General features: G+C 43.7%; 4 protein-coding genes across 7 annotated transcripts; 2 read left to right on the forward strand and 2 right to left on the reverse strand.

Moving 5' to 3' along the window:
- Positions 1 to 6,180: 6,180 nt before the first annotated feature.
- Positions 6,181 to 7,533, forward strand: LOC118391270 (uncharacterized). The gene is made up of 4 exons (XM_035782498.2): positions 6,181 to 6,471; positions 6,601 to 6,702; positions 6,820 to 7,029; positions 7,237 to 7,533. The coding sequence occupies exons 1-4, from the start codon at positions 6,262 to 6,264 to the stop codon at positions 7,468 to 7,470; spliced, it is 756 nt and encodes a 251-aa protein (XP_035638391.1). The 5' UTR covers positions 6,181 to 6,261; the 3' UTR covers positions 7,471 to 7,533.
- A 620-nt stretch (positions 7,534 to 8,153) lies between these two features.
- Positions 8,154 to 41,499, reverse strand: LOC118391269 (unconventional myosin-Ic-like). 3 transcript variants are annotated; one of them, XM_052457984.1, is made up of 31 exons: positions 41,342 to 41,499; positions 24,781 to 24,939; positions 22,229 to 22,344; positions 21,781 to 21,979; positions 21,341 to 21,421; positions 20,688 to 20,867; positions 20,503 to 20,601; positions 20,257 to 20,370; positions 19,901 to 19,972; positions 19,580 to 19,699; positions 19,375 to 19,460; positions 15,307 to 15,412; positions 15,079 to 15,159; positions 14,855 to 14,946; positions 14,610 to 14,704; positions 14,457 to 14,503; positions 14,174 to 14,254; positions 13,874 to 13,979; positions 13,683 to 13,800; positions 12,931 to 13,044; positions 12,729 to 12,805; positions 11,734 to 11,802; positions 11,273 to 11,517; positions 11,044 to 11,127; positions 10,092 to 10,185; positions 9,936 to 9,991; positions 9,511 to 9,646; positions 9,278 to 9,348; positions 9,068 to 9,165; positions 8,759 to 8,858; positions 8,154 to 8,509 (listed from the first exon to the last, which is right to left on the reverse strand). In XM_052457984.1, exons 2-31 carry the CDS (start codon positions 24,904 to 24,906, stop codon positions 8,486 to 8,488), a joined length of 3,087 nt encoding a protein of 1,028 aa, XP_052313944.1. In that variant the 5' UTR covers positions 24,907 to 24,939; positions 41,342 to 41,499; the 3' UTR covers positions 8,154 to 8,485. The 3 variants fall into 3 exon arrangements, 2 of the variants coding, with proteins under 2 accessions (XP_052313944.1, XP_052313943.1); XM_052457983.1 differs by lacking the exon at positions 41,342 to 41,499 and adding an exon at positions 33,599 to 34,269; XR_008060880.1 differs by lacking the exons at positions 8,154 to 8,509; positions 8,759 to 8,858; positions 9,068 to 9,165; positions 9,278 to 9,348; positions 41,342 to 41,499 and adding an exon at positions 33,599 to 34,272 and having other exon boundaries at positions 9,553 to 9,646; positions 10,092 to 10,211.
- A 991-nt stretch (positions 41,500 to 42,490) lies between these two features.
- LOC118391799 (rho GTPase-activating protein 35-like) lies at positions 42,491 to 56,192 on the forward strand. 2 transcript variants are annotated; one of them, XM_052457985.1, is made up of 8 exons: positions 42,491 to 42,954; positions 43,131 to 43,183; positions 46,701 to 50,599; positions 51,065 to 51,206; positions 51,705 to 51,782; positions 52,203 to 52,334; positions 54,881 to 54,986; positions 55,172 to 56,192. In XM_052457985.1, the coding sequence occupies exons 3-8, from the start codon at positions 46,877 to 46,879 to the stop codon at positions 55,575 to 55,577; spliced, it is 4,587 nt and encodes a 1,528-aa protein (XP_052313945.1). In that variant the 5' UTR covers positions 42,491 to 42,954; positions 43,131 to 43,183; positions 46,701 to 46,876; the 3' UTR covers positions 55,578 to 56,192. The 2 variants fall into 2 exon arrangements, with proteins under 2 accessions (XP_052313945.1, XP_052313946.1); XM_052457986.1 differs by having other exon boundaries at positions 42,491 to 43,183.
- An 8,706-nt stretch (positions 56,193 to 64,898) lies between these two features.
- On the reverse strand, positions 64,899 to 66,913 carry LOC118391694 (prolactin-releasing peptide receptor-like). The gene has a single exon (XM_035783200.2). The coding sequence runs from the start codon at positions 66,779 to 66,781 to the stop codon at positions 65,630 to 65,632; it is 1,152 nt and encodes a 383-aa protein (XP_035639093.1). The 5' UTR covers positions 66,782 to 66,913; the 3' UTR covers positions 64,899 to 65,629.
- Positions 66,914 to 71,233: the final 4,320 nt, after the last annotated feature.

The raw sequence follows: 71,233 nt of genomic DNA on the forward strand, positions 1-71,233 counted from the left end.
TGCTATTTGGCAGCTCTTGAACACTGTTCCTGCTAGCAGTGCTTAGCATAAGCAGTCATCTACTGTAGGAAACAACAGAGGATTTACATCATTATATTGAGTTTAATTACTCACGCAACATTCTTCCCATCAAGCAATGTCCGTTTAAGAAGCTTAATCACCTGATTGCCACTGTAATATTTGTGTTGTGGAGAAAATGACCAGGCAGGAGACGGGAGTACAGTTTAGTGCTGTTTAGTAAAAACATCTTATGCCCTACATTAGTAGCATGTGCACTTCCTATTAGGTGTCATAACATAACAGTGCCGTAATACATTACAGCCTAGTAACAGCATAGTAACTAATATAGGCAGACACAGTACCAGTTAAAAGTTTGGACACCAACTTATTCAAGGTCTTTACTTTTTAAATATTTTCTACATTGTAGAATAATAGTGAAGACATCAAAACTATGAAATAACTCATGGAATTATGTAGTAACCAAAAAAGTGTTAAACAAATCAAAATATATATTTGATTTGAGATTCTTCAAAGTAGCCACCCTTTGCCTTGATGACAGCTTTGCACACTCTTGGCATTCTCACAACCAGCATCACGAGGTAGTCACCTGGAATGCATTCCAATTAACAGTGTTCCTTAAAAGTTGATGTGTGTAATTTAAGTTTGTTTGGGCCTCCTGAATGGCGTAGTGGTCTAAGGCACTGCATCACAGTGATAGCGGTGCCACTAGAGATTCTCGGGGTCGAGTCCAGGTTCTGTCGCAGCCGGCCACAACCGGGAGACGGCTTGGTTGGGTTGTGTTTCAGAGGACGCACGGCTCTCGAACTTCGCCTCACCCAAGTCCATACTGGAGTTGCAATGATGAGACAAGACTGTAACTACCAATTGGATACCATGAAAAAGGAAGAAAATAGAAGTTAATGCGTTTGATCCTATCAGCTGTCTTGTTCAACTAACAGACAGATCTCAACATCTACTGTTCAGAGGAGACTGGACCATGAAGACTCAGGCCTTCATGGTCCAATTGCTGCAAAGAAACCACTACTAAAGGACACCAATAAGAAGTAGACACTTGCTTGGGCCAAGAAACACGAGCAATGGACATTAGACTGGTGGTGTCCTTTGGTCTGACAAGTCCAAATTTGAGATTTTTGGTTCCAATGGCCGTATCTTTGTGAGACGCAGAGTATGTATGCGGATGACCTCTGCATGTGTGGTTCCCACCGTGAAGCATGGTGGAGGAGGTGTGATGATGTGAGGGTGCTTTGCTGGTGACACTGCCTGTGATTTATTTAGAATTCAAGGCACACTTAACCAGCATGGCTACCACAGCCTTCTGCAGTGATACGCCATCGCATCTGGTTTGGGCTTAGTGGGACTACCATTGTCTTTTCAACAGGACAATGAACCAAAACACACCTCCAGGCTGTGTAAGGGCAATTTGACCAAGGAGAGTGGTGGAGTGCTGTATCAAATGATCTGGCCTCCACAATCACCCGTCCTCAACCCTATTGAGATGGGTTAATTGAAATGCATTCCAGGTGACTACCTCATGAAGCTGGTTGAGAGAATGCCAAGAGTGTGCAAAGCTGTCATCAAGGAAAGCTAATGAAACTAAAACATATGTATTGAAACTAAAAGTGACCGAGACAGGGGAATCTCTGTCAGTGTTCCTTCAAACTGAGAGAGCACAGGCGGAAGTCATAAGAATGAGGGAAGCCCATCTGGTGAGTCATGTGTGTGATTTCAAAGGGGTAGTTTGTGTGTATGTGACTCATAAAGATCTTCTTCCACACAACACACACATCCACACACTCCCACTCAGCCCCTCCCGATAACACATCACTGTGATAGTGTTCTGCTCCCCAAGGAGAGGAAGTAGATACTATATCTGTCCATCAGCACTGTTGTCCTGACTGCCACTCTCTCTCTCCAGGTCTGAACCTGACCTGTTCGCACGGGCCAGTAGGGCCACAACGGTGACACCATAGATACACACTCAGATAGTACCAAGTACCAAAGCTGTGCCCATACTTGGCTGGTTTTGACTGATCACTAAATCGATTAAGCAGCTGCTTAATATATCTTTTAACTCTCATTTGAATCTTGATTATGACTATTTATGACCGTTGGCTTTAGGGTAATGCCAGAGTGCCATATCATATCTCTACTATGGCTCTTGATAACAGAAAGTGGGATGGATAGTCATGATGGTCATGACGGTGGTGGTAAAGGTGGTAAAAATGGTAGTGATGATGTACTCTGAGACATTCCCATGGCAGTCCCCCTGCGGGCTGTTGATTCCGGGGGATCACCAGGAGATTGGCAGGATAGAAACTCCTCTCTGCTCTTTCTATCACCTGCCACTCTCTGCAATAAGACTGTGATGAAACGGCCTGCTTCCGCAATCCAGAAAATGACTCAGCCCTATCCTTCTCTCTCTCTCTATCACTCGCTGGTAATTGAGAAAGTAGATGGAGAGAGAAAGCGAAAAGAGAGAGACCACTATTACTCAGACTGTCTATGACACACAAATGTGACGCAATGCTCTCTCAAGACGGCACTATGATACAACAACCTACAGATATATTTTTTACCATCAAAGGCATATTTTAAAACTGCCTGAAATGTCTATTTTCCAAAAGTCTCAACTGTCAAATTGTATAAATAAATGTCAAGACAGAAAGCCAAAAACAATAAACTGCTGCATTTGCAGCGATGATTGTGGTGGGTCATTCTTGTCTATGCACAAAGGTTATTGAGTGACCTTTGATCCCTTCACTGTATGATTACCACATACCTGCACACCTTGGCCCTTTAGTGTACATCATTTATATGGTGCAACGACCAGAATGGGTACGCATCATGATGACTGACAGTGTTTGTGTGTGAATGCAAGAACGCTGGCTGTCTTTGTGAAATGTTGTCTTGTGACTTATCATCTCATACCGTGCAGCAACAGGTAAGCTGTAAAAAATGGTTGATAACATCTATAGGTGCTTTCTACACTTTGTTTTGTTAATTATACAGAAATATACACTACCGTCCAAAAGGCCAGCATCCCTGAGTCGCCTCTCCACTGTTGACATTTAGACGGGTGTTTTGCAGGTACTATTTAATGAAGCTGCCAGTTGAGGATTTGTGAGGCCTCTGTTTCTCAAACTAGACACTAATGTAGTTGTCCTCTTTCTCAGTTGTGTACTGGGGCCTCCTACTCCTCTTTCTATTCTGATTAGAGCCAATTTGAGCTGTTCTGTGAAGGGAGTAGTACACAGCATTGTACGAGATCTTCAGTTTCTTGGCAATTTCTCGCATGGAATAGCCTTCATTTCTCAGAACAAGAATAGACGGATGAGTTTCAGAAGAAAGTACTTTGTTTCTGGCCATTTTGAGCCTGTAATCGAACTCACAAATGCTGATGCTCCAGATACTCAACTAGTCTAAAGAAGGCCAGTTGTCAGTTTTCAGCTGTGCTAACATAATTGCAGAAGGGTTTTCTAATGATCAATTAGCCTTTTAAAATGATAAACTTGGATTAGCTAACACAACGTGTCATTGGAACACAGGAGTGATAGTTGCTGATAATGGGCCTCTGTACGCCTATGTAGATATTCCATAAAATAATCTGCCGTTTCCAGCTACAATAGTCATTTACAACATTAACAATGTCTACACTGTATTTCTGATCAATTTTATGTTATTTTAATGGACAAAAAAAAGAGTGTTTTCTAAAGAAAAACAATGACATTTCTAAGTGACCCCAAACTTTTGAATGGTCGTGTATATTCCAAGCAGACTCCTGATATGACTTGTGGATTAGTGCAGGCTGCTGTTCCATGCAAAGTTTACCATTTTATTAACTGTGCTGCCAGACTTAAAGTAGTGACTTACTGCATCCTGAATGAGAACAGTGCTTTCACAAGGATTCACTTTCAAAATTACTATCAATTGCATTTTGAGATATTATTTCAGGTGGGCATTAATGAGATATGTTTTTCAAACTCTACAACTACCTTGGTGGGCTGTGCAGTAACATCAAAGTGAATAAAACATGTAATTGCCCAATGGAGCTTTAGTTTACACGATTATTTTAGGCAGTGATTAGTTCTCTATTTCTGGAACAAAATACTGTAATTTAGATAATAATGCTGTTTCATCCTCTTCTTCTATAGCCACCCCACTACGTCTTGGTCATCCATCCATCCAAGTTACGTATAGTTTTAACACTAAACATAGTATAAGTTATACTATTATAAAGGTTTCTGAAAAATAAAAGGGATTTGTTTAATTTACCTTTAACTCTTAATTTGGATTAAAACAACAATTTGCATGTGGAATCAGCTGTTTCTGGTAAACTTGTTATTGTCAGCGTCTCAGCTAGTGCTATCCTATAGCCAAACCCATAATGTATGTCCTCATTATAAGAGGTGCTGTATGCATATAAAATGTGACAAAATTCAAGATTACATGTTGATGTAGGTATTTATACTTTAAATATATTTGACCAGATTTTGTCATTTCTACTTTAGCTTATTTCCAATGTGTATTTTCCGACTACCGACTGGATTCGTCAGGGTGTGTCACATATATGAATATATAAAGACATTGGGGTCCAAAATCATTAACACTGTTGATAAAGATGAGCAATAATGACTGTATAAAATAAACAATTCAAATACTGAGCTACAGGTAACTGCCAAAATCATGGAAAGACTTGAGTAAATGACGGATACAAAGTATATTGAAAGCAGGTGCTTCCACACAGGTGTGGTTCCTGAATTATTTAAGCAATTAACATCCCATCAGCCATTATTTTGGCTGCCATGGCTATGCTTCCATACGATGACAATGCCCTCTTCCAAGGGCATTGCCCTCTTGGTTTGACGAGCATGAAAACTATGTAAACCATATGCCATGGCCGTCTTCGTCATCAGATCTCAATCCAATTGAGCACTTATGGGAGATTCTGGAACAGCACCTGAGACAGCATTTTCCCCCATCATCAACAAACAACATTGAAGCTGTTCTTGCTCGTGGTGCCCCAACACCCTATTAAGACACATGTTGTTTCCTTTATTTTGGCAGATACCTGTAGTTTATACATCAGTAATAAACAGATAGGAATCCAATGGTTGAATTTGTGTGATTGTTATTTTGGTTATATGACAGTATTTGGCAACCAGCTAAATGACAAATCACACAATTTCAATCATTGTTTTATAACTGTCTATTAATTTTTTTATAAACGATTAACAAATAACTAACAGTGTATAAACTAAGTATAAGCCACGTTTAAAATAATTTGGCCCACTACTAACGTAAAGAGAAAAGGAGGGATTGTAGGTCTTTAAACCCAATACCGATCCAAACTCATCAGAATATCACATATAATGACTAATTAGGCTAGATTACAATTACACTGTAAAAATTTTCAAAAAGTAGAGTTCGATCAAGATAAGATTTATTAGCATAATTACACAACATTTATTAGCCTAATTATACATCATATTAGGCCCTTTTATCTCAAAATGATAGTGAAAACGGAATAATGATGCAATTATGTGCTTACAAACTTCTAAACAGAATTGGCAATTGAGATGAATCATCCGTGCAGGAACCCCTACTCAAGCTGCTGAGAAAAAGTCCAGGTTACAAGAGAAACTAAGGACATATATAAATATCAAAGGATGCAGCTAGGATGTATGTCAATCACAGATTGTTATCACTAAAAGGTAAGTCTGCTGTCTCTGGAGCTCACTCTCTGAATTAGTGTTGAGCTTACAGGTGTCCCATAACTGGACCACCTGTGGTATACTCCTCTATCGCTATAAGGCTTAGATACTAAGAAGTCTGTGTTAGTGTGATGGGACAATGATACTAGGTTAGAAAGCAAGGATTTTTGGAGCTTGTCAAATTCTACAGTTTTCCATAGTAGGTAATAGATTATGTAATAGATTGTCAAGGATCTACAATTTGTACTGTCTTTGTGTTGTTGTTGTAAAGTAATACATATTGAGGGCTTTATTCAATTTGTATTGCTGAAGCGTTACAGATTGCGCTATAGAAATGTAAAGGTAATTTCCTATTGAGCCGAAATATGTAGCGTTTACCATCTGTGTCTCCATTAGAGCCAGAACATTGCCTTTAAATTTCAATCACGCTATAAAGCTGAACGTCTGCAATACAGATTGAATAGAGCCATTACAGAGAGTTCCACAAGTAGCCAACATGTAATGAATATTGATTCAAATAAATGTTGACATGATTGTGCAGTTCAGCATATATTCATCCTCTCCCTGTCTCTTCCAGATGGCTGTTTGGTGGTGTGTTCTGTTTCCCCTGTTCTTCCTCACCCTGAGCTGTGTGTACCCATGTGGTGCTTCCACTCCAGGCCTACTCCAGGCCTACTCATACTCCCTCAAATCTACCAGGTGCACCCATGCCCGGGTTCAGCAGCTGCTCATGAGATATGTGAGTTCACTCCTCTGTTATTCCTCTGTTACTGGTGGCTAGTCTGCTAGCACTTGTACACCCAGAGACAACAGCTATCCTCACCTACTACAGGCTGTTATCATAATGTACCCTCATTTGTCTTGTCAGAAAGAGGAGCTGTTGGATGACAAGCAGTTTGAGGACAGAGATCTGGAGTTACAGACCACACCATCACTCTCTACAGACTTCTACCACTGGCTTCAGATGAAGGTTTGTGTTTGTTGTGTGACCCGTTTATGAATCACTGTTAACCTGTGGTGGTTTAATGCTTTAAAAAGGTACGATGGAGCAGGAGGGACATTGTGTATAATGTTACGATCTGTACAGGACTGGGAGCGTCTGAGTGCTGCCTCTCAAGCCCTGAACACTTTCTGGGCTCACCTGGATATGAAGAGAAAGGAGATGGAGGTGGATAAGGTGGAACAGAGAGCAGCCCACTGGATGGGGACAAGGGGGAAGGCTAAAACCACCATACCCCAGGGTATACACCGCATTCAGACAGACCTGCGGGATCTCATGACAAAAGTCAACTTTCAGGTACAATGCCCACCATATAAATGACTGAACGAACACATCCACAGATACATATTTGAGGTGTTCACACATTGTGTGTATACTTATGGTCTTTCCACACTAAATGAGGTGTTCACATAGCTACCCATCACTCAGCAGCTACCGTATATCCAACGTGAGGAGAATATTGTTACGAGCTCAGTCTGATAAACCTCTCTGTGGTCTTTACAGTTGAGGTGTGTGAACAGTTCCCGTGTGAGCCCCACCTCTCCCCCAGCCCTGACCCGTCCAGTGAGCCCTTCCTCCAGCCACCAGGCCCCATCAAAGTCCCTGTGGACCAGCCGCCTTGAGGGCTACATCATCCTCAGGGACCTGGAGCGCTACCTCACCAAGCTGGCCAGAGACTTCATCCTCCTGAAGACCAAACACAGTGGTCCTCCAAGCGCCCAGCCCAACGGCAGATAAACACGGTGTGCATGGAGTCATATTCATAATGCGTAATAGTACTGCACTAGCCTGGAAAAGTTGTGGTCAGAGTGGCTTTTAACTTATTTTGTGGACGAGGGATATTATTGAATGTGAGAATTTACGTATTGTTATGAATCATAACACAACAGTCTTTTATGTTGTCAATGCACACAGTTTATTTCAGCAGTAACAAGTTAATACAGCTAATACCAATAATAATGATATTCATATTTATAAATAATTCAGTATTGCTTTTGACAGAAAGACTTCAATGAAGATTTCTGGTATTTATCCTAAGATCATGATTTCTAATCGTGTGAAAGATGCTCTGTTCACTTTGTTAGACAGAAATCAGGTTTACATGTAGTATCACTGTAAGTTGTACAGCCTTACTCTCCTCTGGGTTTCTCCCTGAGTTTCCATCTTTTCTGTCTCTCACTCTCTCTGACTAACAGCCGAGAACCGGAAGAGTGCTGAGAAACACAACATCCCCTTTTTCCACAGCCCTCACTGACTTCAATGCCTATTTGCCTATTTATTGACTTATTTATTACTTATTTATTTGAAAATGCTTTTTTATTGTTGTTACTATGGAAATATAAATATTGTTTTGTATTTGTATTACATACAAGAGCTAATGTATTGTAAACAGGACTACAAAATAAAGATGAAGCATAAGATTTTAAATGTGTGGTTTCATTTAATACGACTATTGCTAATAAACATCAAAGTATTATGAATGCCGGCAAAACCTCTGATTCCATTATATATGAAATGTCGTCAGTAACTAAATCAATAACTATATAAATGTAGATTAATAAGTGCAATTGTGTTAAAAGAGAAAATAATCATTATATTTTTTTGCAGTGAGTGTATGGCTATGGTCTCACATTTAAAGAAGAAAAACAACTTCTGTGTGGCTATAATCTGATTGGCTATGGCAGGAAATCATCCTATGGGATGCTTGGTTCGCTGTGGATTACAGCGAGGCGGTTATTACTTCCCATCATCATCATGGGTTGAGTTTAGGAGCCGTCTGCAAAACAAGTCAATTCACAAATGGCATCATTGTTATTACCTAATGTGGATTATTGGTCAAAACTTCCAATGAAAATATAAAGATGAAAGAGGTGGCTCTTTAAACTACTGCTTTCCATTTTACAATCCCAGTCCTCCTCATGCTCCATCTACAAGTCCTCTCTTCTCCTCTATCCCCCTTTCTCATCCTCCTTTCCTCAGCCCTGCTGTCCTCATAATAATGTATCTCTTCCGTCCCCTTACTCACCACTAGCAGGTGTCCTTTCTTGCATTTGGCCACCTTCAGCTCTGGTCCACTGGTGAAGTCAATGACTCCCTCTTTCCCCCGAGCCACTGCAAACGTAATACTGCACACAGGAACAGACAGGAGGAGAGGACCAGAGGAAAGGAGGGAAGGGGTAGGGGGTGAGAGGGGATGAGAGAGAAGAGGGGATAAAAGAGAAAACTATCATGATCACTAACAGTGGATGACAGTTGGAATGGGTTGACAAATGTCAGCAGGCTCTCAAAGATACTCTGAAGAAGATATCCAGATGATCAGAGGAGCCAAACTCACCTGTCCTGGCTCATGTTGACCTTGATCTTCTTGTCCGCCACAGTGGCCAGCTTGGTCACCACCTCGATCAAATGATCACACTGGAGCACCACATCACTCTACAGGGTAGACAAGGGGTCAGAGGTTAGGTACTGTACTTTATGGCACCATGGCAGTAAGTCGCCATGACAACTGCTAGATAGAATAACCAGGATGAGATCATCCTGTTACCTTTTGCTTGTTGTCCTCACTGGGCACGTGGAGAACCATGAACCCATCACTGAGAGAACTCACAGAGATGCCTGGAAAGAGAAGAACCGTGTTATACCGTGTTATACGTGTTAGAACCGTGTTATACACTGGACACATACACTACAACTACCTCGTAACCAAGGTTCCACCCCCCGCCCCCGACCGACCACCCCTAGCCCCTCAATCCCCTATGGCCCCCAGGAGAGACTCACTCCTCAGGGTTGCATAGTCGATCCTCTGCTTCAGCTTGGCTTCGGCCACCAGCATGGCGAAGGAAGAGGTGAGGAGCAGCTGGCGAGGCCGTGCCTTGTAACCCCTCCTATCATACTTAGTCACCGCAATTCCATACTGACACAGACAGATAGAAAAAGAGTGGGATTGAGAGAGAAAGAGAGAGAATGACAGAGAGAGAGGGAGAGACACAGAAAGAGGGAGGGGTTGTCATAAAAACCCAAAGTTCTAAGTGTAACTGTATCAATTAGATTCAAAGCAATGCATGACAATGTAAAGAGGATGTACACAACAAACAGACAATTAGCAGGTTTAAACTACTCAGTCAACAACAGCAGAGTGACAGAGGTGAGACAGGGGTCGCAAACACTACAGGGGGATAGTATTACAATATCATATTACTCACCTTCACTTTGTCATTGCCCAGAGTCTGTATCACTTTGAGGTTGAACTCCTCACTGTCTGTATACAGGACAGAACATCTGTCAGTGGTGTGGTTGTCAATTACGTGGTCTGTGAAGTTTGGAAGTGTGTGCACACTGTGTTAGTGAGTGGACCCTACTTAGTCTGGAGGCCACAAACAGCTTAGGGACACTTTGGGGATAGCTGTCCTTCTGGTCCTTGAATATCTGACTGGCTACCACCTTCTGCTCCATCTATAGAAAGAGGACAGAAGAGATGCCTGTAGAGTGAGGTTGCAGAGAGAGACAGAGAGAGAAAGAATGGAGAAATGTGGACAGAGACACAGAGACACAGAGAGACACAGAGAGACACAGAGAGACACAGAGAGACACAGAGAGACACAGAGAGACACAGAGAGAGAGAGAGATACACAGACAGAGAGACACACATACAGAGAGACACACAGACAGAGAGACACACAGACAGAGAGACACACAGACAGAGAGACACACAGACAGAGAGACACAGAGCGAGAGAGACAGAGAGAGTGTGTGAGATTTAAAAAACAAATAGAAAGAGGACAGAAATATCCTTTCTTTTTTTTCTCTTTTTTTTGTGCCTCCCGAGAACTCTGGGTTCGCGCCCAGGCTCTGCCGCAGCCGACCGCGACCGGGAGGTCCATGGGGCGACGCACAATTGCCATAGCGCCATCCGGGTTAGGGGAGGTTTGGCAGGCAGGGATATCCTTGTCTCATCGCGCACCAGCGACTCCTGTGGCGGGCCGGGCGCAGTGCACGCTAACCAAGGTTGCCAGGTGCACAGTGTTTCCCCCGACACATTGGTGCGGCTGGCTTCCGGGTTAGATGCGCGCTGTGTTAAGAAGCAGTTGGCTTGGTTGGGTTGTGTTTCTGAGGACGCATGGCTTTCGACCTTCGTCTCTCCCGAGCCCACACGGGAGTTGTAGCGATGAGACAAGATAGTAATTACTAACAATTGGATACCACGAAATTGGGGAGAAAAGGGGGTAAAATTCAAAAATAAAATAAAAAATAGAAATATCCTTTCTATGTGTTCCCGTCAGGTGAGTGACAGTAACAGACAGAGTAGCCTACCTGTTTCTTCCACTCTGGCTGGATCCTCCTGCAGTAGGCCCGCATCATGTTCCGCATACACAGCCTGCACAGGTGCTCTGACGCCTACACAGACATCGGGACAGATACAAATAAAACATTGACACATTGAATGTACAACAATCAGATGCATTTCACCATCACCTCTTGGCTTACGCTTAATGTCTCTCAGTGAGTTTTGTGTGGAGTGTTGTTGGGCTGGTTGCAGTACCTCAGTGAGGCAAGGTGGGGGGATGGGCCAGCTTTTGTCCAGGACACTCTTAGGTGGGTTCCTAAACAGCATCATCAGGAAGGAGAAACGCTGATGGTCCAGGAAGTACTCGTTTCCTGGACAACGCTCATAGTGGCGGTAGATGAAGCCTTTGATGAACTTGCGTATGATGTCCACAGCGTGTCTGCGACGCCTGGCCTTCTGACGGGATATCATCCCTCTCCACGCAGATTGGATCACTATGACTAATAGATGGATAGATGACACAATCAGTCATGTCACAGACACACCACAACAAGCTACAACTGTGCAGAGCTCAAAAGAACAAACAACAAAGTAATATCCTTTGCATTACTTCATTCATAGGTTCAGCAGATATCAAGAAAGTGGCTACAGAGTAACTGCTTCAGGAAGCAGTAATTGAGAAGCAGAGAAATAGTGTGAGCTCTTTGATCCCTCACCTGCCTGTCTGATGCGGAGGTACTTGGCCCTCTCTCTGTAACCCCTCCATGAGGTCTGTAGGGTGAGAACTAGAGCAGAGAACAGGAACAGAGGAGACCAAATGGACCCCAGATCGGAAACGTTTAATTGGATCCTACACTGAACCAAAATATAAATGCAACATGTAAAGTGTTGGTCCCATGTTTCATTCAAATAAAATTGTGCACACATTTGTTAGTGTTAGTGAGTATTTCTCCTTTGCCAAGATAATCCATTCCACCTGACAGGTGTGGCATATCAAGAAGCTGATTAAACAGTGTGATCATTACACAGGTGCATCGCATCTTGTGCTTCGGACAAGAAAAGGCCACTTTAAAATGTGCAGTTTTCTCACACAACACAATGCCACAAGTTTTGAGGGAGCACGCAATTGGCATGTTGACTGCAGGAATGTCCAACAGAGCTGTTGCCAGAGAATTTAATGTTAATTTCCCTACCATAAACTGCCTCCAATCGGCCTCACATCCGCTGACCACCTGAAACCATGACAGCCCAGAACATTCACATCTGGCTTCTTCACCTGCGGAATTGTCTGAGGGGGTTCTGATCTATTTCTGTCTGTAATAAAGCCATTTTGTGGGGATAAACTCTTTCTGATTGGCTGGGCCTGGCTCCCTATGTGGGTGTGTGCCATGGCTGCACCACTGCCCAGTCATGTGACATCCATAGATTAGGGCCTAATTCATTCATTTCAATTGACTAATTTCCTTATATGAACAGTAACTCCGTAAAATCTTTGAAATTGTTGCAAGTTGTGTTTATATTTTTGTTCAGTATAATTACATTAGCTTACTGTATTATCCATCCTCATGCTGCTGGTTAGTTGACCAAGTGGACAGTTTTCCACTGCTACTGCTACTCTGCTGTTTATCATGATCTGTGTTATTCTCCTAGCTAATTACATGAATTCCACCAAAATGGCCTTGTCATCATCTTCCCTGCTGTATAGTCTCACCGAGGGCAGGCCTCCTGGCTTCCAGGGAATCTTCAGTGCTGAACAGAGTCTTAGGGAAGCGGATGAAGATCTTGGTCCTGCAAAGAGATAGGGAATTATACATCAACAACATACTGTCTCATGTTTCTCCTCACAACATGACTAAGGGAAATGTATGTCCCCTTTACTTCCCTCCCTCCCCTCTCTCTCTCTCTGTACCTACTTGCCCAGTTTGTATTCCTCTGGTTTGTAGCCCAGGTGTTGGACCAGAGTGGCTACTCCATCAGCCAGTCTGCCCTGCCAGTTAGGCCACGTCCCGGGACACAGAGACTTGTACCTGTGGTTACAGAAATGTATATAGTTAATACAGAAACTGTGGTTACAGAAATGTATATAGTTAATACATAAACTGTGGTTACAGAAATGTATATAGTTAATATAGAAACTGTGGTTACAGAAATGTATATAGTTAATATAGAAACTGTGGTTACAGAAATGTATATAGTTAATATAGAAACTGTGGTTACAGAAATGTATATAGTTAATACAGAAACTGTGGTTACAGAAATGTATATAGTTAATACAGAAACTGTGGTTACAGAAATGTATATAGTTAATATAGAAACTGTGGTTACAGAAATGTATATAGTTAATATAGAAACTGTGGTTACAGAAATGTATATAGTTAATATAGAAACTGTGGTTACAGAAATGTATATAGTTAATACAGAAACTGTGGTTACAGAAATGTATATAGTTAATACAGAAACTGTGGTTACAGAAATTTATATATTAATACATAAACTGTGGTTACAGAAATGTATATAGTTAATATAGAAACTGTGGTTACAGAAATGTATATAGTTAATACATAAACTGTGGTTACAGAAATGTATATAGTTAATACAGAAACTGTGGGTATAGAAACATGTAAACATAGTGGCATAATATAGACACACACACGCACACACAGACCTCTGTAGGAAGGTTTCGTAGTGTCGGCGGTAGGCAAACCCAGCTCTCCTGACCCTCAGGTTCTCCATCAGACCCAGATACTTGACCTGGTGTCTGACTAGAGCCTCATCAAACCTCCCTGGGGAGAGTGAGAATATTTATTTGACTGATTGATTGATTGGGCTGATTGACTTCACAGGGTGTATGATTACCTGACTGCTTGGCATCGTTGGGTTTGATACAGCGCACATAGGATGGCTCCTTGGACATCAGTATCTCTATAAGTTTGGCCAGGCTGTTCTTAAACTGAGTGGCAGCCTACAGAGGGAAGCAGAGAGGTGACATATCAGACTGTGTGTGTGTGTGTGTGTGTGTGTGTGTGTGTGTGTGTGTGTGTGTGTGTGTGTGTGTGTGCGTGCGTGCGTGCGTGCGTGCGTGCGTGCGTGCGTGCGTGCGTGCATGCGTGTGTGTGTGTGTGTGTGTGTGTGTGTGTGTGTGTGTGTGTATCTCACCGTTTCTGGGCGTTTTTGGTCAGTCACTTCCTCTCTGTGGAAGCACTGACTCAGAACCTGGCTATTTGACTGGCATATGACCTGGACAGAGAAAGCACACCACAGAACCATGTAAACACAACACACCAAAACATCCGCTACACTCTATACCTACTGTAGTGCACACACATAAACCATGTGTGGGAATTCTGAGCGAAATCATGGGAAACCTGTAGTAATTGTGAGGTGAGTGTGAGTGTGTGGTCTGTGTGTTCTCATTTCTCTATTGTTGCTCCAGCCTCGCCTCTTTCAGGTTTCTGTAGAGAAGGTCCTTGTTCTTGTCCAGAAACCCTTTGATGCAGAGGAACACAAAATATTACAAACAGTATATGTGAGGATGAAATCAGTTAATTATTTTCTGCAATTACTCTATTACCAGATTGATTAGCTAGCTCACCATTGACACTGTAGTTGACCTCTCCTGCGTAATGAATCAGTTTGAACTCCTCTCTGCTCACTGCCTTGCGAGTCTTCCCATTCGACAACTTGTGACTGACATGCATACAGAGACAAATCATATCTTAGATACAGAACCACAAATATACACACAAAAACATATTTGGAACATGGTGCAAATACACAAACAAACTGTGAAGGCACCCATGTGTTTTGTGCATGTGTGTGTGTGTAAAAGAGACTCACGTGACAAAATGGGCATGGCCTCCCAAAGTGTCCTCAAGCTTCTCGAGGAAGGAGATATCGCTGGGCTCCCCTGGTCTCAAACACTCCTCATCCTAAAACACATTTATACCTTAACATTCAACTAGAGACAGGGAGAGGACAGAAGGAGAGCGATATTAGAGAGGTGAAAGGTTAAAGTGAGTCAGAAACACTACTAAACTGAAGTGAATGTCAGTCATTCTCACCAGGATGGAGATCAAGCCTTTGTGCTTTCCCTCTACCAGGTCACAGATTATCTTGTTGTCGAAGTACTTCACCGGTTCCCACTGAAATATACAGTACCATTACCGAACTACACCTTTATCACTACATGACAATTTGTTTTTCTTAGTATACCTCAATTCTTGTTTTGTCTATTTGAATGAAAACACCCCTCTCTTTCTCTGAGTACCCCTCGACCCTCCCTGACTCACAGTGATGCCCTCTGCCTCGTACTCCTCCTGCTCAGACTTGAGGGTGAGCTCAATGAACAGCTGATGCAGCTTCTCATTGCAATAGTTGATGCAGAACTGCTCAAAACTACAGGGAGATGGTTAGGGTAAAGAATATGGCACAAAACAACTGTGCTACAATGTTTTTTATTTATTGACCTCTATTTAACCAGGGGAACCCATTGATAACAGGGTCTCATTTCCAATGGTGCTCTGAGAACCACAGTTCAAGCAATGTGAGCAACAAATTTAAGCATGATCACCACAAAATTAGTTACAGCGCTTCAAATCAATTATATTACATTCAAAAGGGCAGTAGAAACAAATATACAGTGCATTCAGAAAGTATTCAGACCCCTTGACTTTTTCCAAATTTTGTTACATTACAGTCTTATTCAAAAATTGATTACATAGATTTTCCCCTCATTTATCTACACACAATACCTCATAATGATGAAGCAAAAACTGTTTTTTAGAACATTTTAGAAAATATCTGAAATATGCCATTTACACAAGTATTCAACCCTTTACTCAGTACTTTATTGAAGCACATTTGGCAGCGATTACAGCCTCGAGTCTTCTTGGGTATGTCACTACAAAGTTTGGCACACCTGTATTTGGGGAGTTTCTCCCATTATTCTCTACAGATCCTCTCAAGCTCTGTCAGGTTGGATGAGGAGAGTTGCTCCACAGCTATTTTCAGGTATCTCCAGAGATGTTAGACTGGGTTCAAGTTCGGGCTCCAGCTGGGTCACTCAAGGACATTCAGAGACTTGTCCCGAAGCCACTCCTGTGTTGTCTTGGCAGAGTGCTTAGGGTCGTTGTCCTGTTGGAAGGTGAACCTTCACCCCAGTCTGAGGTCCTAAGCACTCTTTCATCAAGGATCTCCCTGTACTTTGCTCAGTTCATCTTTCTCTCGATCCTGACTAGTCTCCCAGTCCCTGCCATTGAAAAACATCCACACAGCATGATGCTGCCACCACCATGCTTCACCGTAGGGATGGTGCCAGGTTTCCTCCAGATGTGAAGCTTGGCATTCAGGCCAAAGAGTTCAATCTTGGTTTCATCAGACCAGAGAATCTTGTTTCTCATGAGTCTTTAGGTGCCTTTTGGCAAACTCTAAGTGGGCTGTCGTGCCAATTTACTGAGGAGTGGCTAATGTCTGGCACTCTACCATAAAGGCCTGATTGATGGAGTGCTGCCGAGATGGTTGTCCTTCTGGAAGGTTCTCCCATCTCCACAGAGGAACTCTGGAGCTCTGTCAGAGTGACCATCCGATTCTTGGTCACCTCCCTGACCAAGGCCCCCCCCATTTCTCAGTTTGGCCGAGTGACCAGCTATAGCAAGATTCTTGGTGGTTCTAAACTTCTCCCATTTAAGAATGATGAAAGCCACTGTGTTCTTGGGACCTTCAATTCTGCAGAAATGTTTTGGTACCCGTCCCCAGATCTGTGCCTCGACACAACACTGTCTCTGAGCTCTACGGACAATTCCTTTGTCCCCATGGCTTTGTTTTTGCTCTGACATGCACTGTCAACTGTGGAACCTTACAGGTGTGTGCCTTTACAAATCATGTCCAATCAATTGAATTTACTACAGGTGGACTCCAATCAAGTTGTAGAAACATCTCAAGGATGATCAATGGAAACAGGATGCACCAGAGCTCAATTTCGAGTTTCATAGCAAATGGTCTGAATATTTATGTAAATAATATATTTCTGTTTCTTATTTTTAATACATTTGCAAAAATGTCTAAAAGCCATGTTTTCACTTTGGGGTATTATGTGTAGATGGATTAGGTAAATATGTTTAATACTGTCTGTAACACAACAAAATGTGGAATAAATCAAGGGGTATGAATACTTTCCGAAGGCACTGTAGATCAACATGTCCAGGTGAACAGGCCACACTGATAACTCGAGCTTGGCTCCCAAGTTTCTAAAACATACAAAACCATCTTCGGTATAGTGTCGCCATAATATTTTAATTGCGGAAATGTGATCATAATCAATAGGATATTTTAGCGATCCGCAGTAGAAGACGTCCTAAATGCCCCCAGCCTGCAGATGTGAGCTAAACAGCACACTTGCACTTGAGATGTGTTTTTAGGTTATGGATGAGAAAGTGAACTGGTAAATCCAAAACTTTAGCTCAGTTGTAATGCTGCTTTGCGATCTATTAGGCACAAGGGTTGTATTAAATAGGAATAATATGTATTTACTGACGCATTTGCCGATGTTCAATTCAATGGCACAAAACGTATAAACAAAATCATTCACTGTGAAAGTTGACACATACATCTAGACCTTCATATATACGCTATACGCAGCACTTCGTTTAAAGCATCAATTTATCAAATCAATTATTGTTTTGTTGCTCAAACTGCAGGCGACACCTGTCAAACTCATTTTCAAAAGACAGGGATGTCGATTCGCACAGGAATAGTATTATCAGAGGACCTTGGAGTTAGTCGAAAAACAGTAGGTGTTTTGCGGCTGGAATTATTACTCTTCTGCGATGTAAAAAATGAACAATCTTCCTCCTATTTTCAAAAGTAAGACAGGATTTATTTCTATACAGGAAACCAAATCTTTACTCGCATTTTTTAGTCAGTTTATCAATGTGTGTTTTAAAGGACAGTTCACCGTCAATCCAAATACCTAACTCACTCACTTTTGTACATCGTCTTGGTCTGTACAATTGACCTTATTTTAGGGCCCCAAAAACATAATACTTCCAGATCAACTGTAATGTCAATACCATTGTAAAGCACCATTTCTCCCCTTTCCAACAAAATTAATGACATGACCTAAACGCTGCCTGTTTCTGCATAATTCAAGAAGGCAATGAGCTCCTTCAGGTCTTTTTAAAAATGGCGGGTGGGGAAGCGAAACTAATGCGTGATAGTGAGGAGAGGAGATGTGTGGGAAAACTGCTTTTTTTCACTCGATCTGTCCAATTTATCGCCTCTAAAATGTAAATAAAACACTATAAAGAGTTTATATAATGTGTCATTACTGTCACGTTCGTAATAAGAACGGGACCAAGGCGCAACGTGTTGAGTTCCACATCTTTATTTGCAGTGAAACTTCAAAAAAACAAACAAGCAACAAAACGTAACCTCAGTGGTGCTACCAGCACAGACACAAATAATACCCCACAACCCAGGTGGGAACAATGGAGAACTTAAGTATGATCCCCAATCAGAGACAACGATAATCAGCGGACTCTAGTTGGGAACCATACCAAGTACACCAACATAGAAATAGAAAAACTAGAACACCCCCCTAGTCACGCCCTGACCTACAACACCATAACTAAGGGCTCTCTATGGTCAGGGCGTGACAATTACATACCTATTTGAATGTTTGTGTCAAATTTGAATCAGGTTTTTAGGGCGGTGCTAAAGAGATCTTCAGAAGTAAACAGCAGCTTTGAAAGTCATGATCGCTTACAGTGATGACATATCCCCCCTTACCCCCGTCACTGTCCATTTCTTGTTTTTAAACGATGAGAGAAGTGCTACACCTGGTGGAGAGAGATTGTAAGACAGAAATAGTTGCTTTATGCGTGCTGTACGTTACAACATGACACGTCCTGATGTAACGGAGGGTCAGTTTTTTCAACTTTTCTCCAATACTATAGAGCCATTACCATGTCGATCAACGCTTGAATAGAAACGTAGTTCCCACCTCAGATTTTGAAGTCAACACAGTCACTACAGTCCCGTTAGTTTTCTTTGCAGCCTCGTTTGAATGTCGCGGTTGTGCACATTTGTACGAAATGGGGTGAGTTTACGTTAGATACTTATAATGGGGGACAAGCTCAATTTGGGCGCCTCTCAAAGTACAGATACGCAGCTCTTTAGGATACATTTTACGAGACCTGGAGAAAAACATAAACCTGGTTTTGGCGACATTTAGAACTAATTTAAGATCGGTGAGTGATTCTTGAATTGAGTCATAGCCAAACAATGACATAATGTACAGCACATTGCTATACAACACATATTCATGCACTGAATAAATGAGCTAACATTCGTTCTGGTACCTATTGTGCTGGAAGACCTCAAAGCCATAGATATCCAGCAGTCCTATGACTGATGATGAGCCCTTACTGCTGTTGTACACATCATCCTGCAGATAGACAGCACACAATACACTCAGTTTTATAGGTAGGAAGCAGCATTATGTAGCTAGCAAAAAGAGGAGCAGTAACTATGAGCTAGCTATCCTGAGTGATGTTTGTGTGAGACCTTGAATGCCAGAGACTGGTTGATCTTCACCACCAGCCAGGTGAAGGCACGGCCATACACCGCTTTGGCCAAGGCATCACAGGCTGCCACAGCCTGCTCAAAACTCAACGGGCTTATCATCTGGGACACACACACACACACACACACATATTAGTGATGCAAAATACTTTAGTACACTCTCTTTAAAACCACAATCTAAATATGCATGCCATACACATCAAAGGCATACTGTATTACTTGTTTGTAAGTGGGATATTAAATTATATTATATTACCAGGCATAGTTCTGTATCAAGTGAAACAGCCCGCCATAGACACTCACCTCCTCCCCTTTGGCAGTGATTTTCTTATGAGTGAGAGCCTCTCTCAGTGCTGCTCCATCCACACCTAATAGCTTCAGGACAAGCAGGACAACATCAACATCTGCCTTTAGAATGGGGAATGTGTGTGTGTGTTAGAATGGGGAGTTTGTATGTGTGTGTGTGTGTGTGTGTGTGTGTGTGTGTGTGTGTGTGTGTGTGTGTGTGTGTGTGTGTGTGTGTGTGTGTGTGTGTGTGTGTGTGTGTGTGTGTGTGTGTGTGTGTGTGTGTGTGTGTGTGTGTGTGTGTGTGTGTGTGTGTGTGTGTGTGTGTGTGTGTGATGGGGGTGTAGGGTATCGTTCATCTTCATAGTTCCAACCTTTGACAGGTATTTGAGCTGAGGCTCAGTGGTGATCTGGTTTTCCCCATTCTTTCCTTCTCCAAACTGAGTGTTCCCAAGATGGAGGACACTGGCGATTATATTCAACAGATCCTAAAGAGGGAGAGTGAACAGAGATTTAAACCATGACCTTCTCATTCTTCATGGTGAAACTTTGGGTTGAGTGAAATTTGTTTGCAGTGAAAAACGGTATGCACTATTATTATACACTAAAATGTCTCTAACCTCCACCTCATCCTCATGGAAGCCGATGACGGTCAGGGCCTTCCTCACTGTTCTCCAGTCATTCTTATCATTGATGGAGCTCACCCTAGGACAGCAACCCTGAGAGGAACAGGACATCACTGATCAAATAACTGTGCGCACACACAGACACACACACACACACATGCGCACACACAAACACACACCTTGACCAGGTATTGGTATTTCTGGGCGTTTCTCTCCAATCCCAGCTTGCTGAGAAGGTCTTGTTCTCCTCCCTCGAGCAGCTGGTAGAAAATATGGAAGTTCCTCTCGCCGTGGTTCTGGTGCACAACACGGGACTTCTCCAGCAGGTAGTTGAGGATGTGGCCTCCTATCGGCGCCCCCTAGGGGAGGTTAGGAACAGGGACAGTCAAGGTACTGCTGAGTGTGGTCCTACTAGAGCTGCATTAAAGCCGATTTATGCTTGATCCGAAAATGCTGTCTGAAGGCTCCATACGGAGGGTGTAGCACCATATAAACACAAACTCACTTCCTTGACAACTTCCTTCACAACAGCTCTGCTCCGCAGAGTGCAAAAAGTATGAATGCCCTGCATCGCAGTAAATGCTGTACGGCCAATGCAGATGCCGAATGACCATAAATGGTCTTTTAGCTGAATTATGCCCTCATGACTTAGACTCATAGTAAGGCATGCTGTAATGGTAAGACCTGAATGCAACATGTTTTAGTTATGCACAATCTTTTGATGGAATGGTGTGTTGTAGAGACAGTATGGCCTGAGTATCAGCGATAGTAGACTTATGTGAGGAAAATCCCTTAACCCAGGAGCCAAAAGAAAGAAGAACAGAAAGCTTACCCTGAAGTCAAACTGGACATCCATGTATTTGCCAAACCGGCTGGAATTGTCATTACGCAGTGTTTTGGCATTACCAAAAGCCTGTAGAGAGAGAGAAGTGAGTGAGGGGAACAACAGAGATAAGATCAAACACAGCTGAGAGAGAGGAAGCATTAACAGTACAGTAATAGCATGTTCACAGCAGGATGTATCTATTGTTATGGCTTTGTCGGAGATTGGTTCAAAATATGCAATGTATCAACATGATTTCCCTCATCCACAAATAGATTTACTAGTTTGAAGCAACATGATTTTGTAGTGGGCCATTCATTTATCTTTGATGTTACACCAGTCTCAGTACCCCTGCTATAAATGTCCATCCTCCTCCAGAGCCTTAGTGGTGCTCATGGGAAGAGATCCTTGGCAGGGGATCTTGAGAGGCGGCGGGGGGTATACCGTACCTCCAGAACAGGGTTGGACTGCAGCAGGCGGTCCCGGAGTGTACTCAAGTGGTCAGTGACAGGGCAGGTAGTGGCGTAGTACTGGAGGATCTTCTTAGAGGCCTCGGTCTTCCCTGCTCCGCTCTCCCCAGAGATCAGGATACACTGGTCCCTCCTCTCAGTCCGCATGGCCCGGTACGTGTTGTCTGACACCGCATAGCTGCAGGATAGAGAAACAGAGGGGTGGGATACAAACATGATGTCAGCTAATGATCCAGCTCATACTGGTGTTTTCACATACAGTTGATCACGATCATATAGAAAACACATAATACATACTGTAAATGTATTGTACCCAATGCAGATTCATATGTAGGCCTACAGTATGTACATAAAGACATCTACACATACATGCTGGTCCTGCTTGGTCAGAGAGAGGTTCAGGATCAGGGGTCAGAGGGTGACTCACATGTGGGGTGATATCTCGTAGAAGCTGACCCCTCGGTAGCGCTCCATGTGCGCCTTGGAGTAGATCTCCAGGTCCTTGTTGGGGTTCACTGACACCAACACTGATCCTATGTAGGTCTGATACGGGGAGACAAGACCCGTACACTGCCGTCACCAACCCCTCAAACACTGACATAAAATAAACCTTAACCAAACATTATGTGAAGCTATGTAGGATCAGTCGTGAAGAGGGCACGACAACACCTCTTCCCCCTCAAGATGCTGAAAAGATTCGGCATGGGCCCTGAGACCCTCAAAAAGTCACTGCTTAGCATCCGACTGCAGGCACTACAGAGGGTAGTACGTATGGCCCAGTATATCACTGGGGCCGAGCTATCTGCCATCCAGGACCGCTATACCAGGAGGTGTCTAAGAAAGGCCCTAAACATTTTCTAAGACTCCAGCCTCCCAAGTCATAGACTGTTCTCTCTGCTACCGCACGGCAAGCAGTACCGATGCACCAAGTCTGAAACCAACAGGTCCCTGGACAGCTTCTAACCCGAAACCACAAGACTGCTAAATAGTTAGTCAGGTTAGCGATTTATCTGCATTGACCCTTTTTGCACTAAGTCCTTTGACTTATCACATACACTGCTGTTACTGTTTATTATCTATCCTGTTGCCTAGTCACTTTATTCCTACCCATATGCACATACAGTGCATTTAGAAAGTATTCAGACCCCTTGACTTTTTCAACATTTTGTTATGTTAGTCTTATTCTAAAATTGATCAAATCAATCTTCACACAATAACCCATAATGACAAAGCAAAAACTGTTTATTTTAATTTTTTTTGCAAATGTATAAAAAAATTAAAAAACAGAAATACCTTATTTATATATAAGTAGTCAGACCCTTTACTATGTTACTCGAAATTGAGCTCAGGGTGCATCCAGTTTCCATTGATCATCCTTGAGATGTTGCTACAACTTGAGTGGAGTCCATCTGTGGTAATTTCAATTGATTGGACATGATTTGGAAAGGCACACACCTGTCTATATAAGGTTCCACAGTTGACAGTGCATGTCAGAGCAAAAACCAAGCCATGGGGTCGAAGGAATTGTCCGTAGAGCTCCAAGACAGTATTGTGTTAAAAAAATATGTTTGCAGCATTGAAGGTCCCCAATATCATAATGGCCTCCATTCATTCTTAAATGGAAGAAGTATGGAACCACCAAGACTCTTCCTAGAGCTGGCCCCCCGGCCAAACTGAGCAATCGGGGGAGAAGGGCCTTGGTAAGGGCAGTGACCAAGAACCCGATGGTCACTCAGAGCTCTAGAGTTGTCCTTCTGGAAGGTTCTCCCATCTCTGCAGCACTCCACTAATCAGGCCTCTATGGTAGAGTGGCCAGAAGGAAGCCAATCCTCAGTAAAAAAAAAAGCACATGACAGCCCGCTTGGAGTTTGCCAAAAGGTACCTAAAGAACTCTCAGACAATGAGAAACAAGATTCTCTGATCTGATGAAACCAAGACTGAATGCCAAGCGTCACGTCTGGAGGAAACCTGGCACCATCCCTACGGTGAAGCATGGTGGTGGCAGCATCATGCTCTGGGAATGTTTTTCAGTGGAGACTGGGAGACTAGTCAGGATTGAGGGAAAGATGAACGGAGCAAACTACAGGGAGATCCTTGATGAAAACCTGCTCCAGAGCACTCAGGACCTCAGACTGGAGCGAAGGTTCACCTTCCAACAGGCCAACGACCCAATCACGCAGACAAGACAACGCAGGAGCAGCTTTGGGACACGTCTCTGAATGTCCTTGAGTGGCCCAGCCAGAGCCTGGACTTGAACCCCATCGAACATCTCTGGAGAGACATGAAAATAGCTGTGCAGTGACACTCCCCATCCAACCTGATTGAGCTTGAGAGGATCTGCAGATAAGAATGGGAGAAATTCCCCAAATACAGGTTTTCCAAGCTTGTAGCGTCATACCGGCAGGTAGCCTAGTGGTTAGAGCGTTGGGCCAGTAACTGAAAGGTTGCCAGATCGAATCCCCGAGCTGATAAGGTAAAAATCTGTAGTTCTGCCCCTGAACAAGGCAGTTAACCCACTGTTCTAAAGCCATCATTGTAAATAAGAATTTGTTCTTAACTGACTTGGTTTAAAGGTTCAAAGAAATCTAATAAAAATTAAATACCCAAGAAGGCTCTAGGCTAACAAAGTACTGAGGGTCTGAATACTTATGTAAATGTGATGTTCCCATTTTTAATTTGAAATAAATTTGCTAACATTTCTAAAAACCTGTTTTTGCTTTGTAGGGGTTGGGTATTGTATGTAGATTGATGAGGGGGAAAAACAATTGTATCCATTTTAGAATAAGGCTGTAACATAACAAAATGTGGAAAAAGTCAAGGGGTCTGAATACTGGTTGTGTATTTATTCCTTTCTCGTGTTATTTCTATATTTTTCTATATTTTTTCATTTTGGGGGGGTTCGTCTACACCTGCTGTTTACGATGCATGTGACAATCATTTTTATAGGACCAATATTTCCATAATGATATGATTCTTTACATAGATGAGGTTCTCCCCAAAACGTCGGCGCAGGTTTTCGATGAAGGCCGCCTCGCTGGTGTAGTTCTCCAGCAGGACAAAGTCCTGCACCCCCACCCTGTCACGTGCTGTCAGAGTACTCTCCATAACTAGATGAACTCTGCCCTCACCTCCCAAATCCTAGAAAGAGAGAGAGAGAGAGATAGAGAGGGATGGGGTGAGAAGATTTGGGGGTCTTCATTGCCTGCTGCTCTTTCCCCAGATACACATAACCCAAATTGACCCCACCAATATGCACTTCATCTAGACAAGATAGAATTTGACAGGTATAAGCAATATGTTAAAATCCTCACCTTGCCCCCTGATAGGCTTGGAGTAATTTTCCCCATATCGCTTACATAAATGCTTAGATCTACACAAGTGCATTGAGGGTTGGGCAGAGGTTCGAGTTGGGATTGAGTGTATACCGACAACACCACAGCACTGCAAATAAACAGCTCTACAAGAGGCTTGTCAAGAACAACCACATCAACCAGAGGAAAGCACACACAGGACATTCAGACATACAGAACACAAATCAAACAATGATGACATTTCAAGAATCCCTAATATAAACAGTGTCTCTAAGCTCCTCTATTGTGTGATTGTGAGATAGCGTATTGGGATGTATATACAGTAAATACAGGCCATAGCTCCAGTCAGGTTCTGACCAATGCTGTTAAAGAGTTGTGTGTACATGTAAACACTGGTACACTGATGGTAAACATGACAGGAATTAATATCCAGAGAAGTTCACCGTCATGTCCATTAGAAAAAAATCCCAAGGGTACAGACACACAAATAAAAATATACCTACTGTGGATTATCCAGCTATGACTGTACTATAATTCAGCAGTATAGACCAGAATTTCAAGGCTAGGCTACATCCTATATTCCAGCACAGTGCTACTACAACCAATAGCCTCTAGTTTGTTTGATCACTCTCTGTATCTTTTGAACAGAGTAAGCCAGCCCCACCTAACACACACATTCACACATGCACGGACCCCCACCCACCCACAAACATACACACATGCAAGCACGCACGGACGCACACGCACACACAAAGGGAGAGGAACAATGGGGCCAGGTGCTTTGGGAACACACAGCCCTGTCAGGGGTGTTGTTAGGGGCTCGTTAAGGTAATTAACTGGTCGTTATCTCTGAACGCTTAATGGTGGAAAATCCTTGAAACAACACAAGGACAACAGTGGAGTGGAGCCAAGAACTATGAGCAGAGGAAGGCCAGGAGACACTTCCACTCTGTGCTCTAACCCCTCTAACTCAGTGTATTGTTCTCCTACTCACATCTGCAGGTGGCCTTCCTGCAGCCAGTAAAACAGAGGAATTCTTTCTCACACACACATGAATACATAGCGATTAGCGAATCAGTCAGATTTTCCGAAGGATATAACTGAAGTATTTTAGGGTCAGGTTTAGGGTCAGGTCTTCAAGGAACTCCATTGAATGTGTCTTTTGTGTGTTTCTCTCAACTCTAATGCTTTAGTTCACACCCTTCTTCTGCCTCTTTAAAGGGTTGTGAGTGGACTCTCAAGTAGTGTAGGCATAGTTGCTGTTGTCCTGTGGCCCTCAGTGAAAAGATATGTGCAGTACGTACTCATCAGAAAAGCACAAGATTCTAGGTCAGGGGCGTCATGCACCCATTCTTTTAGAGGGAAGTACGTGAGGATGAACGGAGGTGGTCCGGAGGTGGAAAATTCTAAGAATTTAGCATTTTTCAAACACCTGAAACAGATATTTCCTGCAATGTAGAGCCATAATCATTATGCCCAATTCCATGTCAACATTACGTATCTTTTTCTGCATAGATTATATTCTAAGCATACCTCTTTACCTGTTCAATTGTCATTTTAAAATAATGCACATTGATTATTTAATGCCTTAAGGGTTGTTCCACCTCAAAAAGCACAAGAAATAGGATTTCGACACCCTCCATCTCAGATTGTTCTGAAACTGTTTTTGTTGTTATTAAAAATAAATAAGATTAGTATTCCTGCAACAGTATTTTGTTGAAATATAATTTGATCTCTAAGAAATTAATCTAATTGATTGCACCCAAATTGGTAATTTAAATTTTTAGGATTCATATAATATTCAGTAAATATAGTATGTACTATAACATCTGATTGTAACTATAAGTAGACATGAGGAATCCAAAAAATAAATCAGAAGCCACCAACGGACACCCCACACCCCACGCCCCACGGGAATTCCACCCCAACAACAAGTATATAGTATCAGTTTGCTATGTTTGACAAGTAGTATGGGACTCCCAATCACGGCCGATTGTGATACAGCCTGGAATCGAACCAGGGTCTGTAATGACGCCTCTAGCACTGAGATGCAGTGCCTTAGACCGCTGTGCCACTTGGGAGCCCAATACATTAGGTTCAATGTGAAAAGAGACCTGAAAATAGCTGTGTAGCGACGCACCCCATCAAACCAGACAGAGCATGAGAGGATCTGTAGAGAAGAATGGGAGAAACTCCCCAAATACAGGTGTGCCAAGTTTGTAGCGACATACCCGAGAAGACTTAATGCTATAATTACTGCCAAAGGTGCTTCAACAAAGTACTGAGTAAAGGGTCTGAATACTTATGTAAATGTGATATTTCAGCTATTTTCTAAAATGTTCTAAAAAACTGTTTTTGCTTCATCATTATGAGGTATTGTGTGTAGATAAATGAGGGGGAAAACGATGTAATACATTTTTGAATAAGGCTGTAACGTAACAAAATGTGGAAAAAGTCAAGGGGTCTGAATACTTTCTGAATGCACTGTATATTTGTTTCTACTGCCCTTTTGAATGTAATATTTAAAACAATTCAAGCGTTGTAACTAATTTTGTGGTGATCATGCTTACATTTGTTGCTCACACTGTTGTCCTCAGAACACCATTGGAAATGAGACCCTGTTATCAATGGGTTCCCCTGGTTAAATAGAGGTCAATAAATAAAAAACATTGTAGCACAGTTGTTTTGTGCCATATTCTTTACCCTAACCATCTCCCTGTAGTTTTGAGCAGTTCTGCATCAACTATTGCAATGAGAAGCTGCAACAGCTGTTCATTGAGCTCACCCTCAAGTCTGAGCAGGAGGAGTACGAGGCAGAGGGCATCACTGTGAGTCAGGGAGGGTCGAGGGGTACTCAGAGAAAGAGAGGGGTGTTTTCATTCAAATAGACAAAACAAGAATTGAGGTATACTAAGAAAAACATATTGTAGTGATGAACAAAATACTGAGTAAAGGGTCTGAATACTTATGTAGATGTGATATTTCCATTTTTTAAATGTATAAATTAGCAAAAAGTTCTAAAATCCGGTCTGTGGTTGGCTTTTGACCATCTCTTTAGATTCCTCATGTCTTAGTCATTGTTAAAAACAGTTTGGTCTAAATCAGATGTTAGGTACTATTATTATTTAATATTGTATATATAATATTATAATATTATATATAATTTGGGTGCAAATTAGAGATCAAATTATATTTCAACAAAATAATGTTTCCAGAATGCTTATCTTATCTGTTTCTACTACAGAAACAATTTCAGAACAATCTGAGATGGTGGGTGTCATGGCTTGCTGAAATGACATGGAACGACCCCTATAGAAGTGAGGGTTGAAGGTATTGTAGTCCTATGTAGCCAAAAGTGTTGTGGATCTATGAGAGGCAGCAGGGAGGCTTCAGCTGGACTTGGCTCTGGGCCCTTTAAGTCAGCTCAGTTGGGCTGATTCCCCTCAGTCTTTCCTTATAAGGTGCCCCTCTCTTCTGTCCCCAGGCAAACCTACTATGGGTGGACACACATCATCTCCACAGCTGGCTCTCTATCATGGATGTGCTAGCACTGGACAGTATGGAAAAATACCAGCTACAGTATGTCCCTGGAGAGCCTAGAATCAGTCGCAGGAAATGTAGATGACACATTGTAATGATGGGACAACTTTAGTCCAAACACATACAGTACCAGTCAAAACTTTGGACACACCTACCCATTCAAGGGTTTTTCTACATTGTAAAATACTAGTGAAGACATCAAAACTATGAAAGTAGCCACCCTTTGCCTTGATGACAGATTTGCACTCTTGGCATTCTCTCAACCAGCTTCATGATGTAGTCACCTGGAATGCATTTCAATGAACAGATGTGCCTTAACCTATGCATGTCAACATCAGAAGCCTCCTCCCTAAGTTTGTTTTACTCACTGCTTTAGCACACTCCGCCAACCCTGATGTCCTTGCCGTGTCTGAATCCTGGTTTAGGAAGGCCACCAAGAATTCTGAGATTTCCATACCCAACTGCAACATTTTACATCAAGATAGAACTGCCAAAGGGGGAGGAGTTGCAATCTACTGCAGACAGCCTGCAAAGTTCTGTCATACTTTTTTGAACATCTAATTTGAAAAATGAACCTCTCCAGAAATAAGTCTCTCACTGTTGCCGCCTGCTATCGACCCTCCTCAGCTCCCAGCTGTGCCCTGGACACCGTTTGTGTATTGATCCCCCCATTTAGATTCAGATTTCGTTCTGTTAGGTGACCTAAACTGGGATATGCTTAACACCCCGGCAGTCCTACAATCTAAGCTAGATGCCCTCAATCTCACACAAATCATCAAGGAACCCAACATGTACAACCCTAAATCCGTAAACATGGGCACCCTCATAGACATTATCCTGACCAACTTGCCCTCCAAATACACCTCCTCTGTTTTCAATCAGGATCTCAGCGATCACTGCCTCATTGCCTCTATCCGCTATGGGTCCGCGGTCAAACGATCACCCCTCATCACTGTCAAAAGCTCCCTAAAACACTTCTCTGAGCAGGCCTTTCTAAACGACCTGGCCCGAGTATCCTGGAAGGATATTGACCTCATCCCGTCAGTCGAGGATGCCTGGTCATTCTTTAAAAGTTATTTCCTCACCATCTTAGATAAACATGCCGTTCAAAAAACGCAGAACTAAGAACAGACATAGCCCTTGGTTCCCTCCAGACCTGACTGCCATTGACCAGCACAAAACAAAAACATCCTGTGGCGGACTGCAATAGCATCGAATAGTCCCCGTGATATGCAACTGTTCAGGGAAGTCAGCAAAACAAAGGCTAGTCCAACCCCCCCCACCCCCCCCACCCACAGCAGATGTTCTAAAACCTGAACCAGTACAAATCAGCTGGGCTAGACAATCTGGACCCTCTCTTTCTAAAACAATCCGCAGCCATTGTTGCAACCCCTATTACCAGCCTGTTCAACCTCTATTTCATAACGTCCGAGATCCCCAAAGATTGGAAAACTGCCCCGGTCATCCCCCTCTTCAAAGGGGGTGACACCCTATACCCAAACTGTTATAGACCTATATCCATCCTGCCCTGCCTATCTAAAGTCTTCGAAAGCAAAGTTAATAAACGACCATTTCGAATCCCACCGTACCTTCTCCGCTGTGCAATCCGGTTTCCGAGCCGGTCACGGGTGCACCTCAGCCACGCTCAAGGTACTAAACGATATCATAACCGCCATCAATAAAAGACAGTACTGTGCAGCCGTCTTCATCGACCTGGCCAAGGCTTTCGACTGTGTCAATCACGTATTCTTATCGGCAGACTCAATAGCCTTGGTTTTTCTAATGACTGCCTCGCCTGGTACACCCACTACTTTACAAACAGAGTTCAGTGTGTCACATCAGAGGGCATGTTGTCTGGACCTCTGGCAGTCTCTGTGGGTGTACAACAGGGTTAAATTCTCGGGCCGACTCTCTTCTCTGTATATATCAATGATGTCGCTCTTGCTGCGGGCGATGTCCTGATCTCCCTCTACGCAGACGACACCATTCTGTATACTTCTGGCCCTTCCTTGGACACTGTGCTAACAAACCTCCAAATGAGCTTCAATGCCATACAACACTCCTTCCTTGACCTCCAACTGCGCTTAAACGCTAGTAAAAGCAAATGCTGCCCTCACCCGCCCGCCCGACTAGCATCACCACCCTCGACATCATCTACAAAATAGCTTCCAATACCCTACTCAGAAAACTGGATGCAGTCTATCACAGTGCCATCCGTATTGTTACCAAATCACCTTATACCACCCACCACTGCGACCTGTATGCTCTAGTCCCACTGGCTCCAGGTCATCTAGAAGTCTATGCTCGGTAAAGCTCCGCTTTATCTCAGTTCACTGGTCACGATAACAACACCCACCCGTAGCACACGTTCCAGCAGGTATATCTCACTGATCATCCGCAAAACCAACACCTCATTTGGCCGCCTTTCCTTTCAGTTCTCTGCTGCCAGTGACTGGAACGAATTGCAACAATCGCTGAAGTTGGAGACTTTTATTTCCCTCACCAACTATCTGAGCAGCTAACCGATCACTGCAGCTGTACATAGTCCATCTGTAAATAGCCCACCCAATTTACCTACCTCATCCCCATAATGTTCTTATTTTATTTACTTTTCTGCTCTTTTGCACACCAGTATCTCTACTTGCACATCATCATCTGCTCATTTATCATTCCAGTGTTAATCTGCTAAATTGTAATTATTCACTCCTATGGCCTATTTATTGCCTACCTCCTCATGCCTTTTGCACACACTCTTTTTTGACTGTGTCATTGACTTGTTTATTGCGTTATTGGCTTGTTTATTGTGTACTCCATGTGTAACTCTGTTGTTGTATGTGTCACACTGCTTTGCTTTATCTTGGCCAGGTCGCAGTTGCAAATGAGAACTTGTTCTCAACTAGCCTACCTGGTTAAATAAAGGTGAAATAAAATTTAAAAAATAAAAAACCTCTCCAGCCTAGATGGGACGCTACCGTCCCACCTGACCAACATGCAGGGCGCCAAATTCAAACTACAGAATTGTAAATATGTAACATTCTTGAAAATACACATGCAATATGTCAAAATAAAGCTTAACTTCTTGTTAATCCAGCCAATGTGTCAGATTTCAAAAATGCTTTATGGCGAAAGCATACCATGCGATTATCTGAGGACAGCACCCCATCAAACAAACACATGACAATAATATTTCAACCCGCCAGGCGTGACACAAAACTCAGAAATAACGATATAATTCATGCCTTACCTTTGAAGATCTTCTTCTGTTGGCACTCCAAAATGTTGCATAAACATCAGAAATGGTCCTTTTGTTCGATAATGTCCTTTTTTTATATCCATAAAAATTCAGTTTAGCTTGCACGCATCAGTCAATAATCCACTCAGTTTCCCTCCGTCAAAATGCATACAAAATGAATCCCAAATGTTACTTATAAACTTTTCCAAACAATTCAAACAACATTTATAATCAATCCTTAGGTATCCTAATATGCAAATAAACTTAATTCAAATTTAAGACAGAAAATCATAATTGTCTTTATACCGGAGATAAACATCAAAGAACGCACTTTCCTTCACGCACTTGGAATCACCAAAGCCAAAATGGGAACCACCTAGAAAAACAATTTAAAGGTCATTTTGCTAAAAACCAGCCTGAAACTCTTTCTAAAGACTGTTGACATCTAGTGGAAGCCCTAGGAACTGCAATGACCAAGTCCATATTAGGGCAAGAACAGGTCAAATAAGCAGAGAAAAAGGACAGTCCATCATTACTTTAAGACATGAAGGTCAGTCAATACGGAAAATTTCAAGAACTTTGAAAGTTTCTTCAAGTGCAGTCGCAAAAACCATCCAGCACTATGATGAAACTGGCTCTCATGAGGACCACCACAGGAAAGGAAAACCCAGAGTTACCTGTGCTGCAGAGGATAAGTTCATTAGAGTTAACCTGTTGATCCTACCCCCTACTTTTTCGAACATTCTGTTAAAAATCGCGCAACATTTCAGCGCCCTGCTACTCATGCCAGGAATATAGTATATGCATATGATTAGTATGTGTGGAGCTTTAATTCAGTACCCTGCATGTGTATTTTAATTAACGTTTGAGTTTTAACGAGTGCTATTAGCATTTAGCGTAGCGCATTTGCATTTCCAGATGTCTAGATGGGACGCCTGCGTGTCAGGTAGGAGCAAGAGGTTAATTAGGTTTTACGTTCCGTTTGTTGTTTTGCTTTTGTATAAGTTATTTCATGTATCGCTCTTCATTCATTAAAGACATGAGTAACCACCACGCTGCATTTCGGTCCGACTCTCTTTCTACAAACGAAGAACGCCGTTACAGAAAGAGAGTGATGGTGCTGCATCAGATGACCTGGCCTCCACAATCACCCGACCTCAACCCAATTGAGAGGAGGAAAAGCAGCCAACAAGTGCTCAGCATATGTGGAAACTCCTTCAATACTGTTGGAAAAGCATTCCTGGTGAAGCTAGTTGAGAGAATGCCAAGAGTGTGCAAAGCTGTCATCAAGGCAAATGGTGGCTACTTTGAAGATTCTCAAATATAAAATATATTTTGATTTGTTTTTGGGTTACTATGTGATTTCATGTGTTATTTCATAGTTGTGATGTCTTCACTATTATTTTACAATGTAGAAAATAGTACAAATAAAGAAAAACCCTTGAATGAGTAGGTGTGCCAAACAATTGACTTGTACTGTACACCATGACTCATGCTGAGCACATTATTTGTGATTGATGAATGACTGAACGTGTCTCCCTTTCCTCTTTGTGGTCGCTGTGAGGGCAACCCAACATGAGCTTACATTACCTTCAGAGGAATGTTCCATATGTTCCGTACACATCTGCTCTGTGTGTTCTGCAACACACACACACACAAACAGACATCTATGACATGTTATGAGCAGCATGTAGAGAAAGGAAAAGGATCTTACCCTGCCTCGGTACCTCATCCTGTCCTAGCTTAGTGTTTGGTGATCTCGCTCTCTGGTCCTTGGTGCCTCTGGAGTCACTGGTCCTCCCTCCTCGTCAGGAAGAGTCCCTATGTGTTCTAGTTAGTCTCTCTGTCCATGTGCAATAGATTCAGATTACAGTTACTCTCTCCTTCTTCTCTCTCTCTCGCACACAGTACAGTATACTGTCTCTGTTTCTGTAAGTCTGGTTCTCTCTTCCAAACACACACATACACCCCACTCTCCCTCCCTCGCTCTCTCTCTCTTTTCTCTCAGTCCCTCCTGCTACCCTATGAGGACAAAACACACAGCATCAAGCCTAAATACCAGCAGTTCAACTTGTTTACACCTTCAGTCCGGTAGTCCCATTGACAGATCAAGAAAACATCCTCTTCTCCACTAGTCCGCAAGTTCTTAAACCACCGATCTGAAACACGGGCTGTAACTCCACTTACGCGTCACACATTTGGACCGGAGCAACTTCCAAAAAAGAAAGAGAGAGAAAACATACGAGGTAAAGTATGCTGTCTGAGCCAGACCAAAGAATAGAGGGCAAAGAAAAGGAAGATTTCAAAAGGTTTGGAAAAATATCCAAACAGCCCATGGACGTTAACAAAACATGTAATCGCTCTGGAACTATATAAAAAAGTTACAAAAATCACATGACTGAGGCCTGAGGGCATTATTTCCCTCCCTCCCTCCTTCCCTCATTCCCTCCCTCCCTCCTTCCTTCCCTCATTCCCTCCCTCCCGTCTTCCCTTCTCCCACAGGCTGAGACAGATTTGTAGGAGATGACAGCAATAGAACTGTCACACCAACGAGATTCATTTCATACCCAACCCTCTCCTTTGGCTCTCTTCCCGTCCATGAAAAAAAAACAGTCCATTCAACACAAGATGCATCACTCTCTTACAATAGCACCAGCACAGACATGTATCTTATATCATTACTCTGCTGCCCCTTCTATGCCATATGGTTTTGTTGGCTACAGGCTATATGTTCACACATTTGTTCACACGTTTTGTGACTGTGTGTTAGTGATAACTATATCCCCTAACCCCTCATGTACAGTACACACGGAGTTTGTGCAGCAGTGCACTTATTTGTGCACTGCACTTACTTTCACCCTACTGACAGGGTTGGTAAGGCCAAGGTCACTGGTCTCAGTTTGAGGACGGCACTCCCCATTGTCCGCCTCCACCACTGTTCTGATTTCCAGTTACTATCATTTAAACCCCTCCTCCCACATAGTCCCCTCTCTCTCTTTGCCAACATCATCAGAAATCCAGCCCTGTGGAATTTGAATAATGGTTTCCAGACGGAGCCTCTCTCTCTCCCACTTTGAACAGAGAGATCAAATATCTCTCCACCCAGACCTATCCTAAAAGACCCACAGTGCATGCTATGCTCTCCACCCCCTTCTCACTCAATAGCAATAAACAACATCTTTGGATGTGTTTTTACAAATGCTATAAAACCTTTTTTTAAGGCACCCCAACACTTTTTTACATTACCAAATAGAGCCTAAATAACTTCCCTACCATATTCAGTCCTTCTCATAGTAGCAATAGACTGACTCTAATTGATGAAATTACAGTTAATTGCATTTACCAACTCAAAAACAGCAAAATTGTGCATGATACTGTAGCCTAGTCTAAATCTCCAACGACGAGACATTCTGACAAAAGCTACATGCAACAGCATTGATAGGCTTTAGGCCTATGGAGATAGTTTGTTATGTTCTTTCCCCTCATTGTGTTTTAACTGGTGCGTTTTCCATCACTGGCGTGATGAGGCATAGAGGAATGATAATGATATTTGGGGCAAGGAAGTCTGAGCGAGGCCAGGGGGGATTATCACACTGGATGTCATTCCCACACACACAAAAGCACGTGCACATGTGCACATACATCCATGCGTAACACATGCAGGTATGTACACACACGCAGGTATGTATTCACCCTCACACATGTACACACACACACACAGTTTATACATCAAATATTCATAGGAAGACCAGATCAGTACCACATCAGTAACAAAAACACACACATACACACAGGTACACACACACAAAATGCATGTGTGGTGACAGCGTAAAAGAGGAAGGCTAATGAGTATCAGGTATAATCCCTGGGACAGAGCAATAAACTCATCGTTATCTACACGACAACTCTTGCCAGACTTCTCTTTTTTTCCTCTCTCCCTTTCTATCCCCGTTTATGCTGCCATCTATACTCCATTTCACCCAGTCTGTTAGTGTTATAAAGCACTGATGCTTAAACAGTGCTTAAACAGTGTTCTGTGAGAGAGAAGAAAAATTATTAGGTGTATTAACAGAAAGTTGGTCTTTCTACATTTATTTAACTAGGCAAGTCAGTGAAGAATAAATTCTTATTTTACAATGATGGCCTACCCCGGCCAAACCCTAACCCGGACAACTCAGGACCAATTGTGCTATAGGACTCCCAATCACGGCCAGTTGTGATACAGCCTGGAATCGAACCAGGGCCTATAGTGACACCTCTAACACTGAGATGCAGTGCCTTAGACCGCTGCGCCACTCTGGAGCCCCTGTCATTGTGAGGTTGTGTAAACAGCAACCTTTGTATGTGGCTCTGTCTAGTCCACTGGTTCCCAACCTTTTTTGCTTACTGTACCACCAACTGAATTTTGCTCTTCCCGGAGTACCCCTGAAGCACCCCCTCATGTATATTTTATCAGTAAGCATGTGGTTTGTGGTTTCATGAGTGTGGTGTTCTCAAGTACCCCTTGTGGATAGACCAAGGAATCTGGTTGGGAATCCCTGGTCTAGTCTATGAGTCTACAGTATCACACACCTTCTCCTGCTTGCTGTCCAACTGTGTTTGATTCCCACAGCCACCATCTTTTTCTCCCTCTCCTTTACTCCCCCTCCTTACCTTCACTCACACTCAGCAGTCTCAGGCCCCCTCTCCCTGACAAATCACTGGAGCTGTTCCTCTGAAACCTCACTCACTCTCTACAAAGGCCTACATCCTTTAGGGGTGGGTGGTATACCATATTTTACTATATGCTGGTATACAGTGCATGGACCAGTTTACTTTCTATAATGGTATTTTAATGCTTGGTTTGTTAAATGTGATATGTCATGTGTAACGTACATTTTGGTAGTTTAAACCGCAACTTGAGTCATCCCTCTCCACTCTCTCTCTCTCTCTCTCTCTCTCTCTATCCATGGCGCATTCCACACAGACTTAGTCCTGACCCGTCACTCAAAGAGCGCATTTGTTGTTGCTTGACCATGAGACACTTCCATTCAGTCTACATGGTCAATGCAGCACATGCAACAGTGTTGATGACAATGATGCTGCTTCCATTTTGCTTCTTAATATAAATCCACAAGCGTTCCATAATTACTCTGTTAGTTTGTGTTTCTTACATCTGCAAACAGTCTTTTCTTAGCAAGTTTTAGCTCAATTGTGTTAGTTGCTAATCGCTAGTTAACTGGCTAGCTAGTTAATATATGTACTGAGTCAGAGCAAACGTAGCTAGCTAATACAGCCTGATACCAGTGATGGTGTAGGCCTAAATCAGCTTGTTGTTTGTGCAACAGTATCTTCTGACATAGAATAATAGGCGAAGCATGAATATGTTGGCTACATTAAGAAACATTTAACATAGCCAAAGATTATAGGGTCCCCTGGGAAACACTGACTAACACTTTGGTTCCTACCCTGTCGCAATAACTCCTCCCTGGCATTTTCATTCGTTGTCATGTCAAACAACCCTGTATTCAAAGTGCCCACTATAATTTATATTCTAACTATTGAATTAGACATTATATTTCCATGATACCAACAGTTTACCCAAGTTGTTTGATCTATATTGCAAGTAAAGTCGCAATTGCAACATTTCTTAAAAAATAAGGCCTAGATTATTTGTCCATATCGTGCAGCCCTACGTGGCAGTGTGGAAATTGTCTCAAATGAGTGCATGAAATGCTGAAATTTATGAAAACGCAGGAAATCATTTCTGCTTGAAGTTGAAAGTGCATTGTGGGGTTGTGGTTCCGGGAAACCACCATGGTTGGCCTTTAAACAGAAAGTGGCAGAGAAGAGAGGAGGAAGTGAGCTCAGATCAGGTACCTGTGTATCAATAGAGACACTGTGTGGTAGGCCCAAAAATAGGACATGGCTCATGCAAACACAAGCAACAAACCACACAACAACAGATGAACTGTAGGCCTAGAGACAAAAAGCAACTGAGTGACCCTATGCACTGCAGTTTACACAACAGAGTGCATGGTCATATTTAATAAGCTAATAAGAAACTGATGAATTTTATAAAGGAGTTTGACCTTGGCATTACAGTTGCATATTTGGTGACATTCCGCAGCTGACTGAAATATGTCAGATAATGATGTTCCCTCATGCACCACAGAAAGAGAAAACATATCATCTTCCAGTGAGGAGGGAGGCTCATTCCAAGGGCAAGCTGATCTAACAGAGGAGGCTAGCACCGTCCACGCTAGGGTTGAATATTTACGCTATTTACAAATGTCCCATGCCGGAAATAAATCACTTTTCTCCCGGGTAACCCGGTATTTCCCACCAAAACCGGAAGTGTCATTCAAAAGCATTATAAAGCATATGAATATGTCTGGATTTGAAACCTGATGCTACCTGAGCCTGATGAGCCATACATTAAATACATTTTATGAGCCCTACGTTAACGACATTTAATGATCCCAAGCCCAAAAAAGCCAAAATGATTGTGCCATTATCCAATACATATATGATATACTGTAGGCTACTGCACATTACGCACAACATTAAAACCCATATATGTAGCTAGCTATATGCTCTCTTGGGTAAATAAATTAAACTAGCTCCAGTAGGCTAATCTTTTTTAGTGTGAACTGTATTACTGTACTGTATTGTATTATACTGTATTAAATGGCCTGGAATTATGCACATCGTTCAAACTATGATTAAGCAGAAGAGAACATGTGATTCTGGTGCAGCACATGAGGCCTACAAGTTACAAGTATAGGTTAGAACATTTGATTTTAATTTTTGAAATATAATAGGGCCTATTTGTATAGGTTAATTAGTAGACTGACAGATATTTATTTGTATTGTTCATTTAACCTGTATTTAACTAGGTAAGTCAGTTAAGAACTAATTCTTATTTACAATGACGTCCTACCCCGGCCAAACGCTCCCTAACCCGGACAACACTGGGCCAATTGTGCACATATGTGAGGTTGCACATATGCTGAGCACTTGTTAGTTGCTTTTCCTTCACTCTGCACTCCGACTCATCCCAAACCATCTCAATTTGGTTGAGGTTGGGGGATTGTGGAAGCCAGGTCATCTGATGCAGCACTCCATCACTCTCCTTCTTGGTAAAATAGCCCTTACACAGCCTGGAGGTGTGTTGGGTCATTGTCCTGTTGAAAACAAATGATAGTCCCACTAAGCCCAAACCAGATGGGATGGCATATCGCTGCAGAATGCTGTGGCAGCCATGCTGGTTAAGTATGCCTTGAATTCTAAATAAATCACTGACAGTGTCACCAGAAACCCCCCCCACACCATAACACCTCCTCCTCCATGCTTCACGGTGGGAAATACACATGTGGATATCATCCGTTCACCTACTCTTCGTCTCACAAAGACAAGGCGGTTGGAACCAAAAATCTCACATTTGGACTCATCAGACCAAAGGACAAATTTCCACCAGTCTAATGTCCATTGCTCATGTTTCTTGGCCCAAGCAAGTCTCTTCTTATTATTGGTGTCCTTTAGTAGTGGTTTCTTGGCAGCAATTCAACCATGAAGGCCTGATTCACACAAGCTCCTCTGAACAGTAGATGTTGAGATCTGTCTGTTAGTTGAACTCTCTGAAGCATTTATTTGGCCTGTAATTTTTTAGGCTGGTAACTCTAATGAACTTATCCTCTGCAGCAGAGGTAACTCTGGGTCTTCCGTTCCTGTGGCGGTCCTCATGAGAGCCAGTTTCATCATAGTGCTTGATGGTTTTTGTGACTGCCTTTGAAGGAACTCCAAATACTTCCATATTGACTGACCTTCATGTCTTAAAGTAATGATGGACTGTCGTTTATAGGGTTATATTCTGTATACCCCCCTACCTTGTCACAACACAACTGATTGGCTGAAACGCATTAAGGATAGAAATTCCACAAATGAACTTTTAAGAAGGCACACTTGTTAATTGAAATGCATTCCAGGGGACTCCATCATGAAGCTGGTTGAGAAAATGCCAAGAGTGTGCAAAGCTGTCATCAAGGCAAAAGGGTGGTTATTTGATCAATCTCAAATATAAAATATTTTGATTTGTTTCACAGTTTTTTGGTTACTACATGGTTCCATATGTGTTATTTCATAGTTTTGATGTATTCACTGTTATTCTTCAATGTAGAAAATAGTACAAATAATGAAAAACCCTTGAATGAGTAGGTGTTCTAAAACATTTGACAGGTAGTGTATTTTTTTGCTAAAAATATGGGGCTCAAAACAGGTGTGGCTCTGCCCTGAATGATGGGTCGCCACTGTAGATAAATATAGGTCGGCAATGGGGAGTTACTGCTTCCTACAAGAGGACAAAATGTGTAGGCTACATTTCAAGCGGTCTTTGAAAGGCCAGTCAGGTAAAAAGCTTACTTCTTAATGAAATGGGAAGTGTTGTATTTTGAGACAGGCTTGAATATGCAGAGGGGTAGCCTACATCATCTAATTCTCTGTATGGTAATAATAATACATTTCATTTCATATAGTGGTTTCTTGCATCATACAACACAATACAATGCAATTCACAGACACCTATTTGACCCATGGTGTTACAGACCAAGTAAAAAAGTATTCAGTAATATTAAGCCCTTCATAATGTAAAAACATGTTTAAAAGTCTCATGCAATGTAGGCCTGCATTGTATTCCACATATAGGCAGGCTACTGTAGGCTATATCATAGAAATCAGTGCACCCCAAAATTTGAGGGAACATAGTTTCTCACCTGTTAAAACTATAACCTAAGCATGATTGCGAAACTTAATACGCTGTGAAAATTGCAATAAATGCAATATTTGCTTGAAATAACCCCCCAAAATTACCAGTGGGAGAATATAGCAGTTGGTTATATATATATTTATTCTTGCAAATGGTCCTTCTGTAGCTCAGTTGGTAGAGCATGGCGCTTGTAACGCCAGGGTAGTGGGTTCGATTCCCGGGACCACCCATACGTAGAATGTATGCACACATGACTGTAAGTCGCTTTGGATAAAAGCGTCTGCTAAATGCCATATATTATTATATTATTGCAAATAAATACAATCTTGTATTCAATATATTTAAAAAGTCAAGTGAAAATTACCCTATTGGCAAAGTATACAATTTGCAAAGCAAACACAAGAGCAAAAGTGTGTTGGTTATGAGTCTGATTTTAGTAATAAGCATTTAACCTACAGATTATTAATAATACATTTTCCACAACGTGGCAATTCTGAAGAATATGCGATACAAGTTTGGACAGATATAATGGGTAACTTTGTTAACTATTATTATAAAGCTAACGTTAGCTGCAAAGGTTGCACTCAGCTACAAAATACCATGATGAGTTCCTCCTTTGAGTAGCCTTGATCACCTTATCCATAAATGCAATATTTCAGCTAATTGAAGCAATGATATAGCCAAAGATAAGAAAATGCTTGAATTAAAGCTTACCTTAAAGCTGTATACTTAATTTATGTTCCCGTTATTTATGAAATCCCCATGAGCTCCGTAATCCACTCAAACAACCGCATTAGAAAAGTGTCAGGAGACGAACTGTCACCATGGTGTCTTGTCCTGTCGTTCCAATGCTTGCCTCCCCGTGCGCAAATGTTTTGGAAGTACGTCATCAATTAGCCAATATCTCATTTTGGTGTGAAGTGTGCTGCTGTGGCTGAACTTCAAATGTATCTATTGCATATATTCAACGCGTATTCGGGCTAAATTATGACATATATATTGCAGTAGCACTGGCCCCATGCATAGACGTGTAAAACCTGTATTTATTTGTAGAAATAGACGTACACAACAGTAGGCTATAACAGTAGGCTACACCAGGGGGCGGCAATAGCCTTTACGGCATCAGATTTATAGAAACCCACAAGATAGGGTCGTCACTAGCTTCTTTCTGTACGATAGACATTAAAAACCAGTTCTTTACCCACAAAGTCTTTACCCACTTTACCCACAAAGTCTTTACCCACAAAGTTATAAACCCCGCCCATTTCAATGTATCTTCTTAAAATTTGATTTTAAACATAACTCTAATCTTAACCACGCTGCTAACCTTAACTAAGACAAAAAAAAGCTACAACTGTTTTTGTTGTTGCCAATTTTGCCTTTGTGGCAGTGGAATCTGACTTTGTTTTTGTGGAATCTGACTTTGTGGCTGTGAAATCTGACTTTGTGGTTATAGTCTCTAGAAGCTAGTGGAAACCCCAAGATAGAGTATATTGTACAATTTTGGATAGGAAATATTATTTTTTAGACAATGTTAAAAGGTTGGCCTATCCTTTTACTTGAAAGTATTTTAATCTATTTTGGGACTTTTTGGGACCTGTCTCAGAACAGGGATGAGCCTAATAATGATAATTTGAACAAATATTACTATGACGCATTGGGTGAATTTAGAGTAGGACACAATAATAAAAGAATAAGACAAAGACAACGACATAAGGCCTACAAAGCAGGCGATGTCATTTTGTTCAGACAAAATAGAACTTTATTAAAAATATATTGGTTAGTTTGCGAAAAGCAGGAATGCACAGAGATATATCACCGTCATTATCACCCTTGACATTTATTGGCTAAAGTCACCTTTGTAGCAGTGATGGTGATTGCGCGTGTCGGCATGACAGCAGCGTCTCGCCTTTGTAAATAGCGACGTTCTGCAGTTGTGTGTGTGCGCCGCTGGGCGAGTCTTCGCCGCGTCTGTCTCCGTAGCTCCCCATTTTCCGAGAAAAGGAGAGGAGAATTAGCTCCGGGAGGAGGGCCGCCGCCATTATTGGGAAGCTGGGGGAAAAAACACTTTCACACACACGCAATCTCTTGTTAAATTGATAAGGACGTTACCAATTTATTGTATGAAGCCAGTTTAGAATAAACCTTGTACGGCAATTGCAGCAACCTCGACTGGTGTCCCGTGCATGATCGATCCAGCATAATGTTGGCACAACAATGGACATAATAATTGGTCAAAAGCAACGTGGTGAACCAAGGAGAAGACGGTGAAACAAGCTTTTATTCTCCGAGGAGAGAAAAAAAAACAGGAAGATCATTGTTTTTACGTTAGTAGTTTTATTATCACAAAGACAACGAAAATATCAATGAAATTGGAAATAATCAAAATAGGGATATAGACTTAAAATTAATCTGTCAAGCTAACAATAACATATGTATAGTTATTTGTGTCTGTTTCGGAATCAAACGAGCCACATTTGTGTTTCTTGTCCATGTATATCAGGCGGCGAGGGCTGCGGCAAGCGCTGGCCTGACAGATTCAGGGAGAATGCGATGGTATGTATTCACTTTCTCCCCATTTTAATCTGAAACCCAGACGGAAACCAGTGTTCAAGATAAACATTCTCATCATCAATTTACTCACAATGTATCAATTGTCTGTTACAAATGTATCTTTGGGTGAATAGAGTGATGATTAAAAAGTGCAAGTGGATTCAGAAATACGAGGTGAATGGGTTTAGTTACGAGTCGGCTATTTCATTCTGTGGACAAGAGGCCTGGCGTGGCCAGTGCTTTTCATGCTTTTCATGAACATTCATTTCAAAATCGTTGTTAAATCCTTTCAAATGTGGATAAAGAGTTGTAACCAACCCACTATATATTGACAATGTCGAACAATATGGCGCAATTTTGTTTGCGCTTCTGAATATAGAAAGTTATGTATCTTTACAATCAGAGGGTAGGGTAATGACTTGCTTGTTTTCATTTCCAAATAACTTGCCTGTTCAATCTGGTTGTCAGTCAGGCCTCGCACAGCTGAGCTTCGTGATGGACTGCCTACTTTGCCTTTGATGGGCTATTTAGACATGTTTAAAATGCTGGATTTTATATAGGTTTAGAATATATGGAGATGCCTCCTTTTGTAAACAATAATAATGGAAACAGTTTTATTAAATGGCAGTAGCCTGTCAGTTTGTAGTCCACATTTCATGTCTATTGATACAGTAAGTACATCGATAGTCTATTTACATGTGTGATTTTATCACAATAATAAAGTGTGATTTGTTTTCTGGCTGTACTTTGTGCATCCTCTTGTCATAATTTGGTTGTAGTTATGGAGTATCTCCAGTATGGCCCCTTCCTCAGTGTCAAATATACTGCTTGGCAATTTGACAGACAAGAGTACACCAAACCTTACCTGATTCTAATGCTGGTGATGATGATAGGTTACTGTCTACATACAGTAGACTGGATTATGCTAATTAGTGATTGTCTGTATGCTGGGCAGATCTTTCATCTGTTGTTTTTTCTTTGTTTGGCAACAGTATAAACACAGCAATTAGGAAGCTATTACAATAAGAACAGTGCAAACAGACCTCTGGATGATGAGTTTATATTTTTGTTCCTGTCTAAAGAGGTTGATGTTTACCTAAATGTGTGTTGTCATTCATCCATGATCATGATATTCAGGATCAAGGCCATAGTCAAGAGCATAGATCCTTAATAGTGACCAGCTAAAGGTCCCAGTTGGCAAGGAAACCAAGAGCACTGCTTAGCCCTTTGTCTGAAGAGGTCCTTGGCCACCATCGAGATAAGGACGTATCTTACATGGTTATGAGACACACAGACCATCCATCCCCTCAATGCTTTTGGCTAGCGATAGGTAGGATGGGACTCCAATTAGTGTGAGTGCTTGTCCTCTTCCTCCCCTTCACTCCCATCCCTGCTCACACTCCAAAACCTGCCAAGTCATAAAGTAGGCAGAAAAAGACCCTAAAAAAATATAGCTCTGAGCAGAAGTACAGTACAGCCTTGTGGCTAGGGAACCTAACTGCTAACTAGCAGGTTAATGATCTAAATCCCAAGTTGATTCGTCCCGTTTAACATGACCAACTCCTCACATGTTGTATTGTACTTGATGTTGTATTGCAGTTGTTGTGATCCTTTTATGGGATTGTCAGTAGCCTACATGTGATACGTTTGTCATTGAGTTGAAGTATGTGTATTCATGGCGGAGAGTACCCATGTCTCCGGTCCCATTTAGGCTCCTTTCATGTGACATCTCTCATACAAGGCAAAAAAAGAAAATGTAATCTTTTCAGTACATACGCCCTCAACATATTTAGTGTCTTGCTTGTTTTGCAGGGATATTGAGTTTTTCTTTGTATATTGCATTTGTTGTTTGGTTGTTCCATGTCATTTCAGCAAGCCATCAAACCCACCATCTCAGATTGTTCAGAAATCGTTTCTGTAGTTAGAAATGTGTAAGATTAGCATCCCTGCCACGTTATTTTGTTGAGATATAATTTGATCTCTGAGAAATTAAACAAATTGATTGTACATCAATTGGCCATTTTTAATTCATAGGATTCATAAAATATTTAATAAATTAAGTACCGTACGTTATTATTTGGACCAAATAGTTTTCTATCAAACACAAAAACATGTTTCTGAAACCGTTCTATTTACTCCTCCCCTCAGCAGCCTCCACTGGGATACAGTATCACTTTTCTATTTCTGACAACTAGTATGGAGTTGTGGCTCTGAGAATTGTTTCTTCATCCTTTGTAATGTATTCTCAGTGAATTTGGATTAGGCAATTTCAGCCACACCTGTTGCTGACAGGTGTATAAAATCGAGCACACATCCTTGCAGTCTTCATAGACAAACATTCGCAGTACAAATGGCCTTACTGAAGAGCTCAGTGACTTTCAACATGCCACTGTCATAGGATCCCACCTTTCTAACAAGTCAGTTAATCAACTTTCTGTCCTGCTAGAGCTTCCCCGGTCAACTGTATGGGCCGTTGTGAAATGGAAACGTCTAGGAGCAAGCACTTGCTCAGTCGTGAAGCACGTAGCATGTGAAAATTGTCTGTCTTCGGTTGCAACACTCACTACCAAGTTCCAAACTGTCTCTGGAAGCAACGTCAGCACAAGAACTGTTTGTCGGGAGATTCATGAAATGGGTTTCCATGGCCGAGCAGCTACACACAAGCCTAAGATCAAATGTGCAGTGCCAAGCGTCGGCTGGAGTGGTGTAAAGCTCCACACATTGACTCTGTACCGGTACCCCTCCCTCCCCTGTATGTAGTCTCGCTATCGTTATTTTACTGATGCTCTTTAATTACTTGGTATTTTTATTTCTTATTCATATTTTTTTTAACTGCATTGTTGTTTAGTGGCTCGTAAGTAAGCATTTCACCGTAAGGTCTGTTGTATTAGGCACGTGTGACTAATAACATTTGATTAGATTTTTGATATACTCGTTGTTGGGGTGGGATTGGAATGGGGGGGTCCGTGACTGACTTTTGACCTTTGGATTCCTCGTGTAACTTATTGTTAGAAAAAAAGTTTGGTCCAAGTTGGATGTTAGGTACTATATTTATTGACTATTATATGAATCCTATACATTTTAAATGGCCAATTTGGATGCAATCAATTAGGCCAATTTATATTAAAACAAAATAATGTTGCAGGAATACTAATGTTCTGTTTCTAACAACAGAAACGATTTCAGAACACTCTGAGATGGTGTGTGTCAACTCTTTGTTGTACTTTTTGAGCTGGAACGACCCTGTTCTATTAAAAGGCCAGCCCAGATTGAGAGCGGATTAGAAATGAGAAATTCTTGCCCCTACTCAGTGTTCTCTCATTAAGTTGAAGGGAAATTATTCTCAGTCTTGTCTTTTAACCACTGTCGTTCTTGTGAAAGTGTTTGACTGTTCTTTTTATGAAGAGAGCAGACATAAGGTTAACTTGGCTCAAACTAATATTTGTTCCTCTTTTAAACATGAATTAAGATTTTGTTTAGCTAATTATTTGATTTTTGTGCTCTCTTTTTTTCCTGACAGGCTCATAGCTACATTAGGAATGACTGAGAGAAGCCTCTGCCTTTGCTACACCCCTACACTGCTGTTGATAAAACATGAAGCACACTAGAGGAAACACCAACTAATCTGCCACTCACATCAGGTGTACTCTTCTATCGAGTCCCTGAATATGGCAGGATGAGTGTCAGCAGACGATAATGATGGCGAAAAAGCAGGATGCGAAGTCACCCACATACAACCTTATTGTTGTGGGTTTGTCAGGGACGGAGAAAGAGAAGGGCCAGTGTGGAGTGGGCAAGTCCTGCCTGTGCAACCGCTTTGTGCGCCCCAGTGCTGATGACTTCTATCTGGACCACACGTCAGTGCTGAGCACCAGCGACTTTGGGGGCAGAGTGGTTAACAATGACCACTTCCTGTTCTGGGGGGAGGTGGGGCGGGTGGTGGAGGAGGGGCCGGAGTGCAGGATGCATGTGGTGGAGCAGACCGAGTTCATTGATGACCAGACGTTCCAGCCACACCGCAGCACTGCCATGCAGCCCTACATCAAGAGGGCGGCCTCCACCAAGCTGGCCTCTGCAGAGAAGCTTATGTACTTCTGCACGGACCAGCTGGGGCTGGAGCAGGACTTTGAGCAGAAGCAGATGCCTGAGGGCAAGATACAGGCTGACGGGTTCATGCTCTGTATGGATGTCAGTAGGGGGATGAACCGCAACTTTGACGACCAGTTGAAGTTTGTCACAAACCTTTACGGTCATCTGAGCAAAACAAAGAAGCCCATTGTGCTGGTCTTAACCAAGTGTGATGAGGGGGTTGAACGCTACATCAAAGATTCTCACACCTTTGCCATCACTAAAAAGAGTCTTCCAGTAGTGGAGACATCTGCACGCTCTAACATCAATGTTGACCTAGCCTTCATTGCTTTGGTGCAACTCATTGATAAGAGCAGGGGCAAGCCCAAGATCATTCCTTACTTTGAAGCCCTCAAGCTCCAGAGTCAGCAGATAGCCCTGGCTAAAGACCGATACGAATGGCTAGTCAACCGCATAGTGAAGAACCACAACGAGACATGGCTTAACACCAGCCGACGCATGCACAGCTCCTCAGAGTTCAAGGAATACGTCTTTCTAGAGGGTACAGCGAAATGCAAGAAGCTCTTCCAGCAGCATGTGTACCGCCTGAAACAGGAGCACATTGAGAGACGTCGGAAAATCTATCTGAGCACTCTTCCTCTAGCACTTAGCTCCCTGGTGCCTGACCTGGATGAGATTGACCAGCTGAGCTGGTCTGGGGTTCAGAAGGTCCTGGAGTCCAAGCAGCACTTTGCCCATTGGTTTGTGGTTTTGGAGGACTCTCCATGGGAGGACACGTCTCACATAGATAACATGGAGGATGAGCGCATCCCCTCAGACCTGTTGGAGACGGCCCCAGCCGAGTACATTTTCAACGCCCACCTGGAGCACCTGAGGAATGAGTGCAAGCGGGCCGAGATGAGGCAGGAGTTCAAGCACAAGTTGGCCTGTTCTCCCTTTGTCACGCCTGGCAAGCCCTGGGAAGAGGCCCGCAGCTTCATCATGAACGAAGACTTCTACCAATGGTTGGAGGAATCAGAGTACCTGGACCTTTACAACCGCCACCAGAAAGAGATAATAGACCACGCTAAGGAGGACTTCCAGGAGCTGCTGCTGGAGTACTCTGAGCTCTTCTATGAGCTGGAGGTGGATGCCAAGCCCAGCAAGGAGAAGATGGGGGCCATCCAGGAGGTTCTAGGGGAGGAGCAGAGGTTCAAGACCCTGCAGAAGCTTCCAGCTGAGAGAGATGCTCTGGTGTTGAAGCATATCCACTTTGTCTACCACCCAACCAAGGAGACCTGTCCCAGCAGCCCACAGTGTGGAGACTTCAAGATAGAGCAGCTCCTGGCCTCACGTTTCCCAACATGCTACCCATTCTTCAATGTGAAGTCCCATTTTGGGGATATTAAAGCTGACCGAATCAACCTTGTGATATTGGGCAAAGACGGACTGGCCAGGGAGTTTGCCAATGAGATCAGGACTCTGTGTACCAATGACGACCGGTATGTGCTGGATGGGAAAATGTATGAGCTGACCCTGCGACCCATCGAGGGAAACGTACGACTTCCTGTAAATTCCTTTCACACTCCCACTTTCACACCCCATGGATGCCTGTGTCTGTACAACTCAAAAGAGTCCCTAACTTACGTCGTAGAAAGCATTGAAAGGTTGCGGGAGTCAACTATAGGTAGAAGGGACAGCCATATAGCTCAGCTTTTAACATCTCTGCTCTTGGTTACTAAAAGGGGAGTAGGGACATATGCAGATATTGGGGGAGAAACTGCTTTAGGCCTAATAAAACAGGGACAGCAGGTAGCAAGGAGACTGCAGTGTAGCTTCCTAGACCCAGCCTCTCCTGGTGTGGGCTATGGGCACAATGTGAATGACAGTCAGATCAATCAAGTATTGAGGGGTCTCCTGGACTCTAGGAGGAGCTCATCTTTTAGTAGCAGCTCCCCACCTCTGCCCCCTAAACCTCCAGGCCCAAGAGACTCTCCTCACCAGCCCAGCCCAGAGGCAGACATCCGCATCGTCATGTGCTTGATGTGTGGAGACAATTATGACGTGGAACAGCTCCTCTCTCCCTTCCTACTGCCTCAGCACTGCAGGCCAACATCCAATAGTGGGACCTCAGTGATACTGGAGCAGACAGTGGGGCCTCACAAACAGGTGATTGAGCTCTCCCTTCTTTCCTACCACGCCTCCTTCTCCCTGCGGAAGAGCAGATTAGTGCATGGCTACATTGCTGTGTACTCAGCCCGCCGCAAGGCCTCCCTGGAGACTCTATGTGCCTTTCTGTGTGAGATCCAGGACATCATCCCTGTTCAGCTGCTGGCAGTAGGGGAGAGCCAGGTGGAGCTCACAGAAAGTGAGTCTGCCAGAGAGCAGCTAGTCCAGGGAGAGGAGCTGGCCCAAGAGATAGAAGGCAGGTTCAACAGTGTGGTGTGTGGGTCTGGAGGGGTGGTGGGCGGCCTGCACAGGATAGAGATGTTCCAGCACTTCCTGATGGAGGTGGTGGAGAAACGCAACATTGTGGAGGCAACACACATGTATGATAACGTGGCTGAGGCCTGCACTAACGACACTGCCTACTCCCCTCGCTGTAGCTCACCCAGCCCTGGCAACATGTTCCTAGACTCTGATGTGGATGATGTGGAGCCCTCCCCACCCTACTTCGATGGCACACTCACCTCCCATAGTGGGGGCTTCAACCTGCCTGACCTGGACTCCAGCGATGTCTCTGTCATCTCTGACATCAGCTCCTTTGAGAACAAACTCAACAGCAAGGTCCCTCCCCAGGTGAGGCCCAAGCCCACTGTGACCTTTGACTTCCGGAAGGTGGGCCGAAACCCCTACAACACGGATACCATGGGCCACCGTCGCTCCCTGCCCTCTGCTGTGACATGGGTACCAGGTGGGGACGGAGGTTACGACCCCTCAGACTATGCAGAGCCTATGGATGCTGTGTCCAAGCCCCGGCCCAGCAACGAGGAGATCATCTACTCTGTGCCCCATGACAGCACGCAGGGCAAGATAATCACCATCCGCAACGCCAACAGGATGCACTCAAATGGGAACGGCTCGGACAGTGAGGCAGACAGCAGTTCCCTGGAGCGCTGCAGGAAGTTCTCGGCGGCGGGGGTGAAGCCCCGACTGTACCGTGACCGCTCCAAACGCCTGGGTAAGTTCAGCAGCTTTCGCACTAGCTTCATTGGCAGCGACGACGAGATGGGGGCCCTGCCAAAGACCAAGGAGGATGAGTTTGGAACCCTGAAAGGAGACATCATCAATGAGGAGGGAGAGGACCCCAAGAAGAGGAACATTCTGAAAAGCCTACGGCGAACTGCCAAGGTACGTGTTTCTTCACTTAGTATTCTTCTCTTAACTTCTAATGGGTTAGCACTATAATTTTCAAGTTTGAATGACTATTGTCTTTCAAGTTTAGGTAAATGGATGGCTAGCTTTGATACGATAAACGTGGTTAAGTATTGACAACATGGTTTATATGATTTCTCATGTGAACTCTACTTTCTAAATAACTTTTTTGATGTGTAATTGCTTGATTGTTTTCATCAGAACTATTCCTGCATGCTAATATTCTATTCACATAAAGTAAGTTCAAAAGTGAGTGGATAGAATTTAAGCCTGTATTTCAGAATGACTAAGACTAGATGCGGCAGCTGTTCATGCTGAATACATAAAGGCACATTTGGTTTGCCAGCTTACAGCTGAATTGAAAATAGTGTTGACATAATGAATAACCATTCTAATATGGACTTGGTCATTAACAATTTCAACATTCCTGTTTCTGTGCAGAAAACCAGACCAAAGCCTCGGCCCTCTATTCCCAAGCCCCTGGAGAGCAACTATTTCGGGGTACCCCTGGTCAATGTGGTGTTCCCAGACAGACCTATCCCACTTTTTATTGACAAGTGTGTCCACTTCATTGAGACCACAGGTAGGTCACCGTTTTCTGTCTCCTCTTCTCCCCTGTGTTTGTGTGTGTATTTGTCTTGTTCATTATGCTATTTGATGTGGATGCTGTCCAACACTTAGGCAGAATCTTATTGTTGATAATTCTGAGGTAAATCTGTGGTGCTGAATTATGAAAATGTGTAATGTCTTTTTAGTGGTGCACTGTGAAAGTTTTACTTACAATATTCACTTTATGAGATTGTTAATTTTCAATGTGCTTTAATGTAAGCCCTTCTGGATGAGGGCATCCGCTAAATGAAAAAACTGTAACGTGAATGTAATGATTATTTTTCATCCCAACTCTATTTACGTTTAATAAGCCAAGAAGAACTAACTACACTAGAGCAAATGTAGCCAGTGATCAAGTTCTGTACTTCAGCAGTGCCCTCATTGACTTCACAGGAAATTGATAATGATGTAATACAGATGGAGTCGATGGAATGAAGCATTCTTCCTGGTTTCAATCTCTGTCTTTCTGCAGGGCTCAACACAGAGGGGCTGTACAGGGTGAGCGGGAACAAGTGTGAGATGGAGAGCATGCAGAGGCAGTTTGACCAGGGTGAGTTACTTTACCTAGTCCTGTCTGGTCTAAAACATTGTATCAGACCCATGGATGGATTGACTGTAATACTCACCACACTCTGTCCCTAACCCCTGGACTAACCCTGGTTAGTTATTTGGCTAATCAATATATTGACACATGAGCTGTAGAGGAAATTATGGCCTACAACAAAATATATTTAGAACAGTGACAAAGCCGACTACCTCTTACACACTATTCCTATTCTTCTCTCTTCCCCTTTCTCTCCTCCCCTTTCTCTCCTCCCTCCCCTACCTGTTTTTCTCCCCTTTTCTCTCCTTCTACCCCTCACCTCCCTCTACCACTCCCTCCTCTTTCTCTTCTTCTACATCTCACCTTCCTCTCCCTCTCCCCCATCTTGTTTTACCTCTCTATCCCTCTACCTACTTTCTTCTCTAGACCATGGGCTGGACCTAGTGGAGAAGGACTTTGCCATCAACACGGTGGCTGGGGCTCTGAAGGCCTTCTTCTCTGAGTTGCCGGAGCCGTTGGTGCCCTGCATTCTGCAGGTGGAGCTGCTCGAGGCCTTCAGTAAGACATATAGCTGGCTGGGGTTAGGGAGGGGTACTGGGGTTCTGGAGAGCTCAGTAAGACATATAGCTGGCTGGGGTTAGGAAGGGGTACTGGGGTTCTGGAGAGCTCAGTAAGACATGGAGCAGGCTGGGGTTAGGGAGGGGTACTGGGGTTCTGGAGAGCTCAGTAAGACATATAGCTGGCTGGGGTTAGGGAGGGGTACTGGGGTTCTGGAGAGCTCAGTAAGACATGGAGCAGGCTGGGGTTAGGAAGGGGTTCTGGAGAGCTCAGTAAGACATTGAGCAGGCTGGGGTTAGGAAGGGGTTCTGGAGAGCTCAGTAAGACATTGAGCAGGCTGGGGTTAGGAAGGGGTTCTGGAGAGCTCAGTAAGACATGGAGCAGGCTGGGGTTAGGAAGGGGTTCTGGAGAGCTCAGTAAGACATTGAGCAGGCTGGGGTTAGGAAGGGGTACTGGGGTTCTGGAGAGCTCAGTAAGACATGGAGCAGGCTGGGGTTAGGAAGGGGTTCTGGAGAGCTCAGTAAGACATGGAGCAGGCTGGGGTTAGGAAGGGGTTCTGGAGAGCTCAGTAAGACATTGAGCAGGCTGGGGTTAGGAAGGGGTACTGGGGTTCTGGAGAGCTCAGTAAGACATGGAGCAGGCTGGGGTTAGGAAGGGGTTCTGGAGAGCTCAGTAAGACATGGAGCAGGCTGGGGTTAGGAAGGGGTTCTGGAGAGCTCAGTAAGACATTGAGCAGGCTGGGGTTAGGAAGGGGTACTGGGGTTCTGGAGAGCTCAGTAAGACATGGAGCAGGCTGGGGTTAGGAAGGGGTACTGGGGTTCTGGAGAGCTCAGTAAGACATTGAGCAGGCTGGGGTTAGGAAGGGGTACTGGGGTTCTGGAGAGCTCAGTAAGACATATAGCTGGCTGGGGTTAGGGAGGGGTACTGGGGTTCTGGAGAGCTCAGTAAGACATATAGCTGGCTGGGGTTAGGGAGGGGTACTGGGGTTCTGGAGAGCTCAGTAAGACATGGAGCAGGCTGGGGTTAGGAAGGGGTACTGGGGTTCTGGAGAGCTCAGTAAGACATTGAGCAGGCTGGGGTTAGGAAGGGGTACTGGGGTTCTGGAGAGCTCAGTAAGACATTGAGCAGGCTGGGGTTAGGGAGGGGTACTGGGGTTCTGGAGAGCTCAGTAAGACATTGAGCAGGCTGGGGTTAGGAAGGGGTACTGGGGTTCTGGAGAGCTCAGTAAGACATTGAGCAGGCTGGGGTTAGGGAGGGGTACTGGGGTTCTGGAGGGCTCAGTAAGACATGGAGAAGGCTGGGGTTAGGGAGGGGTACTGGGGTTCTGGGGAGCTCCGTCAGACATGGAGCAGGCTGGGGTTAGGGAGGGGTACTGGGGTTCTGGAGAGCTCAGTAAGACATTGAATAGGGTGGGGTTAGGAAGGGGTACTCGGGTTCTGGAGAGCTCAGTAAGACATTGAGCAGGCTGGTGTTAGGGAGGGGTACTGGGGTTCTGGAGAGCTCAGTAAGACATGGAGCTGGCTGGGGTTAGGTAGGGGTACTGGGGTTCTGAAGGATTCAGTAAGACATGGAGCAGGGTTTGTTTAGGGAGGGGTACAAGGGTTCTGAAGGGTTCAGTAAGACTTGGAGCAGGGTGGGGTTAGGGAGGGGTACAAGGGTTCAGTAAGACATGGAGCAGGGTGGGGTTAGGGAGGTGTACTGGGGTTCTGGAGAGCTCAGTAAGACATGGAGCTGGCTGGGGTTAGGTAGGGGTACTGGGGTTCTGAAGGATTCAGTAAGACATGGAGCAGGGTTTGTTTAGGGAGGGGTACAAGGGTTCTGAAGGGTTCAGTAAGACTTGGAGCAGGGTGGGGTTAGGGAGGGGTACAAGGGTTCTGAAGGGTTCAGTAAGACATGGAGCAGGGTGGGGTTAGGGAGGGGTACAAGGGTTCAGTAAGACATGGAGCAGGGTGGGGTTAGGGAGGGGTACAGGGGTTCTGAAGGGTTCAGTAAGACATGGAGCAGGGTGGGGTTAGGGAGGTGTACTGGGGTTCTGAAGGGTTCAGTAAGACATGGAGCAGGGTGGGGTTAGGGAGGGGTACAAGGGTTCTGAAGGGTTCAGTAAGACATGGAGCAGGGTGGGGTTAGGGACGGGTACAAGGGTTCTGAAGGGTTCAGTAAGACATGGAGCAGGGTGGGGTTAGGGAGGTGTACTGGGGTTCTGAAGGGTTCAGTAAGACGTGGAGCAGGGTGGGGTTAGGGAGGGGTACAAGGGTTCTGAAGGGTTCAGTAAGACATTGAGCAGGGTGGGGGAGTCAGGGTGGGGTACAAGGGTGGTGCTGAATGGTTGTTCAGGGAGTGATTCTTGTGATTTTTGACAGTCAAGTTCTTACAGGGTGAGTAAGTGTTGGGGAGGATAAGGATATGTCGTGTTTTGTTCTCAGAAAATATAATATATTATAACTATGTGTGTCGATGTATACTGTATGTAGTACTGCATATGGAGTAACAGTGTTGAAAACATGTGAGTCATATCACTGACCCCCTCCCTGTGTGTGTGTGCACAGAAATCAATGACAGGGAACAAAGGCTCTACACCATGAAGGATGTGCTGAGGAAGTTCCCCAGGGAGAACTATGACGTTTTCAGATTTGTCATGAGCCACTTACACAAGTGAGTGCAGATCAGACTGGCTAACTGTTCCATTCTATGACCTTGGCCCTGACTGCATTGTGACCGTTTGCACGTTTTGTAACATGTATCATCAAGTAGCTCTTACACCTGTGTAATAATGTTATTACACTAGTAGCTGTTGTCATGCTGTTGTTGATGGAGGTGTATTGTGTTGTCTCTCCCAGGGTGAGCCAGCTGAGCAGACAGAACCTGATGACCAGTGAGAATCTGTCCATCTGTTTCTGGCCCACTCTGATGCGGCCAGACTTCACCACCATGGACGCCCTGACGGCCACGCGGACCTACCAGACAATCATCGAGACCTTCATCCACCAGTGTGCTTTCTTCTTCTACAACCAGCCCCTCCTGGACTCCCCCACTGGCCTGGCTGGCCTCCCTGCCTCCCCCACCACCACCCTCACCGGTGGCTCTACCTATTCCTGCTACCGCTCCTCCCCTCCCCCCACCACCACGCAATTCAGCCCCCTGCAGCAGTCGCCCCCCACCACCCCCCAGTCACCCCTGCAGTCCCTCCTTCCCCCCCTCCACCAACACCCCCACTGCACCCCCACCGAGCAAGAAACACTGTAAAAGACACTGTGAAAGACACTGAGAAGGGAGCACACGCCGTACCCCTGATCTGACCTGATCCTCCGTCACTTACACACACACACACAAACACACACACCAACACACACACTGACACTACCTTGTTTGGTCATTGATAATAACATAGATAAAGAGAGAGAGGAGACGAGGAGCGCTTGACAAACAAACTTGCCACTAGTGAACAGCATCCAGCTGACCTGCCACCTGTGTGCCAGTGCAGATTCCAATGCTGACTCTTCCCCTCCACCCCCTATAGCCCCTGATAACCTGGAATGCGACTCTAGGACTCGCCAACAGGAGGCCCAGGGGAAAGAACAGAGTGGGTTTCATTGTTACAGTAAGACTCTCTCTGCCAACCAACCATTTTAACCCTAATGATACACTATAATGAAAAAGTCCAAGCCTCCATGTCAAGTTGGAAGATATGATTTGTGCCCATAGCTATGTTGTTATTTGTGTATAATAATTTTACATCTGTTTGTTAATGAAAGTAGCCACTGGATGTGTGGACTGTGCTCTGAAGGCTGTCGGCAGTAACGTGCCACACCGCTGTTTGGGGAGCCTACCTCTCTGCCTGAAGGACCCCTGCTATGTGGTTGGGGGGGTTCAGTGGGGATGGGGGGGGGGTGATTTGGGAGAGTGGGGGGACATCCAAGGATGCACTTTAATGGTCAGAGTGTTTTTGTTGAAAAAAATGTATCCAAAAGGGTGTTGTTGGGCCAGAATGTTTTAGTGTGATGAGTTCCCAGCTCAATCAGCCATACCCATTGCCTCTCTGAAGGGGCCTTGGCAGATCAAAATGTTGTTTACATCCAAACCCTTGTATTTGTATCCACATACTTATCTGAAGCACTTTTAAACTCTAGTGTGAAGTTCCATGAAATACAACCTTGATCAATTGGCTTTGTTTTAATGGCTGGGTGGGTGTGGCAGTAGTAGAGAGGGACTCCTTAACATGACCCTGTCATAAAAGTGTTAGTTTAGAGGATTCAGGGCTCACTTTATAACCCCATGGAAAACCAAACTATAATACTGATTACACATTCCTCTTTCATCTTAGTCAAGACAGAAATAGTTTGTTCTGGGAATGCAGGTTTGAATAGCATGCAGTTCCCCCTCTCTTTTTCGAACTGCTGTTGCTTTACTAATGGTTGTGAATATGGAAGTCGCCTGGTGTTGTTTAGGCAAGTAAGTTTGAGCCGGGGTCAGTTAATCAGGCCCTTTAGGATCCAGGAGAGGAATGCTCTTGCTTAAGATGACCTCAGGTCCACTCCATCAGTTGGGGTTTGATGATGGAACATTGATTATGGGAATTATTGACAGAAACCTTTTTAAAAAAAAATATTTTACTTTTATTTAACCAGGCAAGTCAGTTAACACATTCTTATTTTCAATGACGGCCTGGGAACAGTGGGTTAACTGCCTGTTCAGGGGCAGAACGACAGATTTGTACCATGTCAGCTCGGGGGTTTGAACTCGCAACCTTCCGGTTACTAGTCCAACGCTCTAACCACTAGGCTACGCTGCCGCCTCAGACAGTAGCATAATGAGGGAGAAGTTAGAGAGATATTAGTTATACCAGACAAGTCCTCTATGTACTTTCTTTGTTCCACTGTGTTATCTGGTGGCCATGGAAACCACTGCCCTATTGCAAAATGATCCTGGATATGTTGCTATGGGTGTCTAGCCAGTTGAACTCTTTGTACTCATCTAATATTAAGGACCTTAAACTGAGGTGAGGTGTGCATACAGAAAACACTACCACGGCAACGAACTACAGTACAGTAATAACAGTATAGTATATCCTATAGAGACGTATGGACTCATGCCCAGGAATGTCAACAAAGCATAGAGTAACTAGCTCCAGTGTTCTATGGGATTTATGTTGATGTTTAACTGTCCTCTCACTTGTTGAACAAAAAAAACAAGTAGTCAAGGTAAAGTAGTTTAATGAATACTCCTGGTGTATTCTGTATTCTTCTACCAATATAAGATAAAAGCAATGCCACAGGCACCTTTTGGGGTTGACTGAGGATTGGCCAGGAGGCATGGCGGTACTCTGTCGGCCATGTTGGATTGTTCTCATGCTGCCTGCTCAGAACATATCAGTCAAAACTATTGGTTGTATTGAGGGTCAACTCTACTCAATACTTGGGATCACTCACTGGTACTTATCCTCTGTGATTTCATGCTGTGGGAGGCAGTTGTCTCTGATCAATATACTAACGCTGCAGTGACTCCTCACCCAGTACAGTATATTATTACCACACACACACAGATCAGATGGGAGATGGATAGGGAAAACAAATTGTCCCATTAGAATGTGACTTTGGCTCAGAGGATTAATGTGGCTGCATCACATAATTTCTGACACAACTTTGACAGATCTGCAGTTCATTGAAGAAAAACAGGCAAGAACTATAGTAAAATGGTTGTTTATTTGTATGTTAGGGGGTCTAACACTTTGCCCTTTAGTCAATGGTAGAACATTTTTTTTAGTGTGCATTTCAATGATTTGAAAGTTTAAAAAATTACAATTTTGTGAATGGTTTCAGGCCACTTCAGTTTAGTGCATGATTTAACAACGCACCAAGGGAGCAGGTTCAACAACTCATTATTTTAAAACATGAAAGTGTGACAACAAAATAATACAAAAGTGAAATGGCAAGTGAAAGATGAAGTACTGTTCATCAACAGCAAACCAGGGGATTTGTCTGACTGAGAATGGTGTATGACGATGAAGGCCTTATGTGATCTGTATAATAGTGAATAAATTCAATCTTGTAAAATTGCCCTCAGACCTCCTGTGATTCCATGTGTGTGAGAGAATATCAAGTAAGATATTTCTGTACATTTGGCTGCATGATTAGGCAAGTGATGTCTGACACATTGCTCATTCAATTGTTTTTGCCTATATAGCAGTTATTCTGATTTAAGGCAACGATGACTGACAGGAGAGTTATCATTTTGTGCGATTTACAATTAAGTAAATGCATTTAAATTTCAATCTATGGTTATTTCAGAGAGATCCCCTTAGATGTAAGGCCGAGGCTGCGGATCCGTGGGTAACTGGCTGCCTGTAACACCCCGTAGAAACCCTGGATTGATGATGCTATGTATTGGCCAAGAAGAGATTTTTGAAGCCACCGATCAGCCATATTGGCACTCCCCAGAAGAAGCAGTCCTTAGGAATACAGTATTTCAATTACATTTTGAAGGACAAATGTGTACTGCACAAAAATATAAACAGAACATGCAACAATTTCAAAGATGTTACTGAGTTACAGTTCCTTTAAGGAAATCAGTTAATTGAAATAAATACATTAGGCCATAATCTATGGATTTCACATGACTGGGAATAGAGACATGCATCTGTTGGTCAGAGATAACTTAAAACAATAGGTGGGGACGTGGATCAGAAAACCAGTCAGTATCTGGTGTGACCACCATTTGCCCCAAGCAGAGTGACACATATACTTCACATAGAGTTGATCAGGCTATTGATTGTGGAATGGCTGTGCGAAGTTGGTGGATAATGGCGGGAACTGGAACACACTGTTGTACCCATCAATCCAGAGCATCCCAAAAATGCTCAATGGGTGACATGTCTGGTGAGTATGCAGGCCATGGAAGATCTGGAACATTTTCAGCATCCAAGAATTGTGGACAGATCCTTGTGCCATTATCATGCTGAAACATGAGGTGATGGAAGCAGATGAATGGCACGACAACGGGCCTTGGGATCTCTTCACGGTATCTCTGCATTCTAATTGCCATCGATAAAATGCTATTGTGTTTGTTGTCCGTAGCTTATGCCTTCCCATACCATAACCTCACCGTCACCATGGGGCACTCTGTTGAACTGCATTGTTGGTTAAGGGATTGTAAGTAAGCATTTCAAAGAATGGCACCTATTGGAGCATTTTAAAGCAGACATTGAATATCCCTTTGAGCATGGTGAAGTTATTTATTACACTTTGGATGGTGTATCAATACACTCAGTCACTACAAAGATACAGAAGGATGCCTGTATCTTTGTAGTAAATTGGTGTATTGATACACCATCCAAAGTGGTGTATCAGTAAGAAATCTGAATGGAGGGTGACCACAGGCATCCTTCCTACCTCAGTTGCCGGAAAGGAAGGAAACCGCTCAGGTTTATCTGTATCTTTGTAGTGACTGAGTGTATTGATACACCATCCAAAGTGTAATAAATAACTTCACCATGCTCAAAGGGATATTCAATGTCTGATTTACCCATCTACCAATAGGTGCCATTCTTTGAGAGGCATTGGAAAACCTCCATAGTCTTTGTGGTTGAATCTGTGTTTGAAATGTATTGCTCGACCATGAGGCCAATGTTGAATTTACTTTATGGTAACAGTTACAGAGCTTAATGGATGTGATATGAGAAAACTAAGGATGGATCAACAACATTGTTGTTAATCCACAATACAAATTATCCGTAAACATGCATCCTGTTTGCAACAAGGCACTAAAGTAATTTTGCAAAAAATGTGGCAAAGCAAATTTTACCGGAATACAAAGTGTTTTGCTTGGAGCAAATCCAATACAACACATTACCGAGTACCACTCTCCATATGTTCAAGCATAATGGTGGCTGCATCATGTTACGAGTAGGCTTGTAATTGTTCAGGACTGGGTAGTTTTTCAGGTTAAAAAAGAAACAGAATGGAGCTAAACACAGGCCAAATCCAAGAGGAAAACCTGGTTCTGTTTGCTTTTCACCAGACACTGAGAGATGAATTCACCTTTCAGCAGTACAATAACCTAAAACACAAAGCCAAATCATCTACACTAATGTTGCTTACCAAGAAGACAGTGAATGTTCCCGAGTGCCGAGTTTCAGTTTCGACTTAAATCTGCATGAAAATCTATGGCAAGACCTGAAAATGGTTGTCTAGCATTGATCAACAAACAATTTGACAGAGCTTGAAGATTTTTGAAAATAATAAATGAGCAAATGTTGCACAATCCAGGTGTGGAAATCTCTTAGAGACTTACCCCCAAAGAAAACATATTTAATCAAGATATATTAGTGTTTTTTTTTAAATATATTCTTTTCACAAATGTTAGATTTTTTTCTGCCACTGACATTACAGAGTATTTTGTGTGGATTGTAGACAACAAATGACAATTAAATCAATTTAATCCCACTTTGTAAAAAATGGGAAAAAGTTAAGGGGTGTGAGTACTTTCTGAAGGCATTATATTTTGCCTAGTGACACACGTTGTTGACTTGTTGCCACACCAGAGAATAAATGTGACCATTCGCACAATCATCCTAAAATCTCATAAGAAATATAGTGGTGTTTTTTGTCTTACAGTAAGTAACATTATATTTGGTATAATACTATCATTATGTGGTCTTGTAGAATTCAACTTTGATTAACTTTATTAAACAAGCACCGTTCTCCATGAGTAGAGCAGAGAATGTGCATAAGTAGAGAATCCTGCACATGAGCAGAAGCTTCTGGACCTTTAGCCCCAGGCAAGAAAGGTCCACAGCCACTCTGTTGGGGAAAGACTGTAAGGACACTGCTGACCTGCAAAATGACTACCAAAAACTCAAACTGACCTTTACCTAATTTTAACCAATTCTGAAATGAAATATTGGTTTGCAGGTCAGGGGTGTCCGTATGGCCTTTTCCACTTGACTGATGTAAAGATAGTGTCAGTTATAAAGTTGAGGTGGAACTCTGCTGGAGCTCCTAATGTGCGGGTTAAATATTTAGGGCCTAGTTAAGGTGCCATTGAAACGCATCGATCATTTGCTGTCTGCATTTACAACTTTTGAAGGGTGACTGCTCTAGGTAAGTCTCATCAGGTTTGAATTTTCTGATGCCACCTGGTGGCTACATAGCTGTAGGGCCGCACCACCATCATACTACCTATGACATTGCACTGAATCACACTTACGTCAGTGAATTCTGAGGTAACATATTTCATTGACTGATTCTTCATGATTGCTCACAGTGCATGACTGGGACATCTTTAGGCTACTATGGATTAAATTACTTGGAACAGTCCTCCACAATGCTTCAACTAATGTTACAAGAAATGTCAGGTGTGTCAAATTGAAGTTAAATATGTTTAATAAGAGTCTAAGCCTTTAGATGGAAATATCTACTAAACTAACATATGTCATTGTTTTAACATGTCCATAACATAAGATGGACCATTTAGCTATTTTACTTTGAGTTTTAAGACCCCTGGAGGTATACCTCCCCCCTCCTCTCGCTCTCAAAAAAAGAATGATCTGATGAAACATTGAATTTGGCCTCACTGCTACTTGCCCATAGGAGTGCTTTGAATAACACATTCATGTATGGCAAAAAAATAATCCAAAAATGAATCTAAAGGAAGTATGATTTGAGGTGTCTGAAATGCTTCTGAGAGATATAGGAAAGCATCTGGGACAGAGACAAAGGTTACATGTGTAACCTTGGGTCCAAAAAAGCCTCGTCAAGTCTATTCATTTTCATATATTTTTTTACAGGACAGTGACAGGTGACCTTCTCAAGAGTCCTGTGAAGCTTGTCGGCGTTGTAGAGCCGAACAATAATCCTGTTCTTAAAAACAGCGCTGTACCTCAGCTGCCTTCCGCATCTTCGGTGGAAGGCCAACATTGAGACGATTGAGATGCAGCCCATGCAAAGTCTCTAGCTTGATCAGACGGATTTTGATGGATTAAAATAAGAATAAAACGGCGATTCCGTGTGGCCGCGGACATCGACCCTAGGGAGAAGAGACAGTTGAGCTCCTAACAGACAGACAGACGGACCGGTATACTGATATGATAGTGGCGTAGATCCAGTCTCTTTAATTACACTGAACAAAAATATAAACGCAACATGTAATGTGTTGGTCCCATGTTTCATGGGCTGAAATAAAAGATTTTAGAAATGTTCCATATGCACAAAAAGCTTATTTCTCTTACATTTTTGGCACAAATGTGTTTGCATCCCTGTTGGTGAGCATTTCTCCTTTGCCAAGATAATCCATCTATCTGACAGGTGTGGCATATCAAGATTGATTAAACAGCCTGATCATTACATAGGCGCATCTTGTGTTGGGGATAATAAAAGGCCACTCTAAAATGTGCCAATGTCACAGATATCTGAAGTTTTGAGGGAGCGTGCAATTGGCATGCTGACTGCAGGAATGTCCACCAGATCTGTTACCAGAGAATTGAATGTTAATCTCTCTACCAATGTCGTTTTATTGAATTTGGCAGTACGACCAACCGGCCACACAACCGCAGACCATGTGCAATGCGTAATGTGGGCGAGCGGTTTGCTTATGTCAACCTTGTAAACAGAGTGCCAAGTGTTTATGGTATGGGCAGGCACAACCTATGGACAACAAATGCAATTATATTTTATCTATGGCAATTTGAATCCACGGAGATACCGTGACGAGATCCTGAGGCCGCCATCACCTCATGTTTCAGCATGATAATGCTGTCATCAAGGAAAAGGGTGGCTACTTTGAAGAATCACAAAATTAACATATATTTTGATTTGTTTAACACTTTTTTGGTTCCTACATTATTTCATGTGTTATTTCATAGTTTTGATGTCTCACTATTATTCTACAATGTAGGTAAATAGTAAAAATAAAGAAACACCCTTGAATGATTAGATGTGTCCAAACTTTTGACTGGTACTGTGTATGTTTGTTTGTGTGCGTGTTTACCATTGCCCAGGCTCTTGAGGGCTCTTCAGGGCTGATGAGCCTGGTCCTCCTCTGTGTTGAGTTGAGGCTGAGGAGCTGTCTGTCTGCGCATTCCTCTCCTCTCCTCGCTGTTTCCTTCCCTGCTAATTACTAATACAGATGCACCCGTGCCTTGTTTATCACTCAAAATACAGAAAGTGCTTCTATGCAGCTTGGCATGAAATAGAATCTGTATTATTACGGGATAAAATTGTAATGTCTACACAACACAATACATGACTCCTGGATTCTATTCATGTATATCAGTGTTTCCTGCAGTAGGCAGATGAGATTACTTTTTCAGTCTTTAGCACATGGTCATCCATTACAATGGAAAGATGTACACAATCAAACCACAGTTGGGAAACCCTAGCTCAATCTTTGCCAAATCACACATAGGACCTATCGTATTTAGCATTTTCACCACAGTATGTGTAAATATTGTAGTCTGGATGAGCTTATAGGGCATGTAAGGAGGTCACATAAAGATTCGCAACAGCCTCCTGCATTTTCTGGATTTATCAATAATCCATGAAATATAACAGAGCTCTAAGTTTTTCTTGCGGTTGGCACTTTAAGAGGCTAACACTGTTACTGTACATCCCTGCTAGGGACTGATAGTCAGCAGAGGGAGCAGACAGCACTGCAGATCTTTACTTTACTTTCAGTTGTGCTTTCATCAGCCTGCATGACCTTTGACGTCTGAGAATTCTTCCCAGTTTCTGACATGAGAATGCTCTTTAGAGGGCCTTTTCTCACCCCTGTGAGGGGCTAGTGCATTAGGCAGCCCTGTCAGACTTTATTCAGAGAGGAACAAGGGTGAGAATATAACATGTCACATAGAGTTCACACGGTTGAACTTAATATCAGTCATGGTTGATAAACAAAGCATAGGCTGTGACCCTGGGATATCAACGCTGGTGATTACTCAACGTTGGATTTTGTGTTTGGTGCTCAACCTAACAGAACCTTCTGCAGTACCACAAGAGAACTAGATACAGCAAACCAGGAAGACTGAAACCTACCGTAACCTTCAATAAAGCACCACAAGACACAGGAAACCAGAACGACACCGCATGTAGACTGTATCACAAGGGCATAGAAAACGGATATGGAGATTTGCAGGTAACATGAGAGACGGATGTGTGTGTGTGTGTGTGTGTGTGTGTGTGTGTGTGTGTGTGTGTGTGTGTGTGTGTGTGTGTGTGTGTGTGTGTGTGTGTGTGTGTGTGTGTGTGTATGCTTGCGAGTGTGTGTGTGTGTATATGTGGTAGCGTAGTCGTGAGGTGTGGAAATATAGTAAAAGAGAGGACCCTTTGTGTGGACAAGTTGAGAGACACAGCTGGGAGTTTCAACATAATACCAGATTTATCCAGGTGCTCACCTGACCTGTGTTTTCATTCAACATAATTTCTATGAATCCTCCCAGTTCCTGGGCTCCATACAGGGACAATGGTTGTCACAGAACACTGAATAAAACTGCTCGACCCACACAGGTGTCTTTGCTTCTAGTCCAGACCACAGCAACTACAGGATAGCAAAAGTCAACATCATTGGGGAGGAAACCTGTTTATTCACAGTTTGGTACATCTATGATATACAAGTAAGCTTGAACAAGTAATGGTGAACTACTATACAGGCGCCTCCCTTTTCCAACTATTCTTGCAGATGTATGAGGTAAAACTATACGCCATAATACACTGACACTATATCATAAACATTAAATGTTACTTGACAGAATCACTTGTAAAGATAATTTTGAATTATGTACAGTATGCTGTGGGAGATAACTATGACAAACATGCAGAGTGACAATCTAGATAATCAGCATACACACTCACAGGTGAGGCAGAATATGAGTGCTTTACAGCTGACAACTTGAGAGGAAGAGAGAATGTGACAGAAAGAGAGAAACAGAGAGGCATATACAGAGACCTCCGTGCCACCCTTGTTCGCTCATCATCCATTGGCCATAATCTCATTTGAGGGATTGGTAGTGTGCGCCTTCAGGGGAGCTGGAGGACATTAAAACAAGCATCAAAACAACACTGGCCTCAGGTAGGACTCTGAGTACTATGGTGCTATAGACTTTTCACAGAACGCTTAGAGAGAGTGTAGCTAACTGAATTACTAAGAGGTGAGAACCCGGGAGAGGGTCAGGGAGAGGAGCATTAGGGAGATGGGTGTGGAGGCAAACCTGAAGTGAAATCAACAGCAGTACCACCTTTAACCTCTCGCAACATCACCTTATCCTGAGACCTGTCCTCTCTGAGTGTGGAGAGTGAGTGTCTCATCTTTTAGAAGGAGTTGTCAGCGTTGGTCTGTAGCCCTTCCTGCTCCTCTCTGATTGGCTGCTCAGACACCATGCTGAGACAGGTGTTAGTGTTGTGCTGTAATGCATGCTGGGAGAGCAGACTGCTCTGGCGGCCCCGCCCTGTCAGGGGTCTCAGGTAGTCGCGGAGGCGCAAGCGCACCTTGCTGTGCAGCGAGGCGTAGATGAAGGGGTTGTAGCAGGCAGAGCTCATGGCCAGCAGGTGGCAGCACACCTGCAGCAGGTTGACGTGGCGTTTGCCCACCAGAAGGAAATCCTGGTCCAGGTCCAGTAGCAGATTGAGTACCTGCAAGGGCAGCCAGCAGAAGGCGAAGGAGAGCACAGACAGTACCAGCAAAGAGAAGGTCTTCCTCTTTGTCCTGTTCCAGCGATGCAGGCTGTGGGAGGGCGCCCCAGGGAGACAGCGCTGACGGAGCCGGGCTGTAATGCCGCAGTAGGCCACACTGACCGACAGCAGGGGAAGCAGGTAGGAGGTGAGCAGGATGAAGCAGGAGTAGAGCAGCCTCAGGTGGTCTGAGTCTGGCCAGAACTCCTCACACACCACCAGCTCCAACCCACTGGGACGCAGGTCCAAGTAGCGGGTGTGGAGGGAAGGAGGAGTTGCCAGAAGCAGGGACAGAAGCCACATCCCCACCGCCAGCGCCCCACACCCCCTCAGGGAGATCCTCCTCCTCACAGGGTGAACCACCACCACATAGCGGTCCACAGCGATGGCCGTGAGGGACAGCACAGAGACAAAGACGGTGGAGGTCTGCAGCAGGGGGACCAGGTGGCAGAGCGGCCGGCCAAACAGCCAGCCCTCGGACTCGAAGGCGTAGGAGGCGGTCAGAGGGACACAGCTCAGACACATGAGCAGGTCGCCTGCAGCCAGGTTCCCTATGAAGAAGTTGGTGGCGTTGTGGAGTTTCTTGTCAGCCAGGATGCATGCTAGTAGGAGGGAGTTGCCCACGCAGGCCACGGCCACCAGGAGGCAGTAGAGTGGGATGAACAGAGGGCGGTAGCTCAGCAGTAACTGCAGACCTGAGAACAACTCTACTGGGTCACTGCGGTTCAGAGGAGGAACTGCCAGGCTGGCATTGGAGGATTCCCCCACAGACTTCTCCAACAGTGGCTCCATCTCTAACCAGAACTGGTAAATAGAATGGAGATACACACAGCTGTGTGTGAGTGTTTTCAGCCAATCACTGATTTACAATTTGAGAGTTTTTGTTGCAGTACAATAATAAAAAAACTAAAGGTGGGATGAAGCTTTCTGAAATAAAAAAACAGAAATATGCATGTAAAGAAATAGAGCAAAGAGCACTATGTATTTTCTTCAATGAGACTACAGTAACTGTTTGATGATTTTTATGGAAATCCTACTATTCAGCATAAAATAATTTCCTAGGAAAGTGATACAACAATATTGGATAAAAACAGCAGTACACAGTTCCATTAATCAAGTGCAATATGGGCAAACGCCAATCTCTTTAACATAGTCATTTTAATTCCTGTTGATTATCCCAGGTAGAGCAACAGCTGTGTCCAATCAAACATACAACAGAACTGCTGGTATTTTAGTTTGATAATCTGGGATTATATAGCTGGTGGAACTGTCCACTGGCTATTTCTGATAATTATTATTTTAACTGATAAATAGACTTTAAATACATTCCCAATCTATGCCGTTTTCTATTCCAGTGACTGGAATTCTATTCTATTCTGTTCCATCTATCATTATCTCTATAAAATAAAACACATTTTTGTAGAGACAATAAGAAGTTTAGAGTATTTGCAGTAAATGAGAGTGTACAGTACCTGTGCAGAGGTTTGCGATCCTGTAGTGTAGAGATGAGTGTTCTGTGTTCTCCTCTCTCAGCTCTCTCCTTGATGGCTCCTCTCTGTCTGTCTGTTTGTCTGCCTGCCTGGCTGTATGTCTGCCTGCCTGCCTGTATGTCTGTTCGTCTGTCTGTCCGTCCGTCCGTCAGTCTGTCCATCCATTCAACCTGTCAGTCCTTCACTCTCTTCTACTTGGCTTTGATCTGCGCAGTGTTCTCAAACCTGGAGCAGCTGCCTCCCTCCACTCTGAGTGGGTGTCTGTGTGTGAGAGTGGGTGTCTGTGTGAGTGATTGGGTGTCTGTGTGTGAGTGTGTGAACTGTGTGCTCTCCCCTTACTGCTCTCTCTGTCTAACCTCATCAGTGTGCTATCGACACACACCTCATATTACCTGCAAATGTCTATATCCATTTTCTGTGTCTTTCTGTGTCTTGTTTATGGTAGGTTTCTGTCTTTCTGGTATGCTTTATGTACAGTTCTCACACACACACACACACACACACACACACACACACACACACACACACACACACACACACACACACACACACACACACACACACACACACACACACACACACACACACACACACACACACACACACACACACAAAATATGTGAAAATCCACACAGCTCTCCACTGTTGTCCATCTCTGTTGCGTTTCCTTGTAGAGATATTAGGGAGAGGCAATCAGAGCCAAAGACCAGGGGTAAATCCTACAGACCTACACACCACAGTAAACCTTCAACTGAGAGAGAGTGCTAAGTCACCATACATGTAGAAGCAGAATGCGGCTCTGTACTTTCTATTTTTTCTCACAGACTCCAGCAGTCCAAGCCTGAAGACAGACACAGCCAGACTCATAGCAGTATTCATTAGGAGTAGTATTAGGATGGGAACACAAGGTACTAACATAAAGTTGTTTTTGGAGTGTTTTCAGCAAAACAAAATGACAATCCCATTAACTATAAACAAACCTGACTTCCCCATTCAAATATACTGTAGCCTAAGAAGTCAGAAGAGAGACTATGGAATGATTTCAGTGCCAACAGAAATTTTATTTGAATAACGTAATTTTGAATTTGTATTAAGATATTTCAGTTGAATTAAATATTTTTGAAATTGCAATGCACAAATCAGGGCATTTCTAGAATTTGAAGACATTTGTGGCACAGCCCAAAGCCAGTAGGGGGGTCCAGGGGAATCCTACCCTTGCAACAAAAAAAAGGAATTTCAACAGTATAATGCATGAATTTTGTGCACTTTGAGATTAACATTAAGAGATTAGATCTTTTTCAGGTAATTTGCACCTTCCCACCTGCCACAGCAGACACTGCCAGTACTCCATTAGAGTAGCTACTGTGAGTTTCTCTACTCTGGAACACTCTCTACTCTCTACTGATGAGTCAGTCTACATGGAGGGGGTCAGAGACTTCGCAGTGTGGTGTCAACACAACTCTCCCTCAACATAAGTAAGACCAAGGACCTGATTGTGGACTATAGGAGAAAGAGGGGAAAGCACACCCCATCCACATGGCTGTTGTGGAGCGGGTTGAGAGCTTCAAGTTCCTTGGCGTGTCACGAATCCCGCTTCCTGAGTCTGTGTTTGCCTGTGTTTCTGTCCTGGAGTGTGTTTCCGGTGTCCTGGAACGCACCCTGTCTGGTTGCCGGGCGAATTAGGTTGTTGGGAGATCGATGTTCACCCGCACCTGTATCCCATCAGTAATCTACACACCTGTCCTGATCAGCACCTCTCCCCTTCAAAAGCTCTGACCTGACATCCATTCCCTGCCGGATCGTTAGCCATGAACATTACTCACCCGGATCATTTACCCCCATTCCCGCCTCACCCGGATCATTTACCCCCATTCCCGCCTGGTCGTCGGAGGATTCCGCTACCCCATTGGATCCACCTATTTACTCCCATCAACTCACCACCGCTGCCCGCTACGCCACCTGGATATATCTACCCATTCACATTCACTTGTAAATAAATACTCACCTTCTTGCTACTCTCCTTGTCCTGGTCTGCTTCTGGGTCCAATTCTGGTAAACCCTGACAGAACGATCCGGCCTGGGGTGGGCGCCATCCTGTCCCAGCGTAGCTCCACTGACGGTAAACTCCATCCCTGCGCCTTCTACTCTTGTCGTCTTTCACCAGCTGAGAGAAACTACGATGTGGGTAATCGGGAGCTTCTCGCTGTGAAGCTTGCCTTGGAGGAGTGGCGTCACTGGTTGGAGGGAGCGGAGCAACCGTTTGTGGTCTGGACTGACCACAAGAATCTGGCTTATGTGCAATCGGCTAAACGTCTCAACTCCCGTCAGGCCAGGTGGGCTTTGTTTTTGGGCGCTTCAATTTTTCCTGACGTTCCGACCTGGGTCGAAGAACGGCAAGCGGACGCCTTGTCCCGGATGTTCTCCAAGACGGATGAGAGTGGGGCCAAGATTGAGACGATTCTTCCCCAGAACCTTGTCGTGGGAGCCGTTTCATGGAGGATGGAGGAGGATGTGATAGCGGCCCTTCGGACGCAGCCCGGCCCCCGGTAACGGTCCACCCGGTCGGTTGTTCGTGCCTGAGTCGGTCCGTTCTGCTGTTCTTCAGTGGTCCCACGCCAGCAAGATAGCTTGTCACCCTGGCGTTGCTCGGACTATGGCGTTACTGCCATGGGAGAAGATACCCAGAGGTTTCTTGCCGCATGTCCTGTTTGTGCGCAGAACAAAAGTACCAATCGGCCCAGCTCTGGGCTTCTTCACCCCCTACCTATTCCTCAGCGACCTTGGTCGCATCTGGCCCTGGATTTTGTCACGGGATTGCCCCCTTCTGTTGAGAACACGGTCATTCTGACCATTGTGGACAGATTCAGCAAGTTTGCTCATTTTGTCCCTCTCTCCAAGCTTCCATCTGCCATGGAGACGTCCGAGATCCTGGTTAGGGAGGTTTTCAGGGTCCACGGATTGCCATGTTACATTGTTTCTGACCGTGGTCCTCAGTTTACTTCTGCTGTCTGGAGATCCTTCTGTTTGGCCATTGGAGCTACAGTCAGTCTCACTTGTGGATTTCACCCACATTCTAATGGTCAGGCAGAGAGAGCCAATCAGAAGATGGAGTCCACGCTGCGTTGTCTTGTCTCCTCTGATCCCACCTCTTGGTCATCTCAATTACCCTGGGTCGAGTATGCCCATAATACCCTTCCTTCATCTGCCACTGGGATGTCCCCCTTCCAATGCCTGTACGGATACCAACCTCCCTTGTTTCCTTCTCAGGAGAGGGATCTTTCGGTTCCTTCTGTCCAGGCCCACATTCGTCGTTGCCACCGGACCTGGCATCAGGCCAGGAAGGTCCTCCTTAGAGTTTCTGACCGGTATCAGATCCAGGCGAATCGTCGCCGTATTCCTGCTCCCGCTTATACCATCGGAGATAAGGTTTGGTTGGCTACACGGGATCTTCCTCTACGGACTGAGTCGAGGAAACTGTCACCAAAGTTCATTGGTCCGTTTGTGGTGGAGAGAATCATTAACCCTGTTGTGGTCCGACTCAAAATTGCCGGCAACGCTTCGATACACCCCACCTTTCATGTCTCCTGCCTCAAGCCGGTTCTCCTCAGTCCTCTACCCCCTCCTCCTCGTCCTGTTCCTCGGATGATCGGAGATGGTCCTGCCTACAGAGTGCGCCGCATAATGGATTCCAGACGGCGGGGTCGAGGTTTCCAATATCTCGTGGATTGGGAAGGATATGGTCCAGAGGAGAGGA

The sequence above is a fragment of the Oncorhynchus keta genome, chromosome 12 (assembly GCF_023373465.1).
Source record: "Oncorhynchus keta strain PuntledgeMale-10-30-2019 chromosome 12, Oket_V2, whole genome shotgun sequence".
Lineage (NCBI taxonomy): Eukaryota > Metazoa > Chordata > Actinopteri > Salmoniformes > Salmonidae > Oncorhynchus > Oncorhynchus keta.

What these genes read in the sequence shown, in the direction of transcription:
- LOC118391269 (XM_052457983.1), bottom strand. An exon ending in AAGGCTTGATCTCCATCCTG is followed by an intron (nt 14,947 to 15,078) that starts GTGAGAATGACT and finishes AATGTGTTTTAG; the next exon opens with GATGAGGAGTGTTTGAGACC. An exon ending in GAGGAATACAAACTGGGCAA is followed by an intron (nt 12,806 to 12,930) that starts GTAGGTACAGAG and finishes ATCTCTTTGCAG; the next exon opens with GACCAAGATCTTCATCCGCT.
- LOC118391799 (XM_052457986.1), top strand. Translation starts at nt 46,877, where the DNA reads ATGATGGCGAAAAAGCAGGATGCGAAGTCACCCACATACAACCTTATT. An exon ending in CCACTTCATTGAGACCACAG is followed by an intron (nt 51,207 to 51,704) that starts GTAGGTCACCGT and finishes GTCTTTCTGCAG; the next exon opens with GGCTCAACACAGAGGGGCTG. An exon ending in GGAGCTGCTCGAGGCCTTCA is followed by an intron (nt 52,335 to 54,880) that starts GTAAGACATATA and finishes GTGTGTGCACAG; the next exon opens with AAATCAATGACAGGGAACAA.
- LOC118391694 (XM_035783200.2), bottom strand. Translation starts at nt 66,781, where the DNA reads ATGGAGCCACTGTTGGAGAAGTCTGTGGGGGAATCCTCCAATGCCAGC.
- LOC118391270 (XM_035782498.2), top strand. Translation starts at nt 6,262, where the DNA reads ATGATTGTGCAGTTCAGCATATATTCATCCTCTCCCTGTCTCTTCCAG. An exon ending in AGCAGCTGCTCATGAGATAT is followed by an intron (nt 6,472 to 6,600) that starts GTGAGTTCACTC and finishes TTGTCTTGTCAG; the next exon opens with AAAGAGGAGCTGTTGGATGA. An exon ending in TGACAAAAGTCAACTTTCAG is followed by an intron (nt 7,030 to 7,236) that starts GTACAATGCCCA and finishes TGGTCTTTACAG; the next exon opens with TTGAGGTGTGTGAACAGTTC.